The following is a 66,167-nucleotide window of genomic DNA, read 5'->3' as shown; positions in this document are numbered from 1 at the left end:
AAATGCACAATGTTGTTGTTGTTGTTTTAGATTTGATTGGAAAATATGCAGATGTGAACGGTGGGAGAAACAGGACCATAACGCTTGTATGTGTTAGCTATGGTCAAGTCATTATCTTTACTTCATAGTGACTTGTTTTTCCAAAAATGTAGTTGTGCTGCTTTTGGATAAATATTTGATCCTAAATGAGAACATGATCATTAACAATCACTTAACTTATAGTATTTTGAAAAAAAGTTGCCATTCCAAAACATCTTATGGGGTTCCCAAACATTTCCTAATGCTCCTGTCTTATGTTCTCCTGTTAAAACCTTTGTGGCATAATAAGTAAGACAACCACCCTCCATGTCGGTTGTTTAACTTGCCTGGTTTTAGGTTAAAATGACTAAATCCACTAATGTTTATGGAATGCAAATCTCTTGTCCAACCCACAGTACAAGTCACAGTGAAATATAACCTGGCTGTTTAACACCAGCCGTCTGGCTTTACACAGGACAGCGAGGAATCTAGGACCAGCATGCTGGTCTCAGACCATTTTACATCAGACTGTCAGGTTCTTTGCTTTTTTTTCTCTTTTTTTTTTTTTTTTGGTTTAGCAAGGACATGTTATAATTTAGTGCATTTCCTCTTGTCACACTTATTTACTTTTTAGTTTCATTTAGACAAAAATTCTATTTTAAAGGGGACCTGTTATGCAAACGTAACTTTTTGCATGCTTTTCTACCATGTTTTTGGCAATAAGTGAATGTTTTGTTAATGCCTAGAATAAGAACTGTTTCAAAAACCGCCCAATTATTACATAGTAAATGGCTTGTATGCCGTTTTATCAAGTCCGACGACCCTAAAGCGTTTTACACTACAGTCATTCACACACACATTCACACCCTGATGGTGGTGAGCTACATTTGTAGCCACAGCTGCCTGGGGGCAGCCTGACAGAGGCAAGGCTGCTATATTTTGGTGCAACCGGACCCTCCGCTATCACAATCGACCGGCACTGCTCCTTTCCTAGCAACCTCAGCCGAGTCCAAACCTTCACCCAAGCGGAGCTCCACCGACTTCATTAGCTGGTTTTCAATTAAATTAAATTAAAAAATACTTTATTAATCCCAAAGGGAATTTAAATGTTGGTGTAACTCACGTTACAGGGGTTTTGTCAAAGAGTTGTTGTCGATGGTGATGTCTGCAGGCAGGAAGGATGCCTGCAGCTGATCTGGAGAATCCTCCGACTGGAGACACTGTTATTTTACAACAGTCCATTGAAGAGGATGTTTAGGGTCCTTAATGTTCTTATTTTTATGAATAATCTATCTTTGCAAAGTCATCTCCAGCCATTCTAGAAGGGTCCCCAGGACCTTCTTTAAGTCGGTTGCCCAACAGCGGATGGCACAGGAGATCATACTCTCCACAACAGGCTTCTAGAAGATCTGCAGCATCTTGCTTATAACTCTGAAGGACCTTAGCTTCCTCAGGAAGTCCAGTCTGTCCCTTCTTGTATACAGCCTGAGAATTGCGTATCCAGCCCAGTTTGTTGTCTAGGTGAACACCGAGGTATTTATACTCCTCCGCCACCTCCACTTCATCTCCCAGGATGGTAATAGTGTTGGACCTATTCCTGTTTCTACAACCATCTCCTTTGTTTTATCAACATTCAGAATGATGACAAAGCAAATTAGGCTGAATTGTGTGAAATGCACTTGGAGAAATCAAAGAGCATGATCCTCACAGTGATGTCTGCCTTGTCTAAATGACTGTGGGTTTGTTGAAGCAGGTGTATGACGGCATCTTCAACACCAACTCCACTGCATTAAGCAAACTGCAGGAGGTCCTGATAGCTGCTCGTTCGCTTACCGAAGCGGGACAGTCGTCTGCATTGTCGATGGCTTTGCAGCAATCCCTCATACTGGGATGCATGAAGTGATGGTGGAGAGGAAAACTTCCCTTTAACAGTAAGGTAAAACCTCAAACAGAACCAGGCTCAATGTGAAGGGCCATCTGCCTCGACCGACTAGGGGTTAGAGAAGACAGAGCAGAGACACAACAAACAACAACACAGAAGCACACATTGATCTGGGAATCCTTTCTATGTCATAGGGTAATGGCAGATGATCTGCAACCTGGGATTATGTCACAGCTAGCAGAGCGCCCGATCAGGTGTACCTACTGTGAAGAGAAAAGAGACAGAGGGAACATAAAGTTAGACAACCAATGCAAATTGGAGAACAGTAGGATAATTCAGCAGAATGAGATAAATAGATATTGATGTCCTCCAGCAGCCTAAGCCTATAGCAGCATAACTACAGAGATAGCTCAGGATGACCTAAGCCACTCTAACTGCAAACTTTGTCAAAAAGGAAAGTTTTAAGCCTGGTCTTAAAAGTAGACAGGGTGTCTGCCTCACGCACGGACCTAAACTGGGAGTTGGTTCCACAGGAGAGGAGCCTGACAACTAAACACACAACACAGGTTCTTATAGGAACCTGTGTGTATCTTCGTCTCCTTATCGAGGTGACGTCTTTAATATATGACTTTAAGTAATAATATTTTATGTGATAAGTGCAGCTAGTAGGTTAATAATACTCCTTCTTGCAAAACAATTTTAAGACTAAATAAAGTCATAATGGTTAAAAAAAAAAAAAAGAGAAGAGAATAAGCCACATCAATTAGAAAATTGTTGAAAAGTTAATTTATTTCAGTAATTCTGTTCAAATAGTATATTCTGCACAGAATGATATATCAGAAGTATTTATTTCTGTTCATTTTGGTAAGTGTTCCTCACAGCTAATGAAAACCTGACGTTAGGTTACAAGATGGGGATACACAGACGTAAGAGAAAGGACAGCTGGACCATAACTCCAGGAGACCGCACACTGCAAAAACAGAACTAGAAATAAGTAAAATATTCTTAAAATGAGTGTATTTGTCGTTGTTTTGAGCAGGCAAATAGGACTATTTGCCAATGGAATAAGATTTTTGCACTTAAAATAGGAACAATTCATCTCCATCTTCTTATTTCAAGTGCAGGATGTCTAATTATCTTATTATAGGGGTCAAAATACTCATTCCATTGGCAGATAATCCATTTTACCTGCTCAAATCAAGGATAAATACACTAACTTTAAGAAAATTTGACTTATTTTTAGATCCATTTTTGCAGTGCAGCAGCCCCAGGCAGATGGACACGAGGCATAAATTGGGGCAAGCCCCTAAGGCCAATAATGCGACAGTTCTACCAACTCAGTGAGCACTCAGGTAAAAATCAGGATTTGTATTTTTTTTATTTCTTTTTTATTATGTGTGAGTAGATGTCATAATCAGCATTTCCATAACATTTCTCAGCAGAGGGAAGCATGAAGATGTGCCTGTAGAAACGTCTCACTGGGCCTTAAGCAACCTGGATTTCTTTTTTTTTTTTACTTCCTCATATAATCTGAATATGCAAAACCATAATAATAAAAATAAAACATCTTATGGATAAAAGTGCACCGCATTTCCAGAATGGTCCCAGCTGAGTGATTTTACAGGACCAGCAGGACTCTCGGTGATATAGTCAGGCATCCAGTCAGCACATTTCCCCCCCCCCCCCGACATGCTGAACTGAGCCAACCCTGATCCCGCATTGGCACGGACCAGGTCCCATCCGTGGTGTGATGTGGGGAGGTGTTTCGTCAGGTTTCTTTATGGGCCTGCGCCGAGGTGACAAAGTTTACTAAAGTTCACACTCCCCAAAAGACCCATCACGCGTTCATCATCGCGTCATGGCCCGCGCTGCATGCCACCGAGAGCGTCCAATCAGCAGCCGGGGTTCCGACTTCTGATCCCGCTGGGCCAATAGGAGCAGAGCGCGTGAAACAGCTGTGGTGACTTGAAATTTATTAGGAACATTTGTTGGCCGCGGGGTGAGTGATTAATTAGTAAAACACTTGACATGAAGTTGAGGATGCTTTTCCCGAGTCGCCGTGGTGCATTCACGTGCTTTGGCTCACGGTAGGATTTTACCCGCCGCTGTGACGAAGGAGACGATGCACGTTCAGGTTAACATGTAAAACACAGAGCCCGCAATGTTACTTCCGAAACACAGAAACATTACGATCATAGCCATGAGATGAATATTGTGTTCCCTCTCAGAAATAATTAGCACAACATACCAATTTTCCTGTGCAAATATTTTTTAACCAAATAGTTTACGTTTCATTACAGTGATTCACTTAAATGTGACATTGTATAGACTAAAACTACACGAAGACTGACAGCTTGCTTCTGATAATTAGAAATCAACTAACCAAAAAAAACAAACCCCAAAACACTAAGCTGTTGATTTCTCCAGTCTTAAAGGGATAGTTCAGCATTTCTCATATGGTTATGTCCAAAGTTTATAAGCAGTCAGTATCTTACATGCAGTATATAACTCTGCATTTAGTGAAAATCGAAATTATTCGGTCCCAGTAGTTTAGGTTATGTCAAATTGGGCCTGCCAGCTATGGCGTTTTTTGTTTTTTTTTTCAATTAAGATAGTAGAGGCAATGTTTGTGATTCGGTATTGGTCCGGTAATCAAGAATTAAACTAAATGAAGACGCTAAACGACATTAACTCAAGGCAATAAATTAACTTCCCGAATGAAGGCCTCACTCAAGAATTCAAGATCCTGGATTACTGTTTTGGGTGTTTTTCAGTGCGTTCAGTACAGGGTCATTATATATATACACAGCTATTCCCCTTTTTTGAAGGAAACTAAACAAAGCTGTGCATAAAGAAAAATATACTAGTTTAAAACCATTTGTTTCATTTTTGGCAAATAAAAAAAGTACTTGGGTAGAAAGCTACCCTGGAGAACTGATTTCTTAATGCTTGAAAATGTGCAAATGTCTTTTTTTTTTATTTTTTATTATGGTTTCCTCTTGTCTACTTCAGCAAATTCCAGTATTTTTTTCCAAGTCTGTGCAAACGATGGAATACATAAATGGAATACTGGATAAATCAGTGGAAGTTTAAATGGATGCATCATAGATCAGTAAATGGATGGATGGATTTGTGGACAGGTAATTGAATGGATGGATGGATGCAGGGATGACAACATGACAAAGAGGTGGATAGATTATAGGATTAGGTCATCGATAAAAGGGTGAAGGGAAATAGCTTGCTGACAATATGCCTGCAATTGCTTATTTTCCAAGCATGTTCATGTTTTACACAAGTATTGGAAAAAATAGCAAATTCAGGACACATGAATAAAAATGATCTCCAGACTAATTTGACACATAACTTTAATCCCTTGTAAACTATTGTCACCATTTGTCTCATAATAATGCCTCTTGTTGCATTTTAAACAAATACCATGGATCATTTTGGAAGTGTGTGCCACCATAGTGGTTAGTTATGCTCAACTATTCAAATTTGCATACTAAACACCTACTTTTATATGTACTGTATGTTATAAATGAATCTAATCAGCTCTCTTAGTTTAGCAAATGTGATAGCAGAAACACGTTTTCTACAACTTTTAATAAGAAAAGGCCGCAAGGGAATAATTTAAATTAAATTGAATCACATAGTAGTCATTATCAAGCAGGTCTGGTGCTCAAAAAACAAAAACAGAAGAATATCAAAGGAACCAACAGCTAATGCTAGGAAGAGTGCAAGGGGTGGTCCTAAAGACCTTCTTGTGGTGGCATCAGCCATCTTCTAAAGTGAGGTTTGTTGCAGATGATCTGTAGCTGAGGGAAGTGGCTGGATAAACTTATTAGGAGGGCCAGCCCTGTCGTGGGATGCCCCCTGGACCCAGTGCAGGTGGTGAGAGACAGGAGGACTGCAAGGAAAATAACATTACTGATGGACCACTCCATGCATGGAGCTGTTGTAGAGGTGGAGAGCTTTCAGTGACAGACTGCTGGATCCTAGATGCTCAAAGGAGCGCATCTGCAGGTCCTTCCTCCGAGCTGCCGTTAGACCTCATAATCTCTGCTGCTACCAACAAACTCAATAAGCGTTTACAAACGTGCTAGTGGTTCCACAGGTTCTTGATCTAATCAAGAATCATTTACACCGTCTCTCTAATGCTGATCTCCATTTGCACACTTTTTAATTGTTCCCCCCAGCACATTTTGACAAATGGTCAAAAGTACTCTGAAAAATGAATAAAAAAAGAAAGTAACCCAAAGAAATTATGTGAATTTTTTTTACCTGCTCTACGAAATTTTATTATTTTGATTAAACAAATGAGTCAGACTTTCTGTAGGAAAGAGATGTGTAAACCAATGTGGATCCAGAGGTAAAAAAGGATTTCAGTCATTTGCCGTAGTAAAAGATGGTCGCCCAGTTGCAAATTACTGTGGGCTCGATGGAATAAAAAAACTCAACTCTATTTGCTTAAGCAATATAACAGGATTTGTTTCAGTATTTCTTTCAAAACACTCACTGTATTTAGCCAATTTTAATAAATGAACTCAAAGCAGATTTCAATGCGCCAAAGTCTTCGTTTGAGTAAAAGACATCAGAAATTAAAGAGAACGTAAAAAGCATAGTATGAAAAGATGGTTTGTGTTGTACAGAACATTTTCAGTTTTAAATTTGTATCTTGTCTGTAATAATTTTGCCCTGATTAAAAATAATCAATAAAGAAGTTTCCATCTGCACCAGCCACCTGTGCTGGTGGGCCACATTTTTCTTGAAATGCAGGGTTAGTGTTAAATCTTCTATTTTAACTTGAATATTGAATTTTTACGTGAATACGCTGTATTTTTTCTTAAATATTGTGCAGTATTTATTCCCCCTCTGTGATAAATTCTCTCTTCTTTTTTTACATCTTAACTTTAAATGTTTTTATTCAGATTATTTAATCTAGTGTGTAAATCAGTTTTTTTCTGACTACTTTTTTTTTTTTTGCCCACTGTCACGTGCAATGGGGACATTGTGGAAGAATAAAAATATTATTTTTGAGGGTGAGAGGGATGTATTTCTGGGCAGGGCAATAACATCTGTTTTTTCTTTAAATCTTTCATTTTAATTTTTCTAATGACAACTTGCAGATAGAGGAAAATGTGATCCAGGTTCTTTGGTATCGGTAGTAGTTGAACTCCGTAAGAAAATAAAAAAATTACAAGATTACCCTCCATTTATGCATCAACGCACACGTCACTAACCTTCATCTGATTTGTAATCATCCTCAAAGGAGCCCGCTGTTAGGGCAAGCTTTTTAGGTCGCACATAATAGGAGTTAAATTTGACGGATTTTAACAAATGACTTCCCCATTTTTATTGTTAATCTTACCGATTATGGGAAAATTGATCAAATCCAGCCTCTGGCCAGGTGATTAGAGCATTTCTAAAAAGAAAAAAAAAAGGGTGCTCTTGCACCATGTCAATCAAAGAGCCAGATTATGTTTTGGGGGCTTTAAATATTGTAAGTGGAACTTTATTTGAAAAAGATACCGAAATTAGTAAAGTAAGCAACATGGATCGTATAAATATCTGTGCGATCAAAACAGGCACAGTTTTGCCCTTAGCTGCAACACTCCTCCCCAACCAAATCCAGGTTTATTAGAAGCTGCTACAAAAACTAGGAACACCATCTGTAACCTGTCAGTTTGTTGAGATTTCATCATCGCATCAAAAACCAGATAAACAAACCGATGTTACGAAATGAAACATCTGCATGGAAGGTGGAGTAAGAGGACCTGAAACAGAGGGAGGGGCTAATTTATTTGCAGTTCAACAGAAGTTACTGAAGGTTTTGTTCTAGAAGTTGCTGTCTAAATTCGCTAAATAGAGGAAAAGCATGCACATTAAAGCAAACGTGAGGGTAATAAAGGGAAAAAGAAAACGAATCATTCACGCGGGCTATCAAAGTCGAATCCGACAGAAAACCAGAAAAATAATAAGACGAAACATTCTTCTTCAGTGCTTTGGCCCAAGAAACTCCCCGCGCCGTAATGACAGGACAATCAGAAGTTCAACGTCGGAGTTCAGAGAATGCTTTTGATGCCGTTTGTTTTCACAAAGCGCTGCGCACGAGCGCGTCGGGGTCAGGTCCTCGCTCGCCCAGGGCACGCCGACAGCGCGGGCCGTAGGGACGACCCAGATTTTTATCCTCGCCACGAACGAGAGCGCGAGCCCTGGTTTTTGTTTTTGCAGCTGGACTGTTGCATGTACGTTATGAAACCTTTTTTTTTTTTTTTTTTTTTTTTTTGGACATCTGCTAGCGCTATCGAAGAAAAAATAAAATAAAAAAAATACACACGGCAGTACGATGTAACGCGTTTTATGGGAAATGCACCTACTTTTTGCCACAACCAGTTTCATGGAGTACATCACTATTTGAAGTTACACTGAACCACGTTCCCGAGTACATTCATCATCTTGTAAAAATCAGCACGGCAACATCAACGGACATCTACAAAACTCCTCAACCAGCCCAGTCCTCTGGGAGGGACCGTCGACAGGGTGATGGGAACCCGGGTTCTGTAACGGCGTCGGCCATTGTTCTCGCCGCGCACGCGTCGCCGGCTCTTAAGGGAAATAAATATGTATGCAACGACATGGTAACACTGAAGCGTGGTCGGCGTCGTCTGCGGGCTGTTAGACGCCCAGCTTGTTGGCGATGGTCATGAGCACTTTGAGGATGGGCATGAAGGCAGAGATCTCGCTGAAGTTGCTGCTGCTGACCACCTGGGTGTGGACCTCCAGGCCCCGCTGGTAGTTCTGGCTCGCCACGCAGCGGCTGATCTCGTGGAGCCCGCTCAGGATGTTGTGAGAGAGCTAAAAAAAAAAAAAAATAGACGCTAGCATTGTTATACCAGCCACATTGTTCAGATCATTAAAAATCAGAGTTTTTAACACACTTTTCTTTTCAGAATCCACATTTTGCCAAGACTCAAGTATAAATTCAGAATTTACTGAGGATATTTATAATAACCTCAGGCTTTTGATGCAAAAGATGGATTAATGGATGGATAAGATTCCATATCTAGACAAAAGGACCGGGAATAAAGCTTGAAAATATAAATAACTGGGCTTTAGTCATGATTATCTAGAGCAGAGGTCTTCCACTCTGGTCCTGAGGAACCACTGTCCTGCATGTTTTAGGTGTGTCTCTGCTCCAGCGCAGCTAAATCAAAGCATTGCATGACCTTCTGAGCAGCCATTAAGTCTGTTAGTCACTCTTTTATTTAGGTCAGGTGTGCAGAGGCAGGGAAATACCTAAAACATGCAGGTTTACTGGGTCCTGAGGACCACATTGCAAAAAGGAAACTAAAAGCAAGTACAATTTTCTTGAAATTTGTGTTTGTCCTTGATTTTAGTTGGCAAGTGTTAATGATCTGCCAATGGAATAAGATTTTTGCACTTAATATAAGAAATATTCATGTCCATCGTCTAATTTCAAGTGCAGTATATCTTATTATCTTATTTTAAGGGTCAAAATACTCATTCCATTTGCAGATAATCCTATATACCTGCTCAAATTAAGGACAAATACACTCGTTTCAAGAATATTTTACTTACTTTTAGATCCCTTTTTGCAGACCTCTGCTCTAGAGTACTTTTCCAGATTGCATAGCAAGCCTGGCATTTTGTTAGCTTTATGTACCCAATAGCAAAGAACATTGTATTGTTTCTCAGTCCTGAGGCATACGTAAATGTCTTTTTTTTTTTTCTCTTTTAGAACCGTGGTCATGGACACACTCTGATCAGCTTCGGCTGGTTTACATCACGTCCCTGAGAAGATATTGACCACCTCACAGCCTGCATGCTGAGCTCGATCTCTCTTACCGACTGCTCCCTCAGCTTATCGTACAGGTGTCCCAGCCGCTTTCCTGCGTCATCCAGCTTCCTCTTTGTTTGCTGGGGGGGGAAAAAGTGATTCGTTTTAGCCAATTACGTCACTCCCCACCCTGAAAAGACCACGGGGCCACTAAATGATAACCATAATAACAGGATCGTTACACTTACAGGGTCTCCTGCTGCGAGCTGGCAGCGCTGCACCAAGCTATCGAAGGTGGTTTTCAGAACCATGTGCTCCGCTGGGATTTCTTTCTGCTCCACTCTCTCCGCTGGCAGCTGCTGGAGGAGCTGAGCAACGAACGCGCGCAAAGAAAAAAGAAGAGCTGATGACATTCTTGCCGAGCCCATTACTGTTATGAATTGAAATAAGCGGCTCTTTGTTAGAGACAAACCTGCACGCTGGGCTCCTGGGGGGCTCCGGGTGGGACTTGGGTGTGGTTGTGAGGCTGCGGCGCCTCCGCTGGGAAACCCATCACAGGAGCAGTGATGGGAGCTGGGGGAGTGTAGTTATCAGGGACCTGTATGCATATAAATGTCCCTTTTAACATGCTTGTAAAGTCAGAGTCCAAGTTCAAAGTGTACATTTGATACATAAGAATAAATATTTTGGCTATTTCTTTCCCGCTGCAAAACCTTGGGATGATTAACGCAGGATTGTACCCTGATTATGCGTCATGATGCAACAGAACAAGGATGGTTTTGACAGAATGGATTTGAAGGAAAGAAATACTGTTAAAATGGCAGGTTTTTGTGATGCAACAACTGACAACCAAAGAATATTTCCAAATCTTTCCTTGTAAAAAAAAAATAAAAAATCTATTAGAATTTAGAAATACACATCAAGCTGCAGAACCCTTGGGTTCATAAGTCTGCATGGCCGTAAACCACTGAGCTATATAATACACTGGAGTGCTGATTTTGCCGAAAAACTGAAGTCACTGGCCGCCATATTGCTACTCCCTACTCTCACAGAATCCCACAGGATTTGGTTGCAACAACAAGCAGTTTTGTGGCTGAGTGAAAACATTTCACAGGTAATTCTACAGTCACACTATCAACTACTAGGAAATTAGGTGCTGAAATATTTTACATGTTATTCATATTATATATATATATATATATATATATATATATATATATATATATATATATATATATATATATATATATATATATATAAGTATGTGTATATATATTTATGTATAGATGTATACACATATGTAAATATATGTTTTTGTATATTGTTATTTATATATTTATAAATGTTAAACATATATATTTCAATGAATAAAATGCAAAATATTTCAGCACATGACTTTCTCAGTACTTGATATTTTTAGAAAATAACATAAAAGTATATGACATTTTACATTTTAAAAGTCTTAAGCCCCCCCTGAACATTAAAAAATCCTCGTTATCCGATGCTGTAGCGCACATATTCCCTAGTTACTGGGGGGAAATAGGGAGTACCAATATGGCGGCTGGTGGCTTCAAAGCGACTCGTTCAAACAGCGGGCGATTAGCACTCCAGTGTATTATATAGCTCAGAGCCGTAAACCAGCTCTGTGCTGATGCAACGTGGATTAAAGGAACTACGCTGCAAAAAGAGAACTAAAAACAAAATTTTCTTGAAATGAATGTATTTGCCCTTGCTTTGAGCAGGTACACTGCAAAAAGGGAACTAAAAGTAAGTAATATTTTCTTGAAATCAATGTATTTTTCCTTGATTTGAGCTGGTAAATAAGACTATTTGCCAATGGAATAAGACGTCCCTCTCCCCAAGTGGCTGGGGAGAGGGACGTCTGGGCCTCCCTACTGAAGCTGCTACCCCCGCGACCCGACCTCGGATAAGCGGAAGAAGACGGACGGACGGACGTAATAAGATTTTTGCTCTTAAAATGGGAACAATTGATCTCCACCATCTTATTTCAAGTGCAGTTTATCTAATTATCTTATTTTAGGCATCCAAATACTCATTCATTTGGCAAATAATCTTATATACCTGCCCAAATCAAGGAAAAATATACGCATTTCAAGAAGATTTTACTCACATTTAGTTCCCTTTTTGCAGTGTAACTAAGATTATCTGCCAATGGAACAAGTATTTTTTACCCCTAAAATAAGATAATTAGATAGACTGCACTTCAAATAAGATGGTGGAGATGAATTGTTCCTATTTTAAGTGCAAAAATCCTATTCCATTGGCAAATAATCTTATTGACTTGCTCAAATCAAAGAAAAAAGACTCTCATTTCAAGAAAATGTTTCTTAGTTTTAGTTCTATTTTAGCAGTGTGTACCTGAATTTATTTTTGTCTGGTTACGAAAATTGCTTTTTACGCAATGTATTATGAGTTAAAAAATGTGATTTGATAATAACCATTGACTAACTGATCATGCGAGCGAGTCCAGGCTTATTTTTAGAAGAAATAAGCAGTGAAATGGGAACAATTATTTATCTTTTTTTTTTTTTTCATTTTCATCCCTCTTCAAAAAATTTGCATATTATTCAGTTAAACTGTAAAGGACAAAGGCCGAAAAGTTTTGAAACAGTTAATCTTGATATTATTGAGTTAAATTAGAACATGGCATTTTAAAGGGGAAGTTTACTTTTTTTTTTAAATTTAAACCAAACTGAAATATTCAGCCTCAAGATTCAGCCTCAAGAGCAACAGAATTGTTTATAAAACACAATATCCAATAGGTATGTAAACACTAACCGGAAATATTTATCTTCCTTATATCATTAGGGAAACCCCCCTCCCCCCAAAAAAACAACAACAACACGACAAATTAATAAATACCTTCTTCTTCCTGGGTCCACCGCGTACCGTTGGGGGGTCATTCCAGCCTTCTTGTGGTCCTAAATCAAGAAGATTATGGGATTACTTGTCAAATGAATAAAAAGAATGGCCTGTTACAGGCAGGCGGTCCAAAAAAATGCAAATATGAAGCAGCCGTCACACATGATATGCTGAACATGTACAATGTGAAAAGACTAAACCAGTCAGACTAGACTTGTGTGCACAGGTCACCGCTGCACTGGCTTGTCTGCAGGTCTGGCTGCTGCTGAGCTTTGATGCAAAACTCAAAGGTACTCCTACAACTTAACACCTCAAACGTCAATGTAGGCTATCGTACTGGGTTTTATGTGGCAGAACAACACAAAACGCCACATAGAAGAGATATGTTTGTTTTTTTTTTAAATTCAATTTTTTTTTTTTATATTTTTAAAAATAAAAAACAAAAAAATTGAGCTTCTTCTGTTTTCCCATCCTCACAGCATGATGCTGCCACCACCATGCTGCCGTTTAACTTCATGGCCTACATGCCAAGCGCTATAAGGGGGAAAACTCCTTTGTGTTGGACTATCACATAAAAACCCAAAGAATTGCACAGCAGCTCATGGTTACAACTCAAAACAAAGGCGAACAGAGTGAAGACATCATTGAGGGACTGCGGTAACCATATCAGACTCTCTGCTATCCCGGTTGTTTTGTATTTTCTGCGTCTCGGGTGACAAATGATTGCCCGATAAAAGGCGCCAAGGCTGTCTGAATCCGACTCTTCACATTTCATGTGTGACCTTTGAGCCAAGGTTAGTCTACATGGCAACACACTGCAATCCAAAACAAATGGGTCAGGCACTCAGATTTTAAGCACTTATGCAAATTCAAGCAGGTAAACGATGCAAAATATATGCGGCGTTCCCAGAAGTAACAATATAAAAGTGGAGGTTAAAATACAAGCACTTAGATCAATAAATAGCAAATAAACTGGGGTGACATATAATACCTTAAGTTGAACTTAATATCCTTTGGAAGCCCACACATATATAAATGTTAATAACAACTAGAGATGCACCAAGAAAATCGGTTTTCTGCTTTCTGTCAACATGTACGCGCTGACATTTCACGGTAAAAACAACACTGATCGGTGTGGACGCTATTACTGAGTGAAGATGGCTCAAAGTTCCCTAATTTCAGAACCAGTGAAGCCAGAGGAAGCGTAGGGGTGTATGAAGCTATATTCTATGACTTGTCAAGAGATGTCTGCAGTTCATTGTGGCTGTGAGAGAACAGAAGAGACCAAGAACGTCAGGAAGTAACAGTAAGGCTTGAGGGAATATGGCACGGCGGCTGTGTTTCATCCTAGTGAACTTTCAGGGTCTGTCGTGGAACATGCTGGATTTGGAAATGTTGACGGCCTTGCAGAAATCTCATAGCTGAGGTAAATATCTACATTCTCTATGGGAGATTACTCCTTCAGCAATGCTAACCGAGCTAGCAACCAAAGTAAGACGCTAATGATGGCGTAAGTAAATGACTTTAAACAATTTAAAAAAGGGAATGCCCTGTTTCACACTAACTACTCTGGCTTACAGACAATGCGACATAACCTTCGCTTCAACTAGAAAAAAGTAAGAAACACTCATGGCACAAAGCAAGAAAAAAAAAATCAACATGCTGTTTTTATTAACCTGACAATAGCCAGATGCATGTCTCGCTCTGCCTAGCTCCACTCACATACATCTGGGACATCGCCCGTTGAAAGTGATTTCTCCAACCAATTTTATGGTCTGGCCAATCAGGACGCAGGGCTGGAGTTTCATAGATGTGACGTAGTGGAGACGCGACCATGACGTGAGACTGTTTTGATAGCAATGGCGGCTCGTCGAGGAAGCAAGCGTTAACATTGATGCTGCTATTTCTTCCGTGTTGTCCAATCTACCTAATATTGTTTCATTAAAACAACATCAGAGAACGCCTCTGAAGGCTTTTGTTGGTGGAAACCATGTTTTCACCCTTCTCCCGACCGGATTTGGCAAGTTTTGTTTTCTGGGGCGCGTCCGCGTCTGAGCGGTTAGCGCGAACCATATTAGGAGGCCTTTAGTCCTCGACGTGGTCGGCCCGGGATGGACTCCGACCCGCGGCGCTTTGCCGCCTGTCTTCCCCCTCTTCCTGTCAGCTCACTGTCAGTAAAACGCGTGCCACTAGAGCCGCAAACACATACAAAAAAAAAAGTTGTTTTTTTTCCCTGCGTGGCTCTCATCAGCGTCACGGGTTAGCTTCGGTGTGAGTGGTTGACATAGCACGTCGATAAAGATGACGGACAAGTGGCTTATCCAATCATATGCAAGGATTTTTGATAAGGCCCAGCCTTCAGTAAAGGCAATTCCTATGGCGGTGTCCCAGATGTATGTGAGTGGAGCTAGGCGGAGCGAGACATGCAGCTGGCTGTTGTCAGGTTATGTTTTTATACCTTCTTATGCTGAATTTCTTAAAACTAAAAAAAAAAAATAGGGATAGCCTGAATCGGGATTGGCAGGTCAACGGTGTAAAAAAACCAGAAATCAGCTACAAAACACCTCAACTACTTAACTAAAAAAAAAAAAAAAATTATTTTACATTTAAATGCTAATTTCAATAAATTCTTGGGTTTTGACATCATCAATTCCCAGAACAGTGCAAGCGACACAGAAAAAAAGGGAAGTCATTAGATAACAAAAAGAAAACTTGTTTCAGCTATGCAAATGTCTAGCAGCCGACAGCTTTCTGTTCACACTGCTATATGCTCCGTTTTCCGTATCAAGCATCACACGCGTCACCTTGATGATCGCACTCGAGATCCAGCCAGGGAAAATATCCTGCAAATCAAAAACGGAGTCACATCTGGATAACAAGCCAATTTCTTGCAACATCAGTAATGCCGTGTAGATCACAGCACCATTTTCAAGTAATGTGGCAAACAAATACAAGCAGGAATATGATGATCCCCATGTGTACCTGTAGGAGGAGGAGCAACAACAGGGGCAGGGAAGGGCTTCGCTCCAGGAGCTCCAGGACCTCCTTGGGGATATCCAGCTCCAATGGGAGAGTAGGAACCAGATGCCATGGGGGGTGCTGGGCCCGGGTTGTGGAAGCTGCCTGGGTACATGGGACCTGGGGCTCCCGGTTGCGAGCTGGGCGGCGTCATGCCCGAGGGTAAAGAGGTAGACGGCACAAAGCCCATCGGGGGCATCCCGGGGCTTGCAGTGGGGGGCAGGCCTCCAGGGGTGGAGGATGCAGACGGCAGCGGAGGTCCTGACAAGCCTGCAGCTGGCATGGGCGGGCCCGTGGGGGAGAAGGGTCCGCCACTGGAAACAGGCTGAGGCTGGAATGGCTGATGAGGGGAGAAAGCTGCAAAAAGCAGAAAAAAAAAATACAGCGCCTTGTAAATGGACCCATAATTCTTCAGTGTTTTGTCCCATTACCAACCCTAACATGAATGCATTTTATTGTAATTTCACATTATCACTCAATACCGTGAAGGACTCTATTGTGAAGGAGGTTGAAAAGGGATACATGATTTTCTAAATGTTTTACCGTTGACAAAAAAAAAAAGTCAGTAGTTTATAGAAACACGTGCTGCAAATACAGCGGTGAGTCCATAGCTGTATGCATTCAACAGCTTTGCACATGCACAGATCGAAATTTCTCCTGTTTGCAAAATAACTCAAGCCGAGTCAGATCCTCCTGAAATATTGGCACAGGTTTGCACAATAATTTAGGTCTGGAATTAAATATCCCATTCCCTTCTAGCTGTGGGTCAATGCTAGGAGTTGTTGTCCTGCCGTACGGTGAACCTTCCACCACGGCTGCTTTTACAGCCACCAACAGGCTTTTCTTCCAGGATTGTCTTCATATTTAGCTCCATCTTTCTCGCCAACAACTCTAACTCTGACTAATGTCTCCCAGATCAGGAAAAAAAAAAAAAAAAAAAAAAAGCATCTCCTCAGCATGATTCTTCCACCACCACGTTTCACTGAGGGGATGGTGCGTTCAGAGTGATGTGGTACGTTATATTTCTGGAACACGCAGCTGCTCAGCATTTAGGACCAAACAAATCTTGCGATGAACTAATTTAGTTGGATTAAGATCTGGACTTAGATTGGGTCACTAACATGTGAATACACTGCAAAAATAGAACTAAAAATAAGAAAAATCTTTTTGAAATGAGAGTATTTTTCCTTGATTTGAGCATATAAATAAGATTATTTGCCAATGGAATAAGTTTTTTGCACTTACAATAGGTACAATTCATTTCCATCATCTTATTTCAAGTGCTGTATATCTAATTATCTTATTTTAGGGGTAAAAATGCTCATTCCATAGGCAGATAATCTTATTTACCTGCTCAAATCAAGGGAAAATACATTAATTTCAAGAAAATTCTACTTATTTTTAGTTCTCTTTTTGCAGTGTATACTTTGATTTTTTTTTTTAGGTCTGGATTTAAACTCCATTGAAGCAAAGTGTTCAATGGAGTTTTCCTGAGTTTACAGAAGGCAGCATAGGAAGTGTTGTACTGAAGACTTAAAAAGCAACATCAGAACATCAGAGTTGATTCAGAGATAAAAAAAATAAAATAATTAAATCCAGGAAGTAAGTTAACAAACACGTCCCTTGGACATACCAGCTCATAGCCATAATAACAGAAGTCTGCGTGACCTGCTAAATCTGCATGGCCTTGCTGAAAGAACAGAAGTTACTGCAAAATAAATTAAAACTTTATCAAGTTTTCTTTGTGACGTTTGTGGACATATGTATGACAGAGTTAATGCAAAAAAAAAAGTGTGTGTGTTTGTGTGTGTTTTTGACAGAAAAACATGAACTCCCAGCAAAAAAAAAAAAAAAAAAAAAAAAGTTAAAGTTGACAACCACGGATATAAATGGTTTTAATGAAGCTTGTCTGGATGTTTAGGTCACTGTCCTGCTGGAAAGTGAACCTCTGTTGGAGTCTTAAGTCGTTTGCAGGTTTTCTTCCAGGACTGCCCTGTATTTACACTGCAAAAATAAACCTAGAAATAAGACATTTTGTCTTGAAATTAAAGTATTTTTCCTTGATTTGAGCAGGTAGGTAGGTTGCCAATGGAATAAGATTTTTGCACTTAAAATAGGAACAATTCATCGCCATCGTCTTATTTCAAGTGCAGTATATCTAATTTTCTTATTTTAGGGGTAAGAATACTCATTCCATTGGCAAATAGTCTTATTTACCTGCTCAAATCAAGGAAAAATACTTTCATTTCTAGAAAATTTTACTTATCTTTAGTTCTCTTTTTGCAGTGTAGGTGAATCCATTCTACTATCAACTCTGATCTAAGCGTCACTATCCACGCTGAAGAAAAGCCCCCTCAGGGCAAAATGCCGCTGACATTTTCCACAGCGGTGGTGGTACGTTAGGAGTGACGCGTAGCGTTAATTTCCTTCACAAACTTTTGTATGCAACCCTCAAAAGTCAATTTTGGGTTAGGTAATTTTATATATTTTATTTTTACATCTTTGTGGTGTGACCAACTAAATAGGCCTGTTAGTCTACCATACCACCTTTATTTATAAAGCACTTTATAATGACAAAGGTCGACAAAGCGCTGCACATATACAACTGAAAATAACAGTAGAATTAAAAGAGACAAGTAAAACGCAGGCAAGCTAAAACAGACAAATAAGACAGTTAAAAACTGTTAAAACCGTTCAATAATTAAAAAGAGGAAGCCCGCCTGGCATGCGATGGCAGATCAATCTGCAGAGTTGTGGTGATCGGCCTAACATATCGTGCCAGTGAACCGAGGTCTATGTTGGAGGCGTCAGCTGTGCCACGAAAAACCACCACTTCTGTTTTTTGCTCGTTCAAATGTAAAGTTTGCAAGCATCCAGGACTTTATATCATTTGAAGTCATTTGAACAGTGAATGTAATGAGATACACTTGTCTTTTTTAAGAGGGAGATAAACCCGGGAGTCATCCGCATAACAGTGGAAGGAAACCCCGTGTTTCTTGAAGAAGAAACCGAGTGGAAGCACTGCTCCAAACGTGAAATGTTATGATCGACCGTGTCAAAGGCAGCAGTTAAATCTAAAAGCACAATCATAACACAGTCTGGAGTCAGCTGCTAAAGGCACATCTTTTTAAAAAAACTCTTTAAAAGAGCAGATTCAGTAATGTGTAAAGCTTTAAAACCAGACCGAAAAACCTCTGAAATACCATTTTCTCCTAAAAATGCCATTAGTTGCTAGCAAACCAGCTTTTCAAGAATTTATTTTAGATAAATAGCAGTTTGGATTTAGGCCTGTAATTTTCAAAAGTATCAGGTTTAAAAAAGAGCGGGTTTCTGAAGAAGAGGGTGAATTACTGCCTGTTGAAGATTAAAAGGAAAAAAACAAACAAAGGAAATGCTACTATTAATAATTAAATGTAGAACCAGTGCAACAGTGATTAGAAAAAATCTAGGGGGGAGAGTCTCGTATGGAGAACTTGGGGGTTTCATGTGAGCAGCAATCTCCTGTAAAGAAAGAGAAACTGGCTCAAACTTGTCGAAGACTACATAGGGGTGGGCAGGGTTAGAAGAGTCCTGGGTGGATCTGAGCTTTAGGAGAGCCACCTAAAGCTTTTATAGATGCCTATAAAAAAAGACCAAAAACCGTTTGATTATGATAAAATAAGGTTATATACACCAAGGGTCCATCCTGATAGTGTATTGATTGTCCTTTTTTAGCCTAAAAATAACCCCATCACCAGGAGTGGTGATTAGATATAAACAGATGTGGCGCCATCTACCGGCAGTACTGCAGAACTACAAGAAAGCATAATAATAAATACAATAAAAATGAATAAACCACTATTAATAATGCCGAACTGAGCCTGACCATTTGAAATGACTCGCAGTAAAAAGTGGCAGCTCGGCATGATCGAAGACCAACCATTATTAATTAAATAAACCCATCTACAGCAACTCTAAGAGCCTCATACCAGAACATCGAGGAGAAAGAAAATTCCCGTTCATAAACGCAAACAGGGACACAGCATCAAGGTAAGAATCAATCAATCGATCTGTTTTTAATGTTGTTTTTACTTTAGACTGTAGAGGCTAGGACGAGCATTGTTATTACTAATATCACAGTATAAATCAGAACATTTACTCATGTCAATCAACTCTGCAGTCACATCCCGGGAGCTTAGCTTTAGCTTCTGCTTCAGTGAACGCCAGCTTTCATACTGTATTCCCAGCGCTATTCCAGTCTTTATACATGATTCCCTAATGGAATCATATATTTTTTTGCGCGTGTTTTCCGTGAACCTTGGACCACCGTTACTTGGCTGGCAGATGCTATTAGCCGTTAGCTGCTTCCTGGTTTATACACTCGGTCTTCCGTTGGTATTGTAAACAAACAATGGCTTTATTTACTAACAAACTGAGCAAAAACAAAGCGTAAAACGGCAAAATATTAACTAATGCACCAACAGGACGTGACAACCTTTCAGACAAACCTTGCAAGCATTTTGAAAAATGTCAAATAACATGGTTATGCACCTTTAAAGGGGGCCATATAATCTAAAACATTTTGGCAGCTCGAGCACAGCTTCCATATGAGGATCCAGGCGGGCTGCAGTTTTGGTGTGCTGTACTTTGTTCATTTACAGATGATAAATTAAACAATGTTGAGGCTATTGTTTGATAATTGATTGCACTAGATTTTATTTTGGAGTATCACATCCTAGGGGAAATAAATGCATATGCGCGCCAAACGTTTTGGATTCTTATTTGTAACTTTTCCAATGTATCCCTTTCCCTTCACTTCTCTGTTATGTGCTACTTTTTGTTCGTGCACCACAAAAAGTTCCACTCAAACACACTTAGGTGTGCGGTTGTAATGTGACACCATGTGACAATGCTAGTGTTTTATAACAGATAAATATAATCTTTGAACTAATATTCAAGCTGTCGAACCTGGAGCCGTAGCGGGATGTTGCGGATAGGAAGGCCTCACGACAGGGCGGTTGGAACTGGGCTGGTGTACGTGAGCGGAGGGTGGCAGACCTGGGCCGGGGTTGGGTGGAGGGACTTGAGGAGTGAAAATTGACGGCATTGGAGGCTGCGGTTTTGAAGTCGACGGGGGCAGAGCGGATGGCTGGTACGGATTCTAAGGTTAGAAGAAAAAAATAAATAAAAAAGGCTCATCTGTTGGGGAATTAAAACAAAATGATTTGCGTTATTGTGACTGAATTAGAAAAAAAAATGTCTACCATGAGAGGTGCTTTTGGTGCAGGAGTCTGAGCTACAGAAGCAGGATTAGCTGCCGGCACGCCGGCCCTGTTGATGGAGTTCGGAGCCTGCTGTTGGGCAGCAGCCTCTCCCTGAGCGTGGGACAGCCGGTCTCTTAGCATCCTGATCGCAGGCTGATGAGGCAAAACAGTACAAGCCCGCAGATTTGGTTAAGTCAAGTCCCCACGTGACAAAAACCGGAAATCAATAGTTCTGAACCGAGGCTTCCTACTTGGTCTGAGTTGTCAGGCAGGTATGTCATGGCAGTGGCTAAGCTTCCCTCCGCAGCCAGTATGCCAGCGTAGCAGCTTAGCTTCTCAGCCAGGACAGGGCTCTGCACCGTCACCTCGCTGTTGCGAAGGCGCTCAATCGACTTTCGTAGCATCATTACTTTTTCAACCAGATCCTACAGCAGAAACATAAAGAACATTAACATACAGCCATGCACTTTTAACGCGGGGGTTCTTTTACAGACTCGGGTTTATGACACAAGTCAGAAAATGAAGTTTCACAGCTTTTTGTGCAAGTTTGTTTCCCCATCTAAAATGGAGCCTGTTGAAGTACGGCAGCTCTAGCTTAAAACCCTGATTCTGGAGGGACAAGAGGTGATAAAAAAAAAATTAACAAAAACTTTTCACATTGGTTTTATGATTGTGGATTTACTATATCTATACTGTCTCAGAGTAATTCCAAAAACAATCAATAAATTAGACAAAAACATAAGTTTTCATGAGGAAAATCAAAGACAAAGAACATAATATGAGTGGTATCTAAAGTTTATCTTTTATATAATAAAGCCAAGAATGGAATCTGCAAATAAAGCATTTTCTCTTAAAATTCTCTTAATTGTAATTTTCTATATAATAGGAAAACAACAAAAATCTAATTCCATGTGACAAAGAAAACTATGGAAGAGGATTAAGGCCATAAAAAAAAAGTCTATTCAATTCTGACTTTATTCTCAGAATTCTGACTTTATTCTTACTTTATTCTCAGAATTCTGACTTTATTTTCAGAATTCTGACTTTTTTCTCAGAATTCTGACTTTTTTCTCAGAATTCTGACTTTTTTCTCAGAATTCTGAGAATAAAGTCAGAATTGAATAGACTTTTTTTTAAATGGCCCTAATCCTCTTCCGCAGAAAACACATCAAATCACTTTTGTGCAATTATAATAAACTGAATTAAATTGAATAAACCTCTTTGAAAACGTAAAAAAAAAAGTATATTAAAAAACAAACAAACAAACAAAAAACAAAAAACAAAAAAAAAAAAAATATATATAGTGGTTTGTTTTGTTGTATTCTTTTTTTCTTCCCCTAAGCAATCTGATCTTATACCTCTAGCCCGAGAGGGGAAGAGCAGTCTCTGTGCAACGCCCAGCACTCCACAAGCTTTTCAATGTTTCCCGAGCAGATGTAACACAAACAGGCCTGCAGGCAGCGCTTCTCTGTGCCCTCGTGCTCTAACCGGTTTCCCAGGGTGTCTGGCAGGACAAATGAGAAAATACCCAAATATTGAAGACAGGAGAACGACTGAAAATAGAACAAGGACAGGCACAGGCGGGCGTTATAGCGAGAGAGCCAAACATGGAGTTTTACAATTCCCCCAGAGGCGAGACAAGTCGCGGCTTAATTCGTGTGCCAATTAAAGCTTCACTCACCGCAAAAACAAGCAAAGTCTTCAGGGTGAGCGTAAGTCAGCAGAGCGGCAAGAGCCTCCTTCCAGTTGTCCAGCTCACAGTTCTGCACTATGTCTCTCCAGTTCTGGGTCACCACTGACGATATGAGCTGGAGGTCGAGGGAGACAAACGATTAATTAGCAAAACACGGGTTTCTCTTGTGGCCCCATGAACTGAGCAAGAAAAAGCCTGGTCTTTTTTATCCAGAAAATACAGGCCTTCTAAATGCGACAACAGCGCCCCCTGCTGTTTGGTCATTACACCTTGTAGTTGACTTCAGGTACGAGTGGGGCTAAAAGCCTTTTACATTGTCGTTAATATCATATAGTTAAAAGAATGTGGCAATGTTGAAACATTCAAGTTGTTAGAAACCATGAACCATTTTATGTAGGTTATACATTTTAAAAGGGATTCTGGGTAATCTTGATGCTTTTAATGCAGTAAAACAGAAAAGGATAAAATTTACATTTTTGACCCATTTTTTTGGGATGGGCGGGGCCTGAAAATTGTTTCTTCTTCTGCCTTAACAACCATCACTGCTAATGAAACTGGCCATCCACATAGTGAATTTTATTAAAAAAAATCTGTATTCTCTCTGATTATACCAGCCATAACATTATTAAAAATCCTTTGTTTTATTAATATTTTCCAACATTCTAATATTCTGAGAAAGTGATTGCGGGAACCCACAATGATCAACAAAAATAACCGCTTGAAATATATTACTTTGGTGTAATTAATACACATAATATGCAATTTCCTCTTTTTGAATCGCGTTGATGAAATAATTGGACTTTTCAAGGATGTTCCATTTTACCGAGATGCATCTGTATCACAGGCTTACCACCGATATGCTGTTCTTTTGTTTGCTGAGGTACTTCTGCTGCGTCTTCTTAAGAAGATCCTCTCCACCGCTGATGGACAGCAGAATGGCTTCAGCGTAGCGACCGTCGTTCAGACACAAATCCACGGCCCCCTCGAAGTTACCGACCAGCAGCGCCTGGCTTATCAAACCGTCTGTGTCTGAACAAATGTTTGACATGGCCGTTATTCATCAGGATGATTACAGTCAACACAAAGAGCAACGAGGGGATAAATAATCCTCATTGTACTCATCCCAGAAAGGTATTTATTTATTTTTTTACCACACGATACGGGGATCTTAAAGGTGGAATTGTCCTGTGGAGTGTGACTGAAGAAGTCTGCCGGTGAAATGGAGCCTGAGGTTCTAACATCAGCTGCAGCTTCATCTGCCCTCTGGAGATAAAAACAAAAAAAAAAACAGAAAAGGAGATTTTATTTTCTAATAATCGGTCGTCGTGTAAGTAAAACAGACCTGTCGCGGAAAGCAGCTGACCTCAGTTGTGAGACGCTGCATCTTCTCTGCAAGATCTTTGGCATCGACTCCATGGCCGTTGGATTGAAAGTTCTTCCCTAGACATTTTGAAATCTGCAAGAACACAATGATTTTAGAGCTACAGCGCTGTGTGACTCACAAAAAAAAAAAAAAAAACAGTTAGGAATGGTATTTTAAATTGCAAAATACCTTCCGCTCCAATTCCTCCTTGCTGAAACCCAAAAGTTTAAGGAATTTAATGCGGGCCTCGTCCTCAAAGTTGACCTGCATTCAGAAGAATGTGACGTCACATTACACCAGATTGACTGAGAGCGTTTTTTTTTTGTTGTTGTTGTTTTTTTATCAACACGAGGACAGTCCTACCAAAAGGAACTTCCATATGTCCTGTTCCGCGTCCGACTTGGCGCTCTGAATCTTGGCCTGGCAGTAGTTGTTGAAGGAACCCGACTGGAGCGCCGCCTGAAGCTCCTTGGAGCGCTGCAGGAACTCGGTCTCTGTGCTAACCTGGCTCACAGAGACTTGTCTGGGGACAGGCTGGGGGCTCTGCACCGGAGGAAGCTTTGGATTCTCAAAGGTTATCAGCTTTCCACCAAACTGACAAACAAAACAAAAAGAGACACGAGTTAAATCCTCTGGGAAAAAAAAGAAACAAGCTGTCTGTCCAAAAGAAAACAACGCATTGCAAATTCACACCCCTCGAATATGCATCTTCACATTTTGGCTCATGTCAAAATCACAACTTCCAACGTATTTTACTTGGATTTTATGTTCTAGACAAACACACAGCAGCGCATTATTTTTGAAAAAATGGTTTTTAAACTTAAAAGCACAAAATCTGAAAAGTGCGGCTCGCATATGTAGTCATGCATTCATCCATTTCCTATAGCCCAGGGGCCTGCGACCTTTACAGTCTAAAGAGCAATTTTGCCTACAGTCCACTTGAATTAAACCCGTTCAGAGCCGCAAATGTTGCCTGGCCTTTTGAAAAAAGACAAGTTATAATTTTTGATAAAGCTCTACTGTAGGAAATATGTTGTCATCATTAAAGAAACTCCCTTTTATGTCTATTTTGAGGTCTAAAAAAAAGAGGATGGACAGGATGTTGATATTTGTGGATGATGTAAAAAAAAAAAAAAAATCATAGTTTCCAACATAATGAAAAAACTACTGATTTAAAATAAAATATTACTGTCACTTTTAGCATCATTATGTTGTGAAAATTAAGAGCAACTATTCCAAACCTGCATTTATTATCATTACTACATTTATATACCATAATAAAAATATAATTTGCAGCCAAAGTTATTAAAAGCCACTGTGGAAGGTCCAAAGAGCCACAGGTTGCAGAACCCTGCTATAGCCGCTTGTCCACGCGGGGTGGCAGACGGTGGTGCCCATCTCCAGCGGTCAGTGGGCGAGAGGTGGGCTGCACCGTGGACGGGTCATCGGTCCATTTTGTATGAGCTGATGTGACGAATGAATTTCTCCATTGTGAGATCAATAAAGACTATCTTATCTTATATATCTTATCTTATCTTATCACAGGGCAACACAGAGACACACATGACAAACAACCACGCTCACACACACCTAAGGGTAATTCAGAATCACCAGTTAACCTAACAGTCATGTTTTTAGACTGTGGGAGGAGGCCGGAGTAGCATATGTATTCAGTCTCCTTTATTCTGATACCGTCAGAAGTCATCTGATTAGTAAAGCCTATATTCCAAAACATCAATTCTACTGAGACTTGGTCGTCCACCCAAACTGAGACCCGTGACTGCCCTGCAGAGATCCACACATCGGATGGAAGAAGCTGCTAAAAGAACAACTACTAGTTGTGAAAACAGCAAATAAGGATTTTTCTTCCTGCCACTCTTCCATAAATGCCAGATTTGTGGAGTGTAATATGACTTTGTTGGTTCATCCCATAAAATCCTAATAAAGTACATTGAGATTTTTAGGTATAAAGTGACAAAATGTGGAAATGTTCAAGGGACGTGAATGCTTTTGCACAGGGCACAGTAGGAAATACGTGATACAACACTTACACCAAAGGAAGCTCCGACTGGCCTGCGCACCCATTTAGGCGGCTTCTTCAGGGGAGGAATGACGGTGTCCTCCACGCTGGGCTGGGGAACTTGTAGAGGAGGCAGCACTTGTCCTGTACCAAAGGGATCCATTGTATCAAATGAAGAGGATATCTGGTAAAATAGATAAAAAAGAAACAAAAAAAACAAACAGGATTTGATCAAATAAACACCGTATGCAAATTTCACTTTGAGGAACAACATACATTTTAACTTTGAGGAACAGAAAATAATCTTTTTGCAGTTGTGGTGAAAAACAAGAACAGGAACAACTTCCTGTTGTAATTCTTACATATATATATAGCAATTGTTTCTCTTTAGTACATCTACTTCTCCTACTACAAATAATAATAATATACAGGTGTTATGGATGTTTCTCAGAGTAAACACCAATTCTCTGCTGAATTCCAGGAATGTATTCATTAGCCTGCAGGATTTCCTTTACACCAGCACCATCTTGTGGACAGACGCGCCTTTTCAAAAGGTTAAACGCAGACTAAAACTGCTAATCACCATATCCGCTGTGCTTTGTTGCTGAGCCTTCAAGCTCCCACCCATCACAGAGTAAACTGTGATTCGGCCATCGAATGACGCGGTTGAAAGAAGGGCCGGATTCCTGGGGCACCACTGGACATCAAAGCACCACTGGTTTGTTGTCGGAAGCTCATAAATCACCTAAAATAAAAAGCAAGACACCAGTGAAGATCAAAAGAGGCCAGAAGCGATTATTTAGGAATGACATACACACACATGCAGATACAGATCAAGTACCTCTCCAGTGTTTGGGTTCCAGCAGAGGATCCTGTTGTCTTTAGCACTACTTAAGAGGAGCTCAGAATCAGCCTGGCTCCAAGAAATGGACAAAATGCCACTGGAAGAAAAAAAGAAACAACATTCAACACAATGCTTGATTTAAGTGAATACATGCCAGTAAGAGATAGATCAATAAAAAGCGCCACCGTTTGTGGTTTTCCAGCACTTTAAGGGGCGACGTAGCAAAACGAAGGTCCCACATCTGGATGACAGGCAGTCGGTCATCCTCTGAGGCCAGAACCAACTGGGTGGCAACATCGGGGTGCCAGAGCATTCCTGAACAGTGCATCTGAAATCACACAAAAGTTAAAACCGCAGTGCCCCTTTGCCCATCAAATTACAAGCAGTTTCTTTTTTCCCCCCCTAAATCTGAAATAAATTATTTAGTAATTATGAACTAGGGCCGAACAATTAATCGCATTTTCAATATAATCATGATTTTAAAAAACGCAATTTCCAAATCGCAGAGGTCTGCAATTTTTGGCTATGCAACAATTAGGGAATTAGACGCGTCCTTTAGGTGTCAGTAAAATGTTTGAAGTGGGTTTGCCTCCACATGGAAGGGAAGACAGTTGCAGCAGTGAGATAATCTAATTTTATTACTTGTTTTAGAGTTTATATAATTATACAAAGCATTAAGTACAGGTCAATCAGTTTAATACATAGACTTGCTTGTTGGTTGCACTTTATGTTCGAGGATTGATGTTCAATTAAATTAAAAGCTGTTCTCTTGAATAATATTCTGATAAATAGAAACATTAAAAGTTCATATTTAAAATAGTCCTTGTTTACAAACATCTTTATCTAGAGGCCATTTTTGTTGCTTGTGGTTAATGCAGAGAAAAGTCAAAATTGCAATTTTGGTTGAAATATATTGTAGGCAGAATGCAATCCTTTTTACATGCTGTGGGTCTTTTAGCAACTAATCCACATGGCGAGGAAACACATTGATTTGTTGTTTGTATATATTTTACAACACATGATAAATTAAACTGGAAAAAAAATTGCATTAAATCGCAATATTAAGATAAAAAAAAAAAATCGCAATTAGATTATTTTCCAAAATCGTTCAGCCCTATTATGAACTAAAAGTTTAATATGATATATTTAAGTTTTTTTTTTATTTCTGTTGGGTTTCATGACTATGGTTTACAGCCACTGAAAACCCAAAATTCAGTTTCTCAGAAAAACAAAATATTACTTAAGACTAGTATTTAAAAAAAAGTATTTTTAATATTGAAAGTCCATATAGTATAAAAACGTAACACTCGATTGCAGCTCTTTACGCATGAATCACTGCATCAATGCAGCGCAGATATTGGCGATCGCCGACAAGGAAGCCCAGGTTGCTTTTGTGCAGGCCTTCAGATCATATGCATCGTTAGGTCTGGTGTCTGTCATCTTCGTCTTCACAGGAACGCCACAGATTCGCTTTGCGGTTTGGGTCAGGTAAGTTTACTGGCCAACCAAGCACCGTGACACCGGGGTCATTAAAGCAGGTATTGGCAGTGTGGACAGGTGCTAAGCCCAGGCGGAAAGGTTACACGTCCACAAAGCTCCTTTTTAATAGAAATACCTAAATTACCTTTTTGATGATATTCTAAAGCAGACAGATATACCAGCAAAAGGTAGGGAACAGTGTAGTCAATATGATTTCTATATGTAGACTTACCTGAAAAACAGAAAATAACTCAGGTACCCAAATATTATATTTTATGACACTGTGCAACAAATCCCAATCTAAATAAATCAGCGGTAAATGTATATAACGGACAAAGTCTTAAAGCTGCTTAAAATAAATTCATATTTTTTTTAGGGCGAAAGATTTTATCAGATTACCTGAAGGCCAGCAGTCCTTTAGTGAAATACACACACAGAAAAAAAAAAAAGAAAAAGAACCAACCCTGTTGCTGTGATCACTGATCTTTATGATGGGCTCGTTCTTTCTCAGGTCCCACACAACCGCTTTCCCGCTGGGGCTGGCAGAAGCCATGATGTGCTGAACCTGCCTGTTCCAGGACACGACACTGACGTCTTCAACAGGCTGAAACAAGACAAACAAGCTGTAAACAGAGTAGGCCTGGACGATCTAGAAATAAAACATATAGACAAAATAGAAATCATACAGATCGATATCGACAGTTATCAAGAAATTCAAAACATATTATTTAAGGGCAGCCCTGGCCATTTTATGCTGTTGCTTAGCAACCTATTTCTAGATACAGAACACACAAACACCGAATTCACACCCAACCCTTTATTCAACCAACTTTTTACCAAAACTGCAAGTGTTTTAAAAAAGAAAAAGAAAAAAGAATGCGTGCTCTCTGAACTCTTTGAAGGGGGCGGAGCTTGTGACGGAGCGTTTCCTGAGTCTGCGCTGTGATTGGTTGGCAGGATGTAATGACTGTTAAATTAAACTACATGACTAGAATGCATAAGGACGGAAAACTTTTATTCTATTGAACTTTTTATTGTCCCTATCATCGATATACGTCTATCGATCGATATACGTTGTTATTGAATTATCGTCCAGCCCTAAAACAGTAACCTGACAACAGCCAGCTGCATGTATCGCTCCGCCTAGCTCCACTCACATACATCTGGGACATCGCTCATTGAAAATGATTTCCCCAACCAAATTTTTGGTCTGGCCAATCAGGACGCAGGGCGGGTGTTTCATGGATGTGACGTAGTGGAGACGCCACCGTGAGATTCCAACAACAATGGCGGCTCGCATCGAGGAAGCAAGCGTTAGCATTGATGCTGCTATTTCTTCCGTGTTGTCCAATCTACCTGATATTGTTTCATTAAAAGAACATCAGAGAACGGCTCTGAAGGCTTTTGTTGGTGGGAACCATGTTTTCGCCCTTCTCCCGACCGGATTTGGCAAGTTTTGTTTTCCGGGGCGGTTAGCGGTTAGCGCTAACCATATTGGGAGGCTTTTAGTCCTCAACGCGGTCGGCGCGGGATCGACTCCGACCCGCGGCGCTTTGCCGCCTGTCTTCCCCCTCTTCCTGTCAGCTCACTGTCAATAAAAGGTGTGCCACTACAGTGTTTCCCGCAGGAATTTGCTTATGCGAGGCGGACCGACTCGCGGGGGGGGGGGGGGGGGGTTGGACGACACGTTTTCCGCGGCCGCCTCGCCAAGATAGCGCTGCGGGAAACCCTGCACTAGAGCCGCAAACACATAAAAAAAATAAAAAAGGTTTTTTTTTCCGGCGTCGGTCTCATCAGCGTCACGGGTTAGCTTCGGTGTGAGTGGTTGAAATAGCACGTCGATAAAGATGACAGACAAGTGGCTTATCCAATCATATGCAAGGAGTTTTGATAAGGCCCAGCCTTCAGTAAAGGCAATGCCTATGGCGGTGTCCCAGATGTATGTGAGTGGAGCTAGGCGGAGCGAGACATACAGCTGGCTGTTGTCAGGTTACTAAAACAGAGCCACGCTTGTCAAATTCAAATGTCTCATCTGAGAGCTCTGCATGGTAACATTTTATTCTACACACCAGGGAACAACACCGCTATCCATGCGGGGCAGTTTTACAAATAAAAAAACAAAAAAAAAAAAACAAAAGAGGCTCCATTCTTAATTGGGGTTTAAAAAAAAAAAAAAAAACAGAGACCTATGATTTGAACTGTGTACTGTTGTTCTTGTGCAGCTTCTTAATTTAGAATAGAGACGGTTATACAGTATACATCATCTGTGACATTTCTACATCCCATGATTTCTATTTCCACATCAGGTACTCACCTGTGTTTTTGCTCCTGGAGTCATTGGGCTGCTGAAGTTATTTAGATCCCAGATGTATATCTCTGAGTCATTCGCTCCAGAAGCAAGAAGATTATTCTGGGAGAGAAAACACCACAGATAGAAATGCATGCATCATGCGAGAGGTGAATGTAAATAAACTGCCTATACCCGCACTAATTCAAGCAGACTTGTACCTGGAACGGGTTGAAATCAAGTGCACGGACTGGTCCTGAATGTTTGTCAGACTGCCCGACTACTGCCTCTGCTCCAGGACTTATTATAGCTTCGGGGTCATATACAGTCAATGTGCCGTTCTCGCTTCCACCGATGAGCCTCCCTCCAGTTCCATCTTCTCCCGATCCAAAATTTACCCAAACGATACTGTGCAACCTATGGGAGCAAAACAGGCATCATGTTCAACTTACATTTTTACCACCGAAGCCTTTAAAAAAAACATAAAAAAGGTTAGCATCTACATGTGTTAAGATGGTTAAGACATTCCACAGAATAAGGCGGTTGGTTCTTTGAAGTATTGACTCAAAGTATAAAGGCACACTGCAATTCCAGTTTTTTTTTTTTTGTAAAGGAAAATTGAAAACCTTAGCAATATAATCCTTCCATTTAAATTGTGCACTACTTGTGTCAGTCTATCCCATGAAATGCTAATGAAAATACATGAAAGCTTGTGGCTGTAAAGTGGCGAAGTGTAAAAAAAATTGTTAAACGGGTATGAATAGTTTCGCAAAGCTTAGTTGTAATACCAAAACAATAATAATTCAGATAATTCATGAAAAATGTACTGCTATTGAAAACAGCTATGGCCTGTATACTGCAAAAAGGGAAGTAAGAGTAAGTAAAAAATTGTCTTGAAATGAGTGTATTTCTCCTGATTTGAGCAGGTAAATAAGATGATCTGCCAACAGAATAAGATTTTTTTGGACTTAGAATAGGAACAACTCATCTTCATCATCTTATTTCAAGTGAATAATTAATTGCCTGCTCAAATAAAGAACAATTACACTCATTTCAACAATATTTTACTTACTTTTAGTTCCATTTTTGCAACGTACCGGTTTAAAAACATCATTCTGTGCATTTGCTCATATAGACTGCAAAATGTGGCATTAAAATGTATAATATTACATGTTAAAATACCTGTTTGGAGTGGTTAATGAACCTCTGAGCTGCATCTCCAGAGAGGGGTCAGCAAAATCCATTTCAAATATCTCTATGGCCGCTGTGGTGTTGAAAGAAGCATCGAGCTGTTGTGCCGATGTTCCTAAGGCGAGGTAGATGGGATGGTGTCCGGCAGGACTCCACGCCTGGTGGGCAGTCCTCTGAATTTCCTTCACCCTCATCTTCCTCTACAGGTGTTCAAGCTTCAAAGCCTGTGCAGACGAATCACCACCAACACACCATTTGCATCCGATTATTTTGTTGCCGTGCAGGTTAACATGAATTTGCAATAACTGAACGAAATATGTTGTTTTTGGCATAAAAAAAAAAAAAAAAAAAAGAGAGACATCAGCATTTCTGTGCATAACACAGTTAATACAGCTCCACTGCACTAAAATAGAATAATATGAAGAAGTTCATTTCCTTCTGTGATTCAATACATAAAAACAAAATTCAATTTATACAAATTCCTTACATACAGAATTAGATGTTAAATAATTTTGATTCTGCTAAGTTTACATTAATTGTATCTTACAGCTAACAAAAACCCCATGATTTGGTTTTCTTTAAAAATTTGATTGACACAATAGAAAAAAAAGATTATTAATATAGAAATGTCAATCAGCTAACATATTTATATGCACAATAGGCATACATAACACTTGGTCATGATTTCTTTACTGCACCAGTGTCATTTAAGCAGGTTTTACTACACTTGGCAGTGTGAAAGGGAGTGATTAAACTTTATGTTTCATTGATGCAAAGTGCTTTGCGACAGATGACACACATTACGATATAAGAACGAAAACCAAACAAGAACGCATTGGAAAGGAAATCTATAGCGCCTAGTGCTGCATTGAAATGAAATTAGCATCTCCATAACACTTGTTAGCAGACGGAAGCATGAAGTGCTCAACAATTTCCTGGGCTGACTTTAGATTTGATGAAACAGCGGACCAACACCAGCAGAGGACTCTTCGCTCCCCAAATCCTCAGTAACCGTGATGGTTCTACTAAAAATAATCTTTTGAAACGCACATATATTTCTAATTTACCACAGGCTCCTTTCAGATCGCCTCTGTTACCCTCCATCGGAAACGCATTTAAACCCTGTGTACTTCAGACGACAGGGACTCGGCTAACAGAACGAGCCTACTGCCACAGTATTTGACCTATATTTAAATTAAGCGGATAAATCTTTGAGCTTTATCACCGTGCAGTTTCCAAACTACTTCTTTCTGAACATTTCCTCAGCTTCTGACATGTAGCTAGCGAGCTAGCATGTCTCAAGTATGTCTCATACGTAGCCTTAGCCTTCAACATTCAATTTAAGATCGCAAATATACTTTATTTACATTGGTTGGATCATTCTGGTTTACCAAGAGTTACAGTGACACTATGTGCAACCAAGCTACGCAAAATCTATGTCTTAAGGGCCAACGCACAAGTTTATTTCCAGTTTATAACCGCAGCCGATAGTGTTGCTGCTATCTAGCCATTAGCCGCCACCCAAATTGTCACATTCCAAAAGCGGTAAAACACGATAAAGATCAGAAAGACTGCTTTAAAAACATTGTTTAGGAAATTGTTTTGAAGAGCAACTTACGTGGACTGTCTGTTACACAGCTCGACAGTTCGCGTCTACAAGCTCCAGTGCTACTTTTCAGCCAAGCTAGCAGCTGAGACCAAAGTGCTACTGCCGTGTTGTCACTGAGCTACGGTAAGCCCACAGGGACATTTTACATGTAGCCGAAAATCTCGCCTAACTAACCCCCCTGATCGAATCGTGTAATTTCAGTGTAAACAACATTATTTTCTTAAACCTCACACCGTCACTCGTTGCTTTTATTTCATGAAACATGTTTAGACTTTACATAAGACAATAATACACAGACATTTTTTTTTTGGAGTCAACAAGTCTTTATTGTTTCCAGAAATATATACAGGAGCAAGATTTTATTTTAGGCTTAGATTTCGAAATTTTTAACTTCCTCTGGTGGCTTTTCAGGATCTCCTCCCTTCTCCAAGTACAGGTTGTTGTAGGGATATTGCTTTGGGGCCTGAAACAAGAGAAGTAAAAAAAAACAATAGGAGTATTACTAAATACATAAACAATAAAAGAAAAAAAAAAATTCTGACGCCTTTTCTAAACAGATGTTCCTTAAAAATTTAAACAAAAAGAAAAAAGTACACATAATACACCATTGTCAGATTTTATTTTATTTTTTTTACCTAGTATCTAGTAACAATAACCAGCAAAACAGTTTTCCACAGCTCATCAGAAACAGGGTTAAGGGGACAAAAGTCTATGAAGAGATTCCCTGACTGCTGACTGATTCATTTAGCGGGATTTTAAGGCACTTACATGCCAGAAGCATCTCACCAGCAAGACTCCTATTGGCCCAGAGAACACAGAATCCACAAAAAAGCGAATTTAACATCTCAAGTGTGAGATGTGCCTTTATTTAGGATCCTTATAAGATGCCAAAAATTACAAAAAAATCCTCTTGATACTCTTCTGCCCCTTTCAAATCAGCTAAAATCCTGGATCCCTAATCCTCCGGATTACACAAGCTAAACACTGAAGACAGCTCATTTTGGCACACTGCAGACTGTGTCGAGCATGGTGGACTTCTGGAGAACACCCCCCATACTACTGCCCCCCCACCATCCTCAACAACACTGTGTCTGCTGTGAATCACTTACGGCTCCTAGGAACCACCCTTTCCAGGGACCTGGGATAGTCCTCACATCAGAAACTGTTCCAAAGGAGGCCAAGCGAAGGAAGCATTTCCTGTGGCAACTCAAAAACTACAACCTTCCACGGGAACTGGTGGTCATCTTCTACTACAGTGCAATCATTTTGTCTTTTCTGTATTCGTCCACCACTGTGCTGGTTTGGCTCATCCACAAAACAGGGGAGCTCCAGTCTGCAACAAATGATTGGGCCTGCAGAGAGGATCATGTGGGCAGACCTTCTCTCCATTCAGGACTTGTACAGGTCCGGGCTCAGGAAAGGGGCTGTTTAACACCTCTGCAGACCCCACACAGATCGGCCCTACAGAGCGTTATAAGAGTTTCTAAAAGCTAGCCACCGCAGAGACAGTTTTGTCCCCCCAGGCTATCTCTCTGATAAACACAATGAACACAGACTTTATGGACTGGTCAGACTGGGTGGTCCGCAGTGCTGGGAAATAAATGAACATATTGCACTTTTTAAAAAAACTCACAACCTCCCCTTTTTTCCCTTTACATTTAAAAAAAAACCTACATACAGTTTGTGTATGTATACCGAATGGCTGTACTCTCTGAACAGTGTAACCAAACTGTAATTTCTGGATTGGTGCACAATCATGGCCGAATAAAGATGATTCTGATTCATCACACTAAGCATGGACTGACATGAGATTTTAATGTTATGAAGACAAGGCGTAAAAAGGCAGTCATATATAATAATATCACAGCATTAACAGAAGGAGAAGAACTATGTATTGCGGGATTGAACTGCTATAAAAAAAACAACCAGCTCATAGGTTGTCTCATTGGGGTAAAAACTAATTTGTTGTAAATGTAAAGTTTATTTTATTCCCCAAATCAAATAAAACAAATCAAGACTATTCAACAAAAAAAAAAAAAAAAGCTGAGACAGAGAATTTAAGCAAAAGGTGTAAGCTTAAACTGTCAGACTGTATAGGGCGCATCTGTTAGCACTAATTTTAAAGTCTTGTCACAGATTCTCCATTGGGTTTAGGTCTGAACTAATCATTGCCTTTAGCATGATGTTACCACCACCAGGTTTCAATATGGGGATGGTGTATTCAGGGTGATGTGCAGTGTCAAGTTTATGGCCACACATAACATTCATACAGCCTTTTATCGCCCTGTTTTAATAAAGGCTTCTTCTTCCTGACACCTTTCCATACAGGTCAGATTTGGGGAGCGGCCAACTAATAGTTCAGATTAATACTCCCATTCCCTGGCCTGTCAGGTTAGATTAGCGGTTTCAAACTCCAGTCTTGAAGGGCTGGTGTCCTGCAACCTTTAAATGTGTCTCTGCTTAAATATTAGCTAATTGGTAAGGTTCTTCAGAGCCAGACTGAGTGCTAGTAATGCACTTTGGCCATTTAATTCAGGTGTGTGGAGAAAGGGACACGTCTAAAGGTCGCAGCCCTCCAGGATTTTATTAATAAAATTTTGATCAACGGCTAATTGACTGGTCTCAATCACACAATTGTTTGTATTTGGGTGCAGAGCCATGGCACAAAACTTAAAAGGAGAGTTTTGGGATTTAAATGGACAGGAAAATCATCAGCTTTGCCTTTTAGCTCTGCAAATATACCTGTGGTCCTCCATTTGGTTGGATTTACACAAAGCTTGATCCGATTTTGAGACGCACACCTGCCTCCAAACCTCCTTTTTGAGTAACCATCACTACAGTGTGTGTTCAGTCATTAATATGATTGCATCAGTAACGGGTTGTGAGGAATTACCGTATTTTCCGGACTATAAGTCGCAGTTTTTTTTCATAGTTTGGCAGGGGGTGCGATTTATACTCTGGAGCGACTTATGTGTGAAATTATTACACATTTTTACCGGTATATCATTACACCTGTTGTTTTCACACTAAACCGCAAGAGGGCGCTCTAGGCCTGTGTTGAATCAGACGTAAGCGACGTAGAAGCGGAAGTGCCGCAGCTTCTACCTCCGGAGTTAACGGAGTTATTTGAAAGTGACACAGAGGATGAAGATTTCACTGGATTTTAGTTATTTGGAGTGACACGGGCACTTTGGTTAACTTCTTCGCATGTTATTTATGCTATAGTTATCTGAATAGCTTTTAATGTGTTATGTATACCAGGCACGTTCTCAGTTGTGTCATGTAGCGTAAGCTAACCGTACAATTATTCAGCCTGTTGTTGCCTCCGTTCTATTTTTATTTAAAATTGCTTTTCAAGATGACATGTCTGTTCTCGATGTTGTATATTATCAAATAAATTTCCCCCCAAAATGCGACTTATACTCCAGTGCGACATATATATGTTTTTTCCTTCTTTATTATGCATTTTATGGCTGGTGCGACTTGTACTCCGGATCGACTTATAGTCCGGAAAATACGGTAATAAAGCATAGCACAGTATAAGCCACAGCACTGCACGGAAATAATACACATTACTTGATTCAACGTACTCTGATTGTTTTGCAATAAAATTAGACGTCTACTTACAACAGCTTGATAGGACGGCAATTTCTCTCCAAGGTAGAACATGAACAACATGAACCCAACAAAACCAAACAGCTGTTTCCACATGGTTGACCACGGCACGGGGCTCGGAGATGTGTCCACGCGGTTTCTGATGTACATGTCGAAATCCCAGTGGAGCTGAAACAAAAAACGCACGACAGAACGACCCGTTGATTTAAACCCATTTGTGACTCCCAAAAAAAAAAAAACAGCTTCCAGAGAAGAAAATATTGTCTTCATGAAACCATAGCAACTATTTTAAAGTCAAAAAGCAATACAGCATTTAATTCTGCTTATAAGGTTATATTCTATGACAAGGACAAATAGAAACAACCAAAGGCTTCATATTATAATGCATATACAATCTTCACATAGAAGTCTATAAAATTGTAAGAAATAACTTTTTGTTATTTGTCTAACAGAATTTAAAAAGAGAGTTGGATGACAAGTTAAAGAAGACAAAACAACTTTTTATTTAGTCACTTTTAGAAATGCAGCTCTTTCCTCTGAATGGATGCACACTTAAAGGTCCTACTTTTAAATTATAAGCATTATGTAAAAACAAAGTGTTTTGGCAGAAGAAAAAAAAAAATGTGCCATATTTTTCAAGCTCAGCCTTTTTTTTTAGATTCAGGACATTTTTTGGGATAATATTTACGATATCATCAAGATATCAACATTTGAAGTAAAGAAAACAATAAATTGTTTTCAAAAAAATGTTTCCTATATATATATATATATATATATATATATATATATTAAAAAAAACCACTTTGTATCAGGCGGATCCACCAGCTTTGTGCATCGACACAGACTTTATTTCTTGTAGTTTAAGCTTATACAAAAAAAAAAAAAAAAAAAAACAAAGCACAAAAACACAGTGGTTTATTACTTTATATCGTCTGTCCAATAACATCCCAGGATTCCACATTTCAATTTGTCATTAGAATGTGACATTTTTTGAAAAGTTGAAGGGGGTATGAATAATTTCTTCATGGCACTGTGCGGTACATGAGCCAAAAATGATGTGGTTATAGGACTTGCCATTTCATTAAGAATTTTTACTCAATTGTGTGCAACAAACACAGGTTTTATGAAAATAATACATTAAATTAACAAAATTCTTGAATGACCAGTGCTTACTTAAGGAAAACAAGAAGAACATGGACAGTAAATGCCCGTATTTCCTATCTTACCGGCTCTCCCCAGTTCCTCCTCAAGTCAGGATGGTCCCATTGGTACCAGGGGTCTCTCTCGTGTTGCGACCTGTCCGGTAGTTTGGGGTAATCGCCGTAGCTATGGAAACAATAAAGCTCAAGTCAAAAGTTTATTTACGGAGCGAGCTTGAGTTCCTAGTGTTGATGATCTTTAATGCACCGCAATCGTAACTTCTCCGTCAAACCTAGCAATGCTTATGATACAGTTACATGTGCAACACAAGCTGTGTGGTTCTCAGACTGCAGCTCACCCCTCTCCGTTGTCCGGGTACGGTTCATAGTCCTCAACCCTCATGTTGTACTTCTTGGCAGCAGCAGCTCTCTCCTCCGGGGTCTGCGGGAACGGACCTGGCAGACTGTCCTTGGACACACCGGAGGCTGGAACGGCAACAAACCCACGTCTATAAGCACCAATTAAGCGGGTATACAACGCAACAGGGAACGTAAAAAGCCCAGCTCCACTCATTCAGAAGAGCCGCTGCCTCTCGGCTAGCCCGAGCTAATGTTCTCTAGTCAAGGTTACGTCCACTGACGGCTTCAAGACAAAACAAAACATGAATAATATGTTTAAAGAAAGCTGTCCTACAGCCTACCCGCAAGACCGGAATGCGACCTACCTCCTCTGCATCCCGATACCAGGGCTGAGAGACCAGAACCTTTCCCCTTAGCGAGAGCCTTGGCCCACCGTCGGAAACCGACACCAGCCATGTTTACTGGCTGCTGCTGTCTGACAGAAATGAGAAGTACGCATGCGCAGATATAAAACTACGGGATCCGATAAGGAACTATTCTCATTCAAACATTTTTCTCTGAGAGATCGCGATTTTCTCTTGTTAACCCCAAAGGTACATTTATCGTGCATAATTATGTCTGTGTTCATGCAAGTAGCATAAAACTGCAGCTGTATTCGCAGGTGTTTTACGTATAATGGACTCGGGGAGGGAGGGGGGCTAAATACACACGCCCTGCACACGTTAAGACTTATTTGTAAAACCTTTGAAAACCATTCCAAAAATTAAAAAAAAAAATTAAACAACTGGACTTTTTTCTGAAGTTTGAAGACGTTTCGCTTCTCATCCGGAAAGCTTTCTCAATTCAAATGTCTGGAGTAGTGTGGAGTTCCAAGCTTTAAAACCGAACGAAAAATGTTTCGTTTTCCTGTGAATTCATACACATGCAAAAACCTTGAGCTGTATAGCATATAAAAACTCAATAAAAACACAGAAGTTCGTGGTTAATATGTGATAGATTAAGAACAAGTTCAAAGGGTACACATCCTGTTGTATGGTAGGGTACCTGCTCTACAAGGGCTGAGAGACCAGAACCTTTACCTTGACCCGTTGTCAGAAGCCCTCACCAGTCATTTCTACACGATATGATTATTGAATTAAGGTCAGCGCCTGTAAAAACATGCTTTTAATTCTGATCAGATATTTACATTTTTTAAATCCTTGAAGTTTTATAGCAATCTAAGCTCAATTGAACTTTAAAGTCCTGACAGTTGAAGGGTCATGCTACCTGATGCACCCATCTTCACAGAAAAACTCCTGCTTTTCTTTGTAGTTTTCAACTAGAACACTGAATCCTATCACTTTTACTCCATGTGGACACTTCCAGAGACTAACTAGTTCATCAAAAAAAAAAAAAAACAGCGAAGACCAAGTCACACAAGCAATAAGTCCTTGATGTTGTGCTTTATTTTCATTTACATTCTGAGTGGCAACTCCAAACCCATTTCTGGAAATACGACAGCGATATGGAAACTCCTCGAGTGGCTGAAGAGGAATTTGCTGTCAGAGAGAATGCACCGAAGCTCCGACACATTTTCCTCTTCAAAATCAGATTCAGCTCAGGTGCACGTGTGCATTTACTGAGTGATCATCACTCTACCACATGGGAGCGAGTCCCTAATGTCCATCAGAGAAGGTCTGCTATGTCTTTCTCCACCACTTCAAAAGGGCAGTGAAGATCATACCTGCATCACAGGGAAGATACGGTTTGAAATACATGAAATGGCTGGCTTAAATTACATATAGGCTTTGTTTTGTCATCTTTACCTTTTGAAAGGGGTGCCATCTGCATCAATAAGAAACTTCTCAAAATTCCATCTAATGTCGTTGACGCTTATTGGGGACCAGTATAACTTCTTCATGTCTCCAATAAGAGGGTTCACAAATGGCAGAGACTCCTTTTTCAGAACAAGAAGAGACGGTGCAGGAGTACAAATACTGAACCCTTTGATTGAATACATTGAAAATCTTTGTGGAATGCAGAATACCTTTAGATATGTGAAAAGAGGCTCTTCATTCAACCCGTTCACCTCGACCTTGGCAAAGACAGGAAACTTTGGTACAAAGCCACCACCAGGTCTCACGTGCTTCAGTATATTGAGCATTTCCTCATTCACCTCTAAAAAAGATACATGTAAAATTAGTTGTTTATGTGCTGTTAGCAAATGTCACTTAAAAAAAAAAAAAAACTGGCCTTTACATCTCATTAATCATAGACAAAGCGCGGACTGCTATCTCCTAAACAAGTTTTGAAAATGTCGGAGGAAGTCGACTTTCTTTAAGTTAGTGCACTCCAAACATTGCAGTGCTGGTCAGAAGTTTACGTTCAACTTTACATGCACATGAATGCTGTATGAGTTTTGGAGCTTTTATGGTTGCATTTGAATTGTTCTTTTTGCAGGGTGAAGCGACGACACATCAGACAACTTCAATGACTTAATTAGTTTTAACATCTCTGCCGAGAAGAATGGTCCAATATCCAATCAGAATTTTCCCAGGGACCTTACAGATTGCAAAAAAGTACATGTTTCTTCACAGCTTGCTTAGAGACATTTGGCAAAATTGTATTAAAAGTAGAGAAAATCCATGATAACTTAAAACCGGTGTGTCCAATTCTCTTTCTTTGAACTCTATTGATGAAGCTGTATTCTGGATAATCTTGTAATCCACCATGTAAAAAAAACAAAACCTCTTATCTGTGTACAAATGCTTTGCTATCATGATTGACCCATAATAAGTGCATATTGCAATATACACAATGGAAGAAAATAACTGGTCAAATGCAAAAGCATGATCAGAACCAGGTTTTTATTTGGATGGGTAATGTTATGACCGTGACTGCAAGATGACGTCAGTCAATAACTGTATAAAGGGAATACATTCTCAAAATGTTATCCTTATGTCTTAAAAAACAAATTTAAAAAGAAAGTGGGAAGTGACCTTCCAAAGTTAGTGCAATTTGAACAGAAAAAAGACGAGAGACTTCTTCTGGTGCTTAAAATAACCAGGAAATGAAATTGGTTCTAGGCGTTAAAAATTAAACCGCAGCCCCCCCATAAATCCAATGAGGTTTCCCTGACATAAATAGTGCAATAATAAGAATTAAATATTAGTTCCATCAAACAGGAGTTTATACCTACCAGGCGACTGAAGACCGAACTGGTTGCAGGGAAATCCTAATACAGTAAAATTCAGGTCGCCAAACATTTCCATTAGTGCATTCATGTGGTGGTACTGAGAGAACATAAAAATAATAGTTTCAGCAAGGCTAAATAAGTAGGAACATAATATAATCAATATTCATGAAGAATCACCTCCTCGATTGTTGACCCTCAGAAGGTGGCAACGTTGACAATGAGCAGCACCTTTCCTCTGTAAATGCTCAAGGGGACTTTCTCCCCTTCCGAGGTCTCAGCAAAAAAATCATATATCGACTTGTTCGCCATTCTTGTTCTGTTGCTGGTTTATGAACTATGTTTACTGAGGAGTGAGCATTCCCTCAGCTACCCTGCTGGCTGGACTCACTCACTGAAATATAACTCTTGGGTCAGCAGTTGTTCTGCATGATTGACTTCATTGTTCTTCTGGACAGAGGTGAGCTGGCAGGGCAGCTAACTGGTATTCAACACATGTGTACCTCGAAAACCAGCACTTAAAACAGATGCAGCTGTTTTGGAACAAGGGCATTTAGTGAAGAGTTAAGTTTAGATTTTTTCTGAGTGGAGGTTATTTGAATTAGTATTCATAGGTATGTATTCTTGTGGTGGGCTTGCATACAAGCCCACCACAAGAATACATACATGTGGGGGGAAAAAAAGATGACAAAAAAACTTTAATCATGATGGATATATTTTAAAATTTGATAATTTAATAGTAATTACATCACCAGTGCCTATACTACGACATTACTAATAAACTCAAAAATCTCAAAAGCAAATACTTGTTTTTGAAAAACTTTCACAAATAAGTTTCTTTTTATATATAAAAAATCCCAATATACTTTTTTTTGCTTTGCTTTTAAAAAAATATAATTTACATACAATAAGATGCATCCATGTATGGTTGAGCAATAGCACCATAGCCAGCACTGTTTGAATTGATGTTGTTGTTCAATTTAATTTTCAATTAAATTTTATTCATATAGGTGCTAATTCATGAAAAATGTCACTTCAAGGCACTTTACAAAGTCAAATTCAATCAGATTATACAGATTGGATCAGATTATACAGCACATTTCAAAGCACTTTATTTTACTATAGAGATTTCTCTGGAAGCACTTACTTGTTATATGTAGAAACAATATTTTCAGTTTGTTATATGAAATTGATAAATGATGATCTAATTAGAATGCACTTTTGTTAAATTACATGGTGTTAAGTGTTCCCTTTATTTTTTGAGCAGTATAAATTAAATTAAATGTTATTTATATTGTGACAATTCACAACACATGTCATCTCAAGGCACTTTACAAAGTCAAATTCTAACTAATTTAAGAAATAAGCATATCAACTAGCATTAGAAAACATTTAGTATAATTTAATCACGATCCCTTCAACATTAGACATGATGCATTCACGTGTTCTCTGTAAATGTTATGAAAAGCGATTAATTCCCCGGATAACTATTTTAAACAGCCACAGACGCATATTTCTTTGGATTTGACTCAGAATAAATTACACGTCTGTTTCCTCAGAAACGAATTGCACGTGCTTTTTTTTAATAATCAACATTTAACGGCATCTGCTTTATTGACCACTTGAATTAGCCTACTAAACTAAACAGCAACTCAATATTAAGCAGATTCGTGTTTATTGTCGGGATTATACAAATAAATTATACGGACACATTTTCAAAGTAGCGTGATCTCCAGTGAGACCATTTCTCGCACTATCCCTCGTTCGCGTTAATTGTTCCGACAGTCCGTGAACGCAGCTGTCGGTTTGGGTTACACCTCAAGCGTTTTCCAAGATGCTAAAGCAAAATACGCTCCTTAGGTGTCAATCTGGAGAGCATCTTGCCCCGAAAACCAGCCTATAACCCAGCGGGTTCGCGATGGATGAAGAAGGCAGGGGCCAGACGTAAGTGACTTTTAAAATTTAGTTCATATTTCTATAAAAAAGCGGATTTTATCATCCCCCGCCCCCGGCAGCCTAGCTCGTCGGCTAACAGTGGAAGCGATACCAGTCACCGAAACGTTGCTCCGAGCCGGGGTCCCATTATTTATAACAGGCTCTTTCATTTAACCGAGCAGCGCCCAACGCAGCACTTCCCAAATGCTAATGCGTTTAATGTGTTTGTTTCCTCTCATACACGTCGACTTGTCGGTGCCGTTGTTGTTTTAAGCGTTCGCAGAGTCAAAGTTCAGCTGTCACCGCCGGGTTTGCTCTCCTGCAGATGGCATCTCCTGGACCTGCCCTGGGAGGACGTTCTCGTCCCGCACATCCTGTCCTGTCTACCGCTGCAGCACGTCGTCCGCCTGCGGAGGGTGAGCAAGCAGTTCCACGGCCTCGTCCAGGTGTACCTGGCCAACTGCAGGACCTTTAATTTTTCCGCTGTAAGTAATGACACGGCACTGAAAAAAACAAAACAAAAACAACTTTTTGCCAATTTTAAAGAACCAGTATTTTTTTTTTTTTTTTTGTGTGTTTTTGGGTGAGGGAAGTGATCCAGTGGTTAGACCCTTTAAAGGCCAAACAGTGCACTGCTCCCTAAGGGATCGGTTCACTGGAAGGTACAAAATGTTGGAAGGACAATTAAATAAAATAAAAAGGATGATTAACACTATTTATTTTAGTTGCATGAGGCCCCTGGTAAACTGAGACCACCTATGTGTATTTTAACGGCAGTATAAATGCAGTTATGTGAAGGCTTTGGAGCAGGAACCTGGGGGCCTAACAGCCCCACAACTGAAATTGAAAAAATTATTTGTAAAGTGCCTTGAGGTGACATGTTAGGGCTTGGCAATAATTCAATAATGATATATATATATATATATATATATATATATATATATATATATATATATATATATCTCTATAGATGTATATCGATGATGCAGGAAAAAAAGGTCAATAAAAAGTTCAGTAAAATAACATTTTTCCTTCCTTTTGCATTCTAGTAGGTTAGTACACAGACATATTTACGTAGACGCCTCATTGGGCGCAGGTTTGTACGTCGATGTCACCGCCATATTGTATGTGGCAAAAAGTAGTGAATGTCTATAGACCCTGTATATATGTTTTAAGTATTTAGGTGTAAAGATATAGATGGAACTTATATATACTTGTAAAGTGTGTGGTTATATATATATATGTCCAGATTATAGATATGTATGTATGTATGTCCTAGACATATTCTTTACGAGAATATAGTCAGGAGAATGAAGACAAAGGGATGCGAAAATAAACTAGTAATAAATATAAAATATATTCTGAGATTAAAGTCCCTTTTAAAACTGTTTAAGTGTCTGAGTCTAACATCAGATTTGCCACATTCAACATGGCGGACACTCTGATTCATCGGCAGCATAGGGAGAACCGGCCCAACGAGGCGTCTACGTATATAATGTCTATGGGTTAGTATCACATTCATTACATCCTCCCTACCAATCACAACGCATACCCAGGAAACGCTCCGTCACCAAGCTCCGCCCCCTTCAAAGAGTTCAGAGAGCACTCGTTTTTTTTTTTTTTCTTTTTTAAAAACTTGCAGTTTTGGTAAAAAGTTGGTCGAATAAAGGGTTGAGTTTGAATTCAGTGTTTGTGTGTTCTGTGTCTAAAAACAGGTTGCTAAGCAATAGCATAAAATGGCCAGAGCTCCACTTAAAGTACATGTTGTTAATTTGTTGATTAAGTTGATTTATCGCCCAGCCCTAGTTATTCCGTTCTTTAATCCAGTGTTTATGGAAGCGTTATAAGGAGAAAGCAGTTGTTAAAAGAAAGCCGTAACCAGTCCTGTTTACGGTTTAGCCACAAGCTGCGTTGTTGACACAGCAAACAAGTAGAAGAATGGGCTGAGCGATTCTTGATATAGCTCAGCTTGATCTGATTTGAATCAAATATCGATATTTATTACTTTCAAATTAATGCTCAAAGTCATTCAATCAACCAAAGCAGTCAAATATTATATTTATGTTCAATTTATGGAACACTGATATATTAACAGGAAAATTAAGTGCAAACCACAAATTTGCCCAAGCGTCTGGTTTTAGGGACGAAGGCGCTTCTAAAATCCTGTCGGCCGTTCCTTAAATTCGTCTCACTTGTGCTTCCTCGCTGTGAACAGTAACGGTGCGCTGTAATAACGCCCCCTAGGGGTTGGGAGGTATATGGATATTGAAAGCCAGAATATCGATATTAAATCGTTTTTAAAAAGATTGATATTTATCTTTGTATGATTTTTTTTTTATGCACAGCCCTAGAGCTAAATACAGAGCGGTTCACAAAGAAAACCCATTGGAGGCTCCAACAGCTTGAGAGTAAAATAGAGGTTCTCCCAGTGTACATTTTTATGTTATGTTTTCATCATGCAAAGCACTTTGACTTATCTTCTTGCTGAAATGTGCTGTACAAATAAACTTGCCTTGCCTTCCGCTTGGAGAACAATCCTAAACATACACCCAGAGCTGTGGTGAAATGGTTAAAATCAAGTGTGTCTGAATGGCCCAGTCAAAGTCCAGGCCTAAATCCACTTGACAATCTGTAGCAAATTAAAGTTAATGTTCATGGCTACTCTCCATTCAATGTCACTAATGCTCAGCTACTTTGCTAAAACGAAGGGTCAAGTTTTAGTTAAGTTTATGGTGGTGGAAATCAAATTGTCTCTTATTTCTGTTTTGTAAAAAACACAAAAACAATTGAAAGCCATTACTTTGTGTTGATCTATCACATAAGTTACCGGTGAAATCTGACATTTTGTGGTTGTGACGGGACAAGATGCAGTTGAAATAATGTATAGGTTCTGCTAAATATTTCAGCTCTGTGCTCCGTTTGGCTATTCACAGATCGGACCGTCCGTCCCCAAGGAAGCGTTTTGCGAAATGCTAAAGGACAATAAAGTTCTCCAGAACCTGTCCCTCCAGAACTGCTCCGACTGGGTCACGGACAAGGAGTTGCTTCCTGTCGTCGGCCAAAACCCGCATCTGCAGAGGGTAGACATGAGCGGCTGTGCCTCTCTTACCCGCCACTCCTTGGTGGCCGTGTCCTTGAGCTGCACGCATCTCCAGCATCTTGGCCTGGCTCACTGCGAGTGGGTGGACTGCCTGTCCCTGCGCAGCCTGGCGGACCACTGCGGCGGGCTTCGGTCGATCGATCTCACCGCCTGCCGCCAGCTGAAGGACGACGCCATCTGCTACCTGGCCAAAAAGTGCTCGGCGCTGAAGTCCCTGTCGTTGGCGGTCAATGCGAACATCACAGACGAGTCGGTGGAGGAGGTGGCCAAGAACTGCAGGGGTCTGGAACAGCTGGATCTGACGGGTTGTCTGCGAGTCAGGAACCAGTCCATCAGGTTTGCTGATATTAAATCTGGCCACGTACGCACATAAGAACCTGATTGCTAGCTGCTATGTTAACTGCATTGTTATAAGTTGCTTTGGATAAAAGCCTCGACCGCATGTTTTAAACATAAAGAGATGAACGGAGAAAAGCCCCCGATGCTTGATCCTCTCAGCAGGAATGCCGTTAGTTCACAAATGTTCCTAAACGGACCTCTGAGGCCTTAACATAGCAGCTTTATTTACATCAATAGTAAATTACACACAGGCAGACTCTTTTTACTAATTAAATGATTGCCGAATTAAAGCGTCCCCACAAAGCATGATGCAGCCACCGCCATGTTTCATGCATTCTTATGGGGGGTGGCTTATTCAGGGTGATGTGCAGTATTAGCCTTCTGAGACACATAGTGTTAATAAGCGTGTAGGCTAAAAAGTTTAATCTTGGTCTTATGTGGCCATTTGCACACTTTCTGTGTGGCGCTGACTTTTTATCGCTTTTTTTTCACCATGTTTGATTCCTTAGTTTCTTTTACAACCTAGAAATGGAAAAACCTAATACTAATAGCAACAAATCATTATGTACTATATATTTACAAACCCCTCTAAGGGGTTGGGTGGGCTTGTGGTTAGAGTGGGGCGCTTGCATCCCACTCTAATAATTATGATTATTATCAAAATGTGACACACTATTCCAGTGTTAGTGTTTTTTTTTTTTTTTTTTGCTTGAGGGTAAATGTGTAATTTTCTTCAACTAAAGTCTCAATACACAAAAAAGGGAAGTCATAAAAAAACAACACAAGTATGTCTTTCTATAATAAAGGCATCAAATACCGAATGTTTTATTTGATTCCATCAGATCCAGGTTGGGTCTGCAGCAGGACAGCTTAACTCCTATCCAGTAACCTTCTCCAGCACACTTGAATCAGACGAATAGCTCGTTGCCCGGCCTCTGAAGAACCGAATAACATGCCAATTAGGGATTTCGGAGAGGCGATGGATCTAAAAGTTGCAGGACAGTAGCCCTGGAGAACGGACTGGGGCCCTGCTAATGTGCTTCTAGAATAATCCGGGTCTGGATAGGGGTGGAAAATAAAGTACTGTACAAATGAATCATGCATAATGAATTGAGTGGTTTTAATAATCTCTATTTAGAGTTTAATCTATTTGTATTTGATTTGCCACGTCATGCTTTTTATTTAAACATTCAATCCATCAGTATTGATTTTGCTTTTTGACTTACTGACTCAAAGCAAGTTTATTCATGAACAAACAAAAGACAATACCTTCACTTTTTTTTTTTTTTTTTTTTACTCCAGGAAACTTTAAATGGTTCTTAAATTGGCTCTTGTTAAAATGCAAAACAATAATATTTCCTTTTTCTGGTTTAATACATTTAAAAGCGAGTTAAAAAGGTACCGGTGTTGAAAAACTCTGCTTAAAAAGTTCTTCACTCAGTATCCAGAATGTAAAAGAAACTTACATAAAAAAAAAACAAAACACGAAGTTTGAGTTTGCAAGTTAGGAATTTTGAATTAAATTGGATCCTAATGCTGTTTGCAAATCAGACATTGGTCCCACTTTGAAGATAGCGATCGGGCTTTTCTCCATGCACCTCCACTGACAGTTTCACAACCCAGCTCCTTCATCCACTGCTCCATGCTTAACCTTATTTTCCTTAAATTTGTATCGTCGCGTAAAGCATGTCATTTGATCATCCATCCATGAGATCCCCTGTTGCTCCTTTGCTCATAGGACCCTCGCAGAGTATTGCCCAAAGCTGCAGTCCCTGAGGGTGAATCACTGCCACAACGTGACGGAGTCGAGCCTCGATCCTCTGCGGAAGCGCGACGTGACGATCGATGTCGAGCCGCCTTTACCGAGAGCTCTGGTGCTTCTTCAGGATATGCTGGGATTCGCTCCTTTTATCAATCTCCAGATCTAGCCACAGGGTATTATTTTAAACAAGCCCCCAAAGCGAGGTAAGAACAGAATTGTTGAATAGGTGTATTTTTCACCGGTTTACTTTAGCATGATATCTTACAGTCGCATCTTGCTTTTCGTTGCAGGCGACTGACGGCTGTCACCTAAACCGGCGTCACGTGATGCACAGTGTTTGGGGGAAAACATCATTTGACGCTTGAGGCAAACATGGAATAAAAAAAAAAAAAAAGGAGAAACTCCTCCCTGGAATGTGGTCAACGATGCAACGTTCAGTTTTAACTGATAATAAGTCTTATTTTAATGCAAAGAAGGAAGCCATGTATGTTTTTTTAGCCTCGTTGCCTCTTGTCCAAAACATATTACTGCACTTTTTCTTCACTCGATGACGTAAGAGCTCAGTTATTAACCAAAATTCTAGCGTACCGTTTTGTCTTTTGTTTGCGAACAAATGCAAAGGCTGCAAACGATCCTATGTTTCATTTGGAAACATGAACAATGTTTGAGTTTAATTAAACAATTTTATTTTGCACGCGTTTCATAGCTTGAAAGGGTCAGTTTATCCAAAGCGCACAAAAACATTCCCTAGGCTGTCATATCGGAGTTATGCATTTGCTTCAATTTATTCTAGCTTTTAATATTGCTCCGCTAAGGTGAGTGCAGTGCTTGCAATGCCGCCGACGTATTTTCTCGAAACAGCAAATTTTCACCTGCAGTTTCACGATGAAAACCAAGTCTTAGCCAACTCAAAAACACACAGAAATAATCGTATGTAGTTTTTATGATGCGATTGAAGTGACCCTTACATTAATTTTTATGTGAATAATATGCACAGCCTCAGCACTTGTGTAAAACATAATTTATTAAGACTTTTTCCAAATTAGGTCTCTCAATAGCTTTTATAAGAACTTGTTAAGCTGTTATTGTCGTTGTGATCCAGCACATGAATGATGGAAGCAGTTAAATGGAAAAAAATATCGCTCAAAATAAGTGGTGTATTCCTCCGCTGTAATTTTATAAGGCTAAATCAGTTTTATGTATACTACCTAATCTTAAAATGGAGAGGTTTTCTGTTTTTAGATTTTTGAAGGAGTTCTTTGTTTTTCCATGTCAGTGCTGGAATAATGCATTCGTTTTTATAATGTGTGGTGGAGCAGGTCTATGTATTGAGAGTGGTTTTGGTTAATTCCGTCATTAACGAGTTGCCAATTTCTTCATTACAAAACCGCTCGGATTACATGGAGGGCATCTGTCAACATGGATTTTTAAGTGTTACCGTGTAAACTGAATTTTGAGTGGACCTTTGCTAAAACCTGAATATGCTTTGATCTAAACTACCCCGTTGTGGCTCTGACTGTAAGTTTACGGGCTTTTTTTCCCTGCTTCACGGTGAACCTCTGCTAAACAGGTGTGCTACCTCCTCCGTGTTTCAGGCTGGGAATGGCGTGTTCAGTGGCATGTGCGGTAGGGCTGGACGATATTAGTAATCGTTGCGATATGCGATAATATTAGTAGCGTAATTGTTGCGATATTTATAGCTTGCGATAAACACAGAGAAAATTAAAGCTTTGACGTCTTTCTGCTTTACGATCATAACAAACATAGACCGCAGATGGTGAGGAGTCTATTTAGCTTCTAGAAAAACCCCCCAAAAACATTCATCATTTCCATCACAAACATTAGGTTATAATCAAACTGTTGATGTTGCTTTAAACAACAAACGTCACCAAACATGTTAGGGGCATCGAGAGCCTGAATGCAGGGTGCTTAAGTAATTAGCTAACACTTAACGCGCTTTAGGCGATATGGGCATTGCGATCTATGCTATTGCGATGATAAATTTGCGATATATTGATTAGCTCGAACGCTTGGTGTTTAGTTTTTCTTCACCCATAGCCGTGTTTGGTCTCCTCTGAACGGAGCACCTTCTTCCACGTGTTTGCTTTTTTTCCAACCAACATGGCTCCTCTATGCAGTCACTTGCGGGGAGTCCATAACTAACAGTCATCCTGCCGATGTATTCTCCCAGCAGTGCTGTGGATCTCTGCAGCTCCTTTAGAATCACCGTAAGACTCTTGGCTGCTTCTCTGATTAGAGCTCTCCTTACCTTACAGTTTAGGTTGACAGCAGTGTCTTGGTAGGTGTGTAGTTGTGCTATACTCTAGTAGATAGATTGGAGAGTCGCCCTGTGAGATGTCCAGTGCTAAGAGAATTGTTTTAAAACCTAACCCTGCTTTAAACCGCTCCACAATTTCAACCTGGACTTGTTTGGTGTGTTCCTTGTCCTTTATGATGCTGTTAGTTAGTTCACTAATGTTCTTCTGAGGCCTTCACAGATCAAATCCAATACAGGTCGGTCAATTTTACTGACTTCTGAAGGTACTTAGTGAAGCTGCATTTGATCCAGGGTTAGGTGAAGGAGGGAATACACATGTATGTCAGACTTTTCAGATTTTTATTTATCAGAAACGTTGCAAGAATGTCCTTTAAATTTTCCTTCATCACATTTTGACCTTTTACCAGTTTGCAATATGAACTGACTCTATTGGATTATAACCACAGCTAGACAGGAATTAGTATTGGAATCCGTGAACGTGTTTGTACTGCACTGCTTTGATTTAATTTTGGATATGAATTGGATCTATTTATCATGCAGCACTTTAAGATGACATTGTTTTGGGGATTTGGCACTGTACAAATACACTTAGCTGAACCGAAAAAAAAAGCGGAAACTGTAATCTTGCTTGATTGTCCAGCAGCATTAAATGCAATGCCAGCTTGTGGTTTGTTTCCTGAAGATCTGAGTAATAAAACCCAAGTTGACACAAGGTGGCAGCAACGAGTCAATATATTTGTCTCCAGTTCTGTTTGAGGGCCTCCACAGGTTTAAACTCCTATTGATGACAGGCATATTACAGTTTTATAGCGCAGATACATCACCAATAGTTAATATAATGTTCCACTTTTCAGGGATTTAAAGCGAAAACCTCGTAAGTGACTTGTTTAGCAGGCTGTGACAACTGACATCAGCTTTAAAGGCCTCGTTATTGTCTGACGGAGCGCATGCACAACAAGAATTAAAGCTTCCCCCTTGTTGCCACAGCTTCTTGCAGTTTCCTCTGGTGGTCCACTTGGCAGACTACGCCGAGTCTTGTCTCTGCGACAGCACAACAGGTCTATTTTCCACATGACGGCATGGTTTACCCCATCTGCTGCGTGCTGTCCGTGTTGCTTGTGTTTGCAGGGCTTCGGGGATCGAGCAGCATCCGTCTGTTGGCTGTGTTGATCTTCATAATTTACTGCTGTCCCTCAGAGGAGGCTGCGCGGCGCTCTTAGTTAGAAAACATGAAACTTCAGTCCCTTTTTTTTGTTGTACGGTTGCTTTAGATACCCACATTTAAGGAAATCCAGTGTGGCATCGAATCAGATTTATTTAACATAAGTCTTTCTGTTTCACGCCACCTCTGTGACTCTAAAGGTCACTCTGTAGCGGCCCAAAAGGCTCCGGTTCTTGTTGCTGAGCAGCGCTCTGTGGGTTAAAAAAAAACATTTCAGGCTACATTCATCATCTAGGACCTCAATTAGCATTGATCTGCAGGAGGGAAAAGAAACATTGCCGCAATATGATATTCCATGGAGCAATTTCTGTTCCAGTGATTGAGTGCAAGGAGGAGGAGGGTGGGGGTGGGGGGGTTCTCAAACACAGCCAACCCAACATATTTTGTCTTCCTGTCAATAATCTGGCACTTGTCTAAATTATTGATCAATAGCAACTGATCATTTTATACGAAGGTTCAAGCAATGAAGTTGGTCCATTCCGTTCATGATGCAGTTTTAGCTCCAGGCGCCGTGTAATATATGGTACTCATTAAAGCAATGAATAAATCCAAGTTTAATCTCTGGCCGCGTATAAAGTCCTCGCTGACGGTAAAGATGTTGTCAAGAGATCTATGAGGTATGTTTATGCCTGTTGTAGTTGCTGGGTCACGTAAGAGAAAAACAAGATCTTCTCTCTTCATTCTGTTCATGTTAGAAAATACTAAGACCACAAATATTTTGATTATTTGGTAATTCAGCATTTCAACAAAGGATTAATCCCTCGTTTTCTCTTACAGAAATGTCTTGTTTCAGTCATTTGGTTTGGATTAAGCAAGCTGGAAAAAATATGTACAGTTGTATTCCCTTTTAAAAGTATGCATACTTGAACTTTTTCACCCTTCTTCATATTAAAACTGCAGACTTCAATGTTATTTTTTTTATTGGGATTTTATCTCTAAGATCAGGGATCTGCAACCTTTACAACCCAAAGAGCCGTTTTTGCCCTCGGTCCAGCTAAATGAAACACTAAGAGCTGCAAATGTTACATGACCTTTTGACAAAAGACAGCTTATAATTTTTGATAAATATCTGCATTCATATTCAATACATTAGAATCTGGTTCCTTTTTAGACTCATTTGTCAGATTAAAAGTACCCTTTGAAAATACCAACTTTTAAGTAGATATTAAACATTTCTGTATTAAAGCTTTTTTATTTTATTTTATATTCGGATCTTAAATGTCAAGTTTTCATTAGCTGTAAGCAGAAAATCATTATATAATGAACAAAAAATAAAGGCTTGAAAACATCAGTCTGTATGTAATTCATTTATATGTTTCACCTAGTGATGGAGTTACTGAAATAAATGATACATTTCATAATCTAATTGATTGAATATGACTATGGAATCTGTTGTCATTTGTTTAGGAAATATCACTTTATGTGTATTTCACATGTATTTTCACAGGAAAACAAAAAAGTAAAAAGAGGATGATACATTTAATTCTTTGGGATGTTATTTGTGGAAAATTATGCAAAAAATAAAGCACATATTAGTTTCTAATGTAATGACAAGAAAAACAGATTACTGGTACTTTAAGTGTGAATCTACTGTGGAAATTCAATGTTATTCTTCAATGTAAAAAATGCTAAAACTGGCATTTGTTATAGCTATATGAAAAAAAAAAAAAACTTTTATTTTTAGGGACCATTATTAATAGCAAACATTTTTGCTAATAAAAACCTAAAAACTACACCGTGCATTCACTCACCCCCTTTACTCTGCTACCCACAAATCCAAATCCAGCTCATTTTATTGACTTTAGAGATCACCTGATGAGTAAATCTGTGTGTAATGTTTTTTAATCTTAGTATTAATTCAGCTGTTCTGTGAAAGCCTCAGATTTTTGATAAAGAACATTAGAGAACCAACTACACTATGAAACACACCAGGCAGGTCAGGGATAATGCTGTGGAGACGTTTAAAGAGTTCAATTATAAACAAATTAAAATTCCAAGGTTTAAACGTCTCAATACATCGTTCAAAAATAGAGCATAACCCAACTGCAAACTTGTTAAGACATGGCTCAAACCTAAACTGACAGGCCATGCAAGGACAGCATTAATCAGTGAAGTAGCCAAGAAGCCAATGGTGACTTTGAGGAGCTGCAAAGATCCACAGCTCAGGTGGAGGGATTTGCTGCCGACAGTTATGTTAGATAAGAAGAAAGCTTTAAAATACTTTGCTTGTAGTTGACCTTTTTGACTAATGTGCAAAGTATTTTGTGTGGTGGAAAACTAACATCAGCCTGTACACATACACTCCAATGCAAAACATGATGGTGGTAGCATTATGCTGTGGGGATGCTTTTTTTCAGCAGGGAAAGGGAAGCTGGTCAGGTCTGAGGAAAACATGAACAGAGCTACATTCAGGATAATTTTATATATTTATAACACACAAGGGTATGGTTAACCCCTATTTATATTTCTTGCCTGCTAACCAGTTGTGGATACATATTCTAGCTTTTTTATTATTCATTTTATTTATTTTAAATGTTTATTTATTGCAAAAACAATCAGCTGAGGAATAAAAAACAATTGTAAACATTTTTTTTTATCAATATCATTTTTTTCTACATATCCAGCCTCTGTAAAATCTTGCGGCAGAAAAATATTCAGAAATTGTTTAAAAGGATTTTTTTTTTTTATTATATCCTCACCCCACTGTCTTTAAAATGAACTTCGTATAAGCGAAGAGAGTATTACTGTGGCTGTTCAGATGGGCCTAAAATCTGAGTCAGAGATTTTGTTCATTTTCATATTTTTAATTAAGAGGCTTTCAGCCCTTCGTCTTCCATCAGTTATTTCATTTATGTGATGTAGTTTATCTCCTCCAACCATTCACATACAAACTTATTGGATCCCGGGACTTAAGGATCCATCTTTTGGCCACCAGAGAAGCATAACTAATGGTAACATTACAGCGCCTTTGTGAGCACGGGCATCAAAGTGTCGATCAACCAAGCAGGAAATAATGTTGGATTTAAAAAAAAAAAAATCTGCATGATTAAACATGGATGTTTAAAAATCTGTGAGGCTCAATTTAGACAGATTTCAGAGGTGGAGATATACGTCTTGTGGGAGATTATAATGAACTTAAAGTTTTTTTTATGCTTGTCGCTGATGTAAGGGTTTATTTAAAAAAAAATTAAGCCTGGTTTATACTGAAAGTCAGGCACAGCTGTATTTTAAGCTTTAAAGAAAAGTGATTGACGATGCAAAGTAACAGATCTGCAAGTTCTGTTTCAGTGGCATTTTGTAGTTATGGCTTCCACAACGTGCTGGACTGGAAGCACGTGATTAACTGACTTGAATAAAAACAGTTATAATAATAAGAAAGATTTATAATTATGATTAAGAACAAGGAACGTGCTGTCCATGGGATGAAAACAATCAGAGAGCAGATAAAAACAATAAAACTCTTTATTATTATAACAATAGTGCCATTTTTAGTAAATTAATACAGAGCCAGGGGAGCACAAAGTTGTGAAGATGCTATTTTATTCATCCACCAAACCCCGGTTTCACAAATACGCAAACGTGATTGTTCTGTTTATTAATTTAGTGTTAAACCTTTCGAGCTATATTGTATTGTATTTTATATATATATATATATATATATATATATATATATATATTTGCAGCTCAGCTGGATTTCTAACAACACATCAGCAAGGCTTCAAAGAGAATAAACGAATGGCTGTTGTTCGGAAGGAAGGAGGACAAGAGCTCTACAGTATGAGTGTCTTTGCTTTTGTTGTCATAAATGCCATGAGAATTGGTGGTTATTAAATGGTAATTTATTAAAAATAAAGACAAAAAAAGCGATTTCATAAAAAAAAGTGAAAATAGTTGTGCATGAAGTTTATAAACTGACCAGAATCACAAGTAGTGCACAAGTATTGTCAACAGGAAAAAAAAACAAAAAAAAAAAACAAAAAAAAAAAAACGCTGCATATCTTTCTTCCCTTGTTTTTTATGTTTATGGTCCTGAAGGTCTGGATCAAGTATTTCCTAAATTAGGGACGTCCATGTTGTCGGTAAGTTGTTCCACCATCGTTTTAAAATAAGATCAGGTTGAAGGCATGTGTTGCATGTCACTCGTGCACTTATTTAATCTGATTTATGAGGCACATAAATTATGGCTTCAGCAACACTTATGTCTTTGTCTTTGTTTTGCTTTCTCAAGAGGACAGTGCCTTGTATAAGTATTCACATCCTTAGAACCTTTTACATTCTGTTAAGTCAAAAACGCTGTTTCCAAATGGTTTACACCCCCCACAAAAAAATTAGGAAAAATAAAAAATATAACAAGGGGTTTTGCTTATTCACTTCACCCGAGTCGATGTTTTGTAGGACCAACTTTTGCTGCAGTTCTAGCTTCAGGTTTTTGGGGTTGTCGCCGTAACAGCGCAGCCCATCTATGTACTGTGCAAAATTGAAGTTCTATTTTTTATATCTTGCATTCAACGTTGCCTTTTTTTTTACTAGACTTTTAAGATTTTTTGATTGTAGAACAACAACAAAATAAAAAAATAACAAATGTACCTTTTTCCTTCCACTTGAGAAATTTGTGTTGGCCTACTACACAAATTCCCAATGAAATACAATATGGGATCCAAGTTTAAAGAGTAAGAATACTTTTGCGAAGCCAATGTCTGAGAATTTCATAAATGTGCGAAAAAGCTATGTTGTAAACATTTTAAAGCATCTGATGACTTCTCTGGGTGATAGCTGACTTGTTCTCATTCACACTAAAAGTAAAACTTGTCATGTAAGACATCAATATACAGTCATATTCAATAAAGTACAACCTTACTAAAAGGTTAATTTATTTCAGTAACTCAATTCATATAGAGAAACAAATCATATAGACAGATGTTTTAAAGCTTTTTTTTCATACCTCGAGCTAATAAAAACACAACATTTAAATTTAGAATATTACACCAGACCCATAAAAAGCAACGTTTTTCATGCATAAATGAGGGCTCAATAAAAAGTACATTTAATACCAGTTTAAAGATGTTTTTTTTTTAAAAAAAGGTACTTTTAATCTGACAAACAAGCCTCTTAGAAATGCATATTCCTATCTATTGAGTAACTGTATTCCTCCTGAATCAGATTATTCACAATGACGGCTTTGTGCGTTAAACGTAGACACATTCCTTGTTTTTTAGTCCCAATATCAAAACAGGCGATCTTCATCCTCCCATATGTGTGTCAGCCCGACTCTGAGCATCCACCTTTTAATGCGACGCTCAGTTCGGCGACAGCATAAACATGCCAACACCCTAATAAAGAATATGTATGCAGTATAAGCATGACGAGGATTCCTCTTGGCGGGAGCATTTTGCCCTCTTACTAATCTGGGCTGCTAAACTGTGAGTGACTGTGTTGAACCTGTGTCCTTCAGGCAGCAGAGATCAGAGTTCAGTGTTCTGCCATAATCACAGATCACATCTTGTTATGCTTACTGGATGCTGAAAGATGCACGGCTGTCTCATCTTTTCCTTTGAAGGGAGACAAAGATCAGATTAAGGAGGAGGAGAGATTTCCCTGCTCAGTGGTTATAGTTGCTCGAAGGTTATTTTTAACATATATACCTAAAATGATAGATCGTCTGCATAGATTATGATTTCTATGGTCTATATTAGAAAATATACTTGATACATTAAATAGTCTAGGACACGATTTCAACTACTATAAATCCTAATAGCCCCATGCTGTCCCATATGTGTAATTCTCTGTAAAGACACATAAAGGAAGCACTCAGTGTTATCTGACAAATGGAGCACAAACAGCAAAATATGTGTTTGGTACAAGTCTCAGCCCACAGATTAATGACATTAACGAAGTTTCCATTAGCGCAACGATCAGGGGAGACAGAGGCGTCCATGCGTAAATCCACATGACTGAATTACTGATAAGAGAAAATGAAACACATCTCTACGGGCCAAGAGGGGCCAAGAAACGCCACTCCAAATTAGTCCGCGGCCCAATTTGTTGTTACTTCATTAGCCGACCAGCATTTATGGAGTGGCGGAAGGGGGAGTTGTGACCAATGTTTTGGCCAGCATCGCCTTTATTGGGCGTGTGGGAGAAATGAGAGCCGAGAGAAGAGCAGTGAGAGGGCACAAGGAATTTCACGTTGCGGTGAATCTTGATTGTGGAATAACCTTGAGAACAGTGTCAATGTAATAGAACAAGGGGTTTTATTTGTCTGTCCTTTTTGTTAAAAAAAAAAGCATTTTTTAAAAATCCCAGCCCATGAAGTAGAAAGACCAATTAAAAACAAATGTATGAAAGGATCCTCAGGGTTCACAATGGTCAAATCCAGAGGAATCCATAATGCAAATATAGACACCACTGTGACACGTAGTGTTTCATCTTTCTTTAAAGCCATAATCTCTGTAATTTATAATTACGAATTATTAGTAATTGCCCACCTTGTTAAATCACAAATTAACTGCGGCTAACTTAATTATTTGTGAAGTTCAATTTTTCTACTCAAACCCGTGTCTGATTACTGCCAGACCTGTAGAATGAAGAAACCCCTTTAACACTACACGTCTGAGAAAACAAAGTAGACTAAACGATCCTAGAGCACTCCAGAAATTCAGGAATAAGTAAGACATAAAGTAATTGCTATCTATCAGTCTGAAAAGGATTACAAAGCTTGTTTAAGGTTTTGGGACTCCCAAAAACCACCGAGAGAACCCTTATGGAAAAGATGGATCAGGGTGAATGTTCCCAGGAGTGGATATCCAACCAGAATTACTCCAAGTGTGCATTGACACTTAATCCAGGAGGTCACAAAAAAAACCACGACATCTACAGCTCTGTACACCTCACTTGCCTCAGTTAAGATCAGTGTTCATGAATCAAAAATAAGAAATTGCTAAAAACGGCTTCCACGGGAGAGAAGGTGATGACTGTGGGAAACAACACTCAGGTCTGTCTGACAATTTGCCAAAAAACACCCCTTGATGATAGTCACAACTTTTGGTAAAATATTCGGTGGACTGACAAGACAAAAGTTGAACTTTTTGGAAAGGTGGAGGTGCCGTTATGTCTGGCATGAATCTTACACCGTTTCAGAAAAAGCACATTTCACCTGCATTACACCTGCCCCCCATAAGACATAAAAAGGTTGTCAGGAAAACAGTTCCTCAGGTCTTCTTATAACATCTACTGATTAAAGTGAGGCACATAGACTATTTTCTATTATTTTCTTGCACCCATATGGATCGGTCAGCTGAGAGTGTTGGTGTTTTTTTTTTTTTAAAGGGGACATGTCATGCTTTTCATTCCTTTTCACATTGAAAACATTTAATTGTGGTCTCTATAAAGTGGAGCTGCAATGCTTTGGTCTGCAATCCTCGTTAATTTACCCTCATGTTTCCCATTTCTACCCCTGTTCTGAGGTGTGTCTGAAAGGAGCTCGTTTTGGTGCTGTCTCTTTAAATCTAAAGGAGGTACTGCTCACCCAGTCCACTCCAGTTCGCAGAGCATTCCACGATCAGCCATTTTTGTAGTACGCTGGGGGCCTGTGTAATGAATTGTGTGGGTTAATTCACCCAACCACCGAGCATTTTCACTTATCCCCCTGTAGCTGCGGCATCCTTCTGCTTGGACCACCTAATCGCTCAGACAAATAAAAACGGTGGATTCGCAAGATTGATAAACTGGAAGTTGAGCAGTTCTGCGTCAAATAAAGTGACGTAATTGCTCAAAATGTTTATTTTGCATGATATGTGCCCTTTAAAGCAAAAAAAGTGTCCGTATTTTTTACTTTTGCCTGCGGTTTAATAATTTTATCTTATTTTATTCATCAAGTTTTAAGTAAGTGTAATCTTACTTACTTTTATTGCATTTTTAATATGATCTTAATGCCTTTAACATTATTTGCCTTTCTTAATCTAGGTTTTACTCCTATTTCAGATTTCATCTTTATTCACATGTAATCTAATTATATGTTTTATGCTTATTTATTTCTAAGGTATGCTTTCTTAGTGTTTTCATTGTGTTTTAAAATGTTGATGTTTTTTTTACATATGTCTAAAAACCTTGAATCTAGTTGTCTCATAAATGTTTGACATTTTCTGCTGTAGCTTTTAAGTGTTTGCATGCTTGTCCCCATATTTGTAGCTTTGAAAGGCACTTTGGGTTAAATTTAAATATATGAAAATTGTTATATACATAAAATCTGATTGATCTAATTCTAATCTGACAGCTTTGATCAATCTACCTTTAGGTAACGTCATAAAGACCTTGAATTTTTTTTTTTTTACGATATGAACATTACTGATTAACTCTCCCTTGCAAAAGAAGTTAGATTTTCATGCTGCATAGCTGTTTAAATGTACTATATATGTATCATATCTCAGAGGTGCAGCTGATGTGTAAGTAGTGTTGTGGCTGATAACCAACAGAAATAAAAATTAGTATCCTTGGTAGTGCAATTTTTGAGCTGTGCTTAGTTCAGAAGGAACAAAAGCAAACAAAAAGAAAATAAATAAATACAATAATGGCCATTACTTTTAAATCTGGTTTCTGCTGATGCCGACGTTTGAAAAGGATCTAACACTTGTTCGGTTGTCGCTGGGGCCCTTTCACTGATGTGTGAGCGTTCAGTAAAAAGATACTGATGCAGACTGCTGACACCGAAAACAATACCTCATAGACCCGGGAATAAATCACTTACACCACAGGACCATCTCCCCAGTGTCCTTCACAGTGTCAAATGATATCACTGTTAAAGTGAGCAATGATACATGTAAAAGTGGGGTTTAAACTTAAACCTTTCACAGGCTAGATCTCTGGTAAACCTTCTCACAAACTTGGAACTGAAATGATAGGTAGTTCACATTCAATTTTAGAAGTATAAATCTGAAAACTGTATTATGCGTTTGTATTTAACCCCTTTCATACTTGAAAAGCCATGAATGAACTCAAGCTAAACCAACTGCCTTCAGAAGTCACCTGATTAGTAAATAGAGCCCAGTTGTTTCTAATTTAATCTCAATGTAAATACAGCCGTTCTGCCAAGGCCTCAGAAGCCAGTGAGAGATCATTAGTGAACAAACAACATGAAGAAGAGCAAGAAACATACAACAGGGCGGGGATAAAGTACTGGGGAGGTCTAAAGTGGGGTTACATGTTTGAACCGTCCCAAGCTTACTGGGCCCAAACATTACTTAGAGATGCAGTCAAGAGCCTAATGGAGAAGCTAAAGAGATCCACAGCTCAGGAGGAAGAATCTATCAACGGGACAACTATTTGTTTTCCACTTTGTAAATCTGCGTGTCCCTCTAAAAATGACGTCCCTACTATGGAACATGTTGGTGGCAGCATCATGCTTTGGGGATATTTTTATCCAGGGACAGGGAAGCTGGTCAGAGTTGATGGGAAGATGGATGGAGCTACATACGGAAGAAAAGCTGTTAGAGGCCACCAAGGACTTGAGACTGTGGCGGAAGTTCACCTTCCGGTGGTTTAGATCAGGGGTTTTCAAACTTTTTATCGCCAGGGACCATTAGATTCTTCATGCTGATAGTATTTTTGAACAGCCTTTTGTGATGTTAAATGCATTAGGAATTATGTATGTTTTTAAAAAAAAATATATATAAGTATACCTAATATTACAGATTTGGTGGAGATTAGATCCTTATTCTTGATGAAGTCCAACTCGATGTAACTGTTGTCATAATACCTAATTGACCCTAAATATGGCTTTTACCTTGATGAAGTGGATGGGGTTAAATATTTATCCATTGTGTTACTTCGCTCAACCCCTATGCATGCTCAGCAGTGCCTCCTCAGTCTGACAACATATGTTTCACGGACCCCCAACCCGTGTTTTGCGGACCCCCGGGGGTCTGGGGATGCCAGTTTGAGGGCCGCTGGTTTAGATCAAGTGTGTCCAAAATACGATCTGAGGGTTATTTGTGGCCTTTTGAAGGGTTTTATGTTGCCTCTGATTTCAATACCTGAATGGTACTGAAATCAGGCCTGCCTGTACATGCAGATGGACACTACAAGATTTTCACTGACAACTAAAAATGTTTTTAAAATGGGGAATAATAGTTAAACACAATATTTTATTAACATTTTTGCTTTCATCTTAATTTTATTAAAAAAAAAGATGCAAGATGGGAGTGAGCGATCACCTTCCTGCAGCACAATGACCCTAAACAATAAAGCAAAAGCTTTAATGAGTGGTTTAGAATAAAACGGAAGTTTGAACACAATAGCACAGTCCAGATCTGAATCCTATTGAGATTCTGAGACTACTATAAAATTAATATTCAGAAGCTATCTCCATCTAATTTTCCTGAGCTCAAAAAATTCCCCGTCTGGCTGTATAAAGCTGGTGTAGACATACTTTGAGAACAGTATGTCTCCACCAGCTCTACCGGCTGTACTTCTATGGCTACAGTAGGTTCTACAAAGCATACACTATGTTGTGTTGGCCTATTATATCAAATCTTTATTCAGCTTATTACTCATCTTTTGTAAATAAATTGAAAACAGCTTTTAATTGGACCGCCCGAAGTACAAATGTGGGAAGATTCAAGTCATGGAAGTGGTAGGGGGTGGTTCCCTGTGCACTTATCTGTCAGAACTGGCTGTGTGGGATGGGTTGTTCCTTATCTTTTATGCCACACTAATATTCTCAGGAGACCAGTGCTGTTTGTCACCCTGAAATTCAATTTTTAATGCACTGGATGGGGAAGCAAGCTTGGGTGGATCGTGGATGGGGGCCTGAGACATGGATGCCATATGGCCTCTTTTTTTATTCTCTGTGGATTCTGTGCCTTTGGGAATCCTGGCCTCTAAATGCATACACAACCCTTTGACAGATGCATTTTGGTAGGTCATATTATTTCTCATTAAAGACGTATATCACTTTGATTGGGTTGCAGTTTTATGTACAGAGAGACTCTTTAAATGATCCAATGTAAAAGTATTGCAGGGCATTTTTTTTTAAATTAGGAAATCTTAACGTTTGTTGTACATAGATAAGCATGTTTAGATAAGCAGAATTAAAAAAAGAAGATGAATATCTATAGGGTGTTTTGGATGATAACCCTTTAAAAATGTTAAACACTGTGTTTCCCTTCTAATTTTAAGGATTAGAAGGTGAATTTGAGTCGCAGTTTATAAAGAAGCATGCCCCCTGTCCTCAGAAATACATACTGTTGGGTAAATAAGTCACAAACTTGTTAATGTTATTCTCAGTAAATATATCTCTAATGAAGCTATTTATATTCAATTCACAATGGATGTTTGTAATAACCCAAGAAATCAACACATTTAAAGAAATCAACAAATATAAATCCATAAATTAGATGTTGTGTAATGAAGCGGAATGGCACAGTGCTTTCAGATATTTATTTAATACCAAATGGTAAAAGTTATTTGTTGGTAAGGCAACTTCAAGACATCTCCTGTATGTAGAAACTAGAAGCATGCATTGCTCGGGTGTGATTTTGACCCGTTATGCCATGAAATCTGTCTTCAAAGCATGATTTTGGACATGTTTGGTGCACGTTGATCTTTTGGATCTTCGGTTCTTTCCACAGATTTTCAGTTGGATCAAGCTCGGTTGGTCAACTTTGACCAAATTTCATTTATTTCTCATGTCATAGCAATTTTATTTGATTCAGATAAAGGATTTCAGTTTCCACAAATTAACATGTACATAAAATAACATAAGCAGCGAATAAGCATGAACATGTCTATTGTGTTTATTGGTATATATGTGTGCAACATTTCTTTCTTATTTTCTTTCTTATTTTCTTTCTTTCTTTCTTTCTTTCTTTCTTTCTTTCTTTCTTTCTTTCTTTCTTTCTTTCTTTCTTTCTTTCTTTCTTTCTTTCTTTCTTTCTTTACCTGCTTCCTCCCTTCCTCTCTTCCTCTTTCCCACCGACCCGTCCACCCAACAGCTCACACTGGGTGCAATACCCTATTAGGCCAGTGGAGGACGTGCTTTCCTCATAATGGAAAAGAGAAATTGAGTGCATGGCAGAAGCGTTACTACGGTCTGATTTTTTTTTATTTTTTTTATTTATTAGCCATACACTTCAAAGTATTTCACTGGGTTTTTAAGTCCAACGCCAAAACAAGTTGGTGCCTAATTGGGAAAGGCAAAGAAAATCAATCAAATATGGTTTTCACATTTTTTTGACAATAAAAATCTGAAAGGTGAGACGCACATTTATATTAAACTCCCTAAAGGTCTTTTGGGAAAAATCTCTATCAGCTTTGCAACATACTCCAGGTTTATTGAGGTTTTTTGTCTTTAATCTTTTGTCTTCAATGTTCTTGCCACAGATTTTGGATTCAATTAAGAATTAATTAATCTGGACTTTGATTGAGTCATTCTAACATAAGCTTTTTAATCTACACCCTTCCAGCGTAGGTATGGCTGCATGTTTATGTTTCCCTTGCCAGAAATTGAACCCCTACCTTGGTCCAAGTGTTTTTCAGGATTGCTAAGCTACGTCTGTCTTCCCATCACCTCTGACCAGCTTCCTTATCACTGCTGAAGTAAAAGCTGAATCACATCACGATGCTGCCACTACCATGTCTTACAATGGGATAATTTCTTCAAGGTGTAATTTCCTTCAACCATAAGCCATTGGGCTTATAAATTCGCACACTTCTTATGAATTACTTTATTTGGACACTTTTGTTGGAATGTGACAAAATTGAGAAAAAGTTCAAGGAGTATTACAACTCTGGAGCCTTAATGTCTAAAGCTTTGTGTAACCTCAATTTCCCTGTGTTTTGTGAGAAAATTACACTCCGTCCGTCCATCCATCCATCCATCCATCCATCCATCCATCCATCCATCCATCCATCCATCCATCCATCCATCCATCCATCCATCCATCCAAATAATAGATTATTACATTAGTAGGTAAACAAAATTACGATATAAATAATGCAATATCTTTAAGAAAATCAGTGCAAAACATAAGTAATTATAAACATACATAACAGTGTTTCAACGTTAGTAAAGTTTCCTGCTAGATATGAGGTAACATACAAAGCTGGACATGGCCTAGAAAAGATCTAAAAAAGTTCAGTTGAAACAATAATTAATAATAAAAAAAAAGTTAATTTCATCTGAAAATAAAGCACTTGTTTTGAAATTTCCTCATCTTTTACGGGTAATTCTTGATTTTTTTTTTACCTTTGATGATGCATAATATTGGATTGAAAGTTCCTCCATGCCCCTGCCATGATCAACTTTTCCCACACAGGTGCGACCCAGAGCAAGGTGAACCTACGTCAGCTCAGTGTGTGAAGCAGTCTGAGAGACCTCCAGCGAACTTTCTCTTTTTTTTTTTTTTTTTTTCTTTTTTTATGAAAAAGATTGAGGACAATTTTCCTGCTGACAGGTGGTCTACCTGGAAGGCCGAGGCTCCCCGCCAGCTGCATGTCATTTCTATCAAATGTGACCAGGGTCTGTCAATTAAGAAAACACAGGGCAATCTGTGGCTGCTGAAAGAGATCTCCTTGGCCATGCTCCCGGGCTGAGAGACGGCCTTTTGTTCCCAGGCATGTCTCACATACTTTCAGGGCGCAGATAAGCTAGAGCTTCATGAAACGCCGCTTTATGTTTGCCCACTGTAATGTCTTTGTGGGGTCAGGGAATATGGGGAAGCACTGTTGGCGAAAAAGGTAATATCCCCCCTCCTCCCACAGACACATTATGAGGTCAGGAATAGAAGCCACAGGTTAGGTGGTCCTGAGGCCTGAACGAGGGGCTGTTTTTTCCTGAATGATCCATTCCTCCCACGTAGCCGAACCTTTTCCCTTTCCCTCCACTACAATACAATAGACATAAACTGCTAAAGAAGTAGGAAG

General features: G+C 39.2%; 4 protein-coding genes across 6 annotated transcripts; 1 reads left to right on the top strand and 3 right to left on the bottom strand.

The window, feature by feature from the left end:
- Positions 1 to 7,668: 7,668 nt before the first annotated feature.
- Positions 7,669 to 33,520, bottom strand: sec31b (SEC31 homolog B, COPII coat complex component). Of its 2 annotated transcripts, XM_021311443.2 has the most exons (26): positions 33,338 to 33,520; positions 31,711 to 31,943; positions 30,750 to 30,945; positions 30,556 to 30,651; positions 28,705 to 28,845; positions 26,948 to 27,090; positions 26,760 to 26,859; positions 26,502 to 26,663; positions 25,950 to 26,102; positions 24,262 to 24,492; positions 24,088 to 24,162; positions 23,899 to 23,991; positions 23,687 to 23,798; positions 23,386 to 23,564; positions 22,524 to 22,650; positions 22,201 to 22,346; positions 21,094 to 21,267; positions 20,843 to 20,995; positions 20,547 to 20,739; positions 15,564 to 15,956; positions 15,386 to 15,424; positions 12,582 to 12,640; positions 10,171 to 10,296; positions 9,947 to 10,066; positions 9,767 to 9,838; positions 7,669 to 8,755 (listed from the first exon to the last, which is right to left on the bottom strand). In XM_021311443.2, the coding sequence occupies exons 2-26, from the start codon at positions 31,911 to 31,913 to the stop codon at positions 8,576 to 8,578; spliced, it is 3,666 nt and encodes a 1,221-aa protein (XP_021167118.2). In that variant the 5' UTR covers positions 31,914 to 31,943; positions 33,338 to 33,520; the 3' UTR covers positions 7,669 to 8,575. The 2 variants fall into 2 exon arrangements, with proteins under 2 accessions (XP_021167118.2, XP_012709456.2); XM_012854002.3 differs by lacking the exon at positions 15,386 to 15,424 and having other exon boundaries at positions 33,338 to 33,515.
- A 107-nt stretch (positions 33,521 to 33,627) lies between these two features.
- ndufb8 (NADH:ubiquinone oxidoreductase subunit B8) lies at positions 33,628 to 38,944 on the bottom strand. Its single transcript, XM_012854013.3, has 5 exons — positions 38,808 to 38,944; positions 38,442 to 38,568; positions 38,170 to 38,269; positions 36,956 to 37,111; positions 33,628 to 33,791 (listed from the first exon to the last, which is right to left on the bottom strand). Exons 1-5 carry the CDS (start codon positions 38,896 to 38,898, stop codon positions 33,699 to 33,701), a joined length of 567 nt encoding a protein of 188 aa, XP_012709467.2. The 5' UTR covers positions 38,899 to 38,944; the 3' UTR covers positions 33,628 to 33,698.
- Positions 38,945 to 39,864: 920 nt separating this feature from the next.
- Positions 39,865 to 42,018, bottom strand: gpx9 (glutathione peroxidase 9). Its single transcript, XM_036141871.1, has 5 exons — positions 41,795 to 42,018; positions 41,621 to 41,714; positions 40,469 to 40,599; positions 40,248 to 40,378; positions 39,865 to 40,165 (listed from the first exon to the last, which is right to left on the bottom strand). The coding sequence occupies exons 1-5, from the start codon at positions 41,924 to 41,926 to the stop codon at positions 40,108 to 40,110; spliced, it is 546 nt and encodes a 181-aa protein (XP_035997764.1). The 5' UTR covers positions 41,927 to 42,018; the 3' UTR covers positions 39,865 to 40,107.
- Positions 42,019 to 43,070: 1,052 nt separating this feature from the next.
- On the top strand, positions 43,071 to 49,133 carry fbxl15 (F-box and leucine-rich repeat protein 15). 2 transcript variants are annotated; one of them, XM_021311478.2, is made up of 5 exons: positions 43,071 to 43,558; positions 43,824 to 44,034; positions 46,483 to 46,985; positions 48,727 to 48,953; positions 49,041 to 49,133. In XM_021311478.2, exons 1-4 carry the CDS (start codon positions 43,533 to 43,535, stop codon positions 48,914 to 48,916), a joined length of 930 nt encoding a protein of 309 aa, XP_021167153.1. In that variant the 5' UTR covers positions 43,071 to 43,532; the 3' UTR covers positions 48,917 to 48,953; positions 49,041 to 49,133. The 2 variants fall into 2 exon arrangements, with proteins under 2 accessions (XP_021167153.1, XP_012709478.1); XM_012854024.3 differs by having other exon boundaries at positions 43,079 to 43,558; positions 43,875 to 44,034.
- Positions 49,134 to 66,167: the final 17,034 nt, after the last annotated feature.

Source organism: Fundulus heteroclitus, chromosome 10, assembly GCF_011125445.2.
Source record: "Fundulus heteroclitus isolate FHET01 chromosome 10, MU-UCD_Fhet_4.1, whole genome shotgun sequence".
NCBI lineage: Eukaryota > Metazoa > Chordata > Actinopteri > Cyprinodontiformes > Fundulidae > Fundulus > Fundulus heteroclitus.
This window is presented reverse-complemented; position numbering and strand designations above follow the sequence as displayed.

What these genes read in the sequence shown, in the direction of transcription:
- sec31b (XM_021311443.2), bottom strand. Translation starts at nt 31,913, where the DNA reads ATGAGGGTGAAGGAAATTCAGAGGACTGCCCACCAGGCGTGGAGTCCT. An exon ending in CCCAGGAGCCCAGCGTGCAG is followed by an intron (nt 10,067 to 10,170) that starts GTTTGTCTCTAA and finishes TTCGTTGCTCAG; the next exon opens with CTCCTCCAGCAGCTGCCAGC. An exon ending in ATAAGCTGAGGGAGCAGTCG is followed by an intron (nt 8,756 to 9,766) that starts GTAAGAGAGATC and finishes TTTTTTTTTTAG; the next exon opens with CTCTCTCACAACATCCTGAG.
- fbxl15 (XM_021311478.2), top strand. Translation starts at nt 43,533, where the DNA reads ATGGATGAAGAAGGCAGGGGCCAGAC. An exon ending in GAAGAAGGCAGGGGCCAGAC is followed by an intron (nt 43,559 to 43,823) that starts GTAAGTGACTTT and finishes TGTTGTTTTAAG; the next exon opens with CGTTCGCAGAGTCAAAGTTC. An exon ending in GTCAGGAACCAGTCCATCAG is followed by an intron (nt 46,986 to 48,726) that starts GTTTGCTGATAT and finishes CTTTGCTCATAG; the next exon opens with GACCCTCGCAGAGTATTGCC.
- ndufb8 (XM_012854013.3), bottom strand. Translation starts at nt 38,898, where the DNA reads ATGGCTGGTGTCGGTTTCCGACGGTGGGCCAAGGCTCTCGCTAAGGGG. An exon ending in TACCCGGACAACGGAGAGGG is followed by an intron (nt 38,270 to 38,441) that starts GTGAGCTGCAGT and finishes TTGTTTCCATAG; the next exon opens with CTACGGCGATTACCCCAAAC. An exon ending in GGAGGAACTGGGGAGAGCCG is followed by an intron (nt 37,112 to 38,169) that starts GTAAGATAGGAA and finishes TTTTTGTTTCAG; the next exon opens with CTCCACTGGGATTTCGACAT.